Consider the following 71,241-nt stretch of genomic DNA (forward strand, 5'->3'; position numbering starts at 1 on the left):
ACAACGGCCCCGTATCCAGGTAACGCCTGAGAGAACGAGAAACTGTTCTCAACTTCTTAAATTTGCTGAATGCCACTTGATAAAAAAAACTAAAACAAACACTAATCTGACAATGTTAAAACACTCAAACTCACTGTAGAAACGAACCAAAATTAAACCTGAGATAAAATGATAACAGCTGTGGATATCTGAGCCAGAAGTCTGCTCTCAGCTCTGGAACAGAGCATCCAGCTCTATGACGTGACTTTACTCTAGACAACTGACATCACTGCTCACATTTAAAGACTGCAGAAGTCAACATTCAGAAAGGCAACACACACAAGTCAGGATAATAAAGTTAGAATTTTATTTTATTAACACTTAATTCCCATTATTATACTGAAGACAACACGTGGGAGCATTTTGTCCGTGGATGTTTCTCTCTGGTAGACACAGAGTCTGAGCTGTGCACTCAGGTTTACTTGATCAACAACATTCTGCCTCCTTAAGTCTCAGCTCTTGTCAGGCTGGTCCATGTCATCTGCTCTGAAACTGAACGGTTTATCGTAGCCCATCAGATGATTGTAGTCGTGCGGGACGGGGAAAATGTCCGGGTTTACCAGGAACCCCACCTGCCCGGCGTAGAAAGTAGTGAACATCTTACTGACAGCTGGGATCCTCACCTGGCTCTGGTGGAACACGCTCTTTTTCTCGGTGAGGAACACGCTGTAGGTGACTGCTGTGTAGACATCTTTGTCTGGGTTGTGGTACAGGCGGATTATGTAACCCTTGGTGATGATGTGAAGAAGGATGGGAGTAAGGAAGGTAAAAAAGCCAATGACTCCACAGAAAGCTGCCTGCAAGGCAAAACTCTGGACTCCGAGTCCAGTTTTCAGGAGTATTTGTGGCATGAGGAAGAGGCTGGCTGCACTAGTGCTGTACGAGAACATCTTCACCCCTGCCAAAGAACAAGAGTCACACAACCTGTGTTAATTCCAACAGCAGTCTTGTTCACATGTCCATGTCTAAGTAAAGCATGCACCACTATCAGAGCCACGTTCAAAATATAATTCTACATGTTACATAGTTACTTTCACAATTCAGTTTTATTTGTGTGTGCTACTATTGCAGGGCTCTAGACTAACTTTTTGCCACGGTTGCACTGGTGCACCTAAGCACAAAAGGCACAAAAGTTAGGCGCACCCAAATTTTTCAACCACAACGCTTAACACCGCAGTTTTACATGTGCACCTTTTTTGGGGGGAAATTGCTGTCCATACAGTCAATATTGATTTGTAAATGATTAACTAACAATCTTGTCAACACAAAGTTCTTTATTTGGAGCACATTTCTACAAGAAAGATAAGTTACTGAAAAACTGCTTAAAGTGCGTTGGCACTCTTTGGTAATATTGTAGGCAATGCTAAACTTAATCATCACATCGGCTCCTCTGATGACCTGTTTGCTGCTGAAAGGCAGTGGGGGGAGGGGACACTTGGGCATTTATCGCTGCATATAATGTGTTGTCTGGATACACTGCTGCTTTTTCAGCATTCAGAGATTGATGGCTCCGTGTCAGAGCTGCCTATGAATTTCAGACGGATCAGGCCTTAACGAAAAAGTTATCAATAGTTCTTTTCATCTTTCCTCATTACCCACAGCTACATCCACTTCTGTTGGGCCTGGGCTGCTCACTAGGGCTGGGTATCAACACTGATTTCTATAATCCATTCGATTTCTATTCACGAGGTCCTGATTCGATTCAATTTTGCTTCAGACAGTCAGAAATATTATAATTCTGATCATTTATCAGCACTGATACATGTGAGACTTCATCAGAGGTGTGAGCATCACAGCAGATGCTTTTGTGTCAAAGTAACTGAGAATAAAACAGAAAAACATGAAGCAGATTTTCCTGGTCTGGCTTTTTATAGCAGATAACCTTAAAAATATTCTGCAATTTTGCACAATTTTAAAAACTATAAATTTCTTCAGTATTGAACAGCAGAAATTAGGCTTTCTTGTCCGAGGTCATTTAAGTTATTAAAAAAACCACAGACAGCGGCCGACAGCGCTGCAAACAGCGGTAGACTTTGGGGTAATAAGCGAATGGATAATGCAGAAAACAGATTTGAGACGGGAAACTGTTCTTGAAGTACAGAGAGAGAGAGAGAGAGAGAGAGCTGTGCATGAAGTGTGATTTTTATCGTGGTGGAAGCAAAACAGCAAAAGTCAGAGGGAATTCATGACGACATTGATCAAATGTGAAGCGTAGTTTGCTGCTTCTTTTGCTGCTGGTTCAGTGATTTTTGGTTGGACACACACAAAACCTGCAGCTCAGAATCAGCGCAAAAAAGACGTAAAGACAGAGCGGACCCGACGCACCAGAGTCAGCGAGCTGTCGGCTTTCAGCCCTGACGGCGTGTCCGTGTACGGGCCGTCGGGGCTGAAAGCCGAGAAAGACAAAGTTGATTCTGATGCGTCGGGTCCGCTCTGTCTTTACGTCTTTGTGCAGAATCTGTTTTCCTGCTCTCATTTACTGTTTGTTGAAATAGTTTTGTGAGCTTTAACCTGAGATTCTGGCGTTTCTGGCAAAATACATTTATATTTAAAAGTCGATTCATGATTTAATGAATCGATATCACTTTATTCAAGCTACTCACCTCCCTCTATCCACCTGCACTTTCAAACGTACACACGAAGGACTACGGGACAACTACAGGACCACGGCCAATCACAGAGGTCCCGCCCCTGACTATCTCTGATTGGGACACACGATAGGGGCATGATGTGTGTAAGTTGTTGACCACACGGAGACTTTCAGAGTTGCCGAGACTGTTTTTGTCTTTTTTACTGGAACAGCTGGTCGCACCACTGAAAAATTTGGTCACACTCTAGAGCCCTGTATTGTGAATTAGTGTAAAAGCCCTACAGAACAAAGACAACAGACAGACAACCCAATCTGGACAAGCATTCGGAGACAGCAGGGAGAAAGAACTCCCTGATAGGAGTCTTGTTCAATACGTCCCCTCTTTGTCACCATCTGGGTCAACATTTCCAACACAACAAACAACTGTACATATACACTGTGTATACAACAGAATCGAGGCATGATCAGCAAATGTCCTGTAGGAGCTGACCAATCAGAGCAGAGTGGACGTTTTAGTAGAGGTGTCCACCTGGCTTTTTTTTTTCTTTTTTAAAAGAAAACATATGTTGAATGGATTAAAATTTTAAAATAAATCTCAGTCCATCTGTGCTCGCTCTTCACCAACAAACTCACAGGTATCCAGTTACTAACCAAAGTGTTTCAACAGCTTATATAACTCCATGTCATGGTATCTTTCCCTGGAGTAAATTAGGAAAAGTCAGTCTTATCATCCTTTCTTACATTAGTCACAATGATGAAACATCCACACCAAGACCAAACTTTGCCTAATGAGGGCTTGAAGACTAACATTTTGGAACCAGAGTTTAAATGTGCGAGAGTCTTTGTTTTTCTCTACAAGCTTACAGTTATTGGACGCACTGTCACTTAGACCTGTGGTGAACAGCAGCTGATATTTCACAACAAGATGCAAGTGACTGACCCCGAACAGCTAAACCCAGGCTGCCAGTATAAATGAGGTTTCCGTGCTCGGAGGGCGGCGCCATGGAGATGAAACGGGTGGACGGACTGTGGGACTGCATCTGGTGAAAAACAACAAAAGGAACAAAATGTGTTTGGCACTGGGAGACTATTTCACAACTACAACTCCAAAAATGGGACGTCGTGCAAGATGTAAATAAAAGCAGAATGCAATGTTTTGCAAAACTCATAGCCACATATCACATCCACAATAGTACACAAAATGTTCAAGATTAGAAAAATGTTTCATTTTATGAAAAAAAAAGGTCATTTTGAATTTGAGAACAGTAACAAATTTCAGAAAAGTTCTAAGAATTGCCTTTGGGCCCGGTCCCTGACACACAGGTCTGTGCAGACTGTCAGAACCATCTGAGCTCTTTGTCCATCTTTACTTCTGAGAAACTCCTTTTATAGGTTTTTTTTTGTTTTTTAAAAAAAATATATTTAAAAAGAAAAAAAAAAAACACACTGCCAGTTGAAAGTTTGGACACACCTTCTCATTTAATGTTTTTGTGTCTTTAGTTTTACTACTTTCTACATTGTAGATACAAACCGAAGACATCAAATATATGAAGTAAGATATATGGAAATATGGAGCAAAGAAAACAATGATAAATAACTCTAAATATGTTTTAGATTCCACCCTTTGCTTTGTTTACAGCGCTGCATGAGCTTCATGACATACTCACCTGAAATGGTTTCACCTCACAGGTGTGCCTGTCAGGGTTCATCTGTGGACCCCAAACACACCTCCAGGCTGTTTAAGGCCTATCTGACTAACAAGGAGAGTGATGGAGTGCTGATGGCCTGGCCTCCACAGTCACCTGACCCAGTCCCAGTGGAGATGGTTTGGGATGAGATGGAGCGCAGAGTGAAGGGAAAAGGACCAACAAGTGCTCAGCATCTCTGGGAACTCCTTCAAGACTGTTGGAAACTATTTCAGGTGACGACCTCATGAAGCTCATGGAGAGAATGCATATACACACACACATGAAAATACACATAATATATCTTGCTTGATATATTTGATGTCTTCAGGTTGTATCTACAATGTAGAAAGCAATAAAAATAAAGAAAAACCATTATATCAGATGTTTAAATTAGAGATGGACCGATCCGATATTACGTATCGGTATCGGTCCGATACTGACCTAAATTACTGGATCGGATATCGGCGAAAAATAAAAAATGTAATCCGATCCATTAAGTATCAAAAAAAGCATCTCACAAAACTTGCAACATGGCGTAACTCGGCTCATAACCGTAGCACGTTGCAGCAGTATGCGTCATGTGATAGAGACGCTGTGTGTATTTGTAGCCTCGCTACCAAACCAGCATTTCATCTCCGAGGAAGTTATCCCAGAGAGAAGTAAAGCAAGTGTGTAAGTTCATCTCTGAATGTTTGTAAAGCGTTCCCATGTTAAGCTTAACAACCGATATATGGAGCGACTGCCTCTCCCTCACCTTCCTGCTGCTACTTCAATCGTGAAACTGCTTAACGATCAGCTGATCGGCTTTTCTGTCGCAAGTCCGTCTCTCTTCTTTGTTTTTGGCCCACTTTGCACCAGAAAGAGGAAACCAGCGGCTGAACAACAGCAGCACGTTTAAGCTTGATAAGCTGTTGTTAGAATGTATTTAATATTACTTTCTACACCAGGATCCTTTTCACGTAGCTGACGGCTGGTAACTGTGCAGGGCGGATCTAGCAAAGTTTAGCCAGGGGGCCGATAGGGCATGAACAGGAAAAGGGGCACAAAGACATACTTTTCTTTCTTATTCTCATTTAAAATATGTAGCTTTTAATAAATAATTATCTGAATCTTACACCCAAAGTTTTAATCTGATGTAAAATGTATAGAAGTCCATTACTGTATATAGTAACTGTTAAGTCTATATACCCTAGTAAGCTATAGTACTTTTTCCTTTGGGAAGGTACCGTCTGTGAATTCTGCAATTCTGTTGAAGAAAGAAGTTGAATCTATTTAATTATTCTTGAAAAATAATTTGTTTCTGTGCATTTTTTCCACCCTGCATCAAATTAAAGTTGATTACATCGATTAAGCATCATGAGGTGGAGGGTGGGGGTGGTTCCTATTTTTTTTTTTTTTTTTTTGCTGGAGTTTGCAACCCTATTAGTTAGGTTGCTTAATATTTCTGCTAAGTACTCTTTAAAATACCAGAATAGGGAGGATGGAGTAGGTTTAAGTTTATTAGATTGATCAGTGTTGCTGAACTATGAAATATTTTGGGTGCAGTGTATTTTTACACACAGGTATAACAGAATAGCTTTAGTGTTGTTGTTTATTTAAACTTGAGTATGAACTTATACAAAATGCAAGCAAGATAAAAAAAACAGTTTTATTGATTAAAAACACAATATCGGATTCATATCGGTATCGGCAGATATCCAAATTTATGATATCGGTATCGGTATCGGACATAAAAAAGTGGTATCGTGCCATCTCTAGTTTAAATGGAGAATGTGTGTGTGTGTACGATCAGTCAAAAGTTTGGACACACCTTCCTATTTATTTTCTACGTTCTTCTGTCAATAAAACATTTATGACATATAGAAACCGTCGCTTGTCTTTCTTTTTAAACTGTCCATTTTTTTATTCGAACCTGGATCTACTTGTGTGTAAATGTTTGCACTTCATTAAAAAGAGCCAAAACACATCTACCAAATATTTGGCAGAAAATAACGACGATCATTCTTCAAAAACACCACAACCCTTTAATTCAAACCAACGAACTCAGGATCCTAACATGTATCAGCTGATTCTGCAAATCTGTAATGAAGTGGTTACCGGATACTCGGACATGCTGACGTCACCGTTTATCCGTCTGTATGTTCAGTGAGTGCGGTATCCATGTGCTTTTGTCTGTTATGACCTCTGTAAATGTTCACGTCAGCTGAATCCGTCACATGCTTCTGTTACCATCCAGCTGACATTACCCTCCCAGGGACCGCACGTGTACGGCTCAGCTGACACATTTACGTCACTCATTCATGTGAAGTGACGCTTAACCTTTCAGAACAGCGGTGAGCATGTTACTGTAGAAACACCGACGGTTAGCCGTTAGCAGTGCGGCATTATTACTCATGACATCATCGGTGTAGCTTAAACATACGCAGTAAAGCGTGACGATGCTGATGCAGCGCTCATGTCTCGTATCTATCCGCGTACCTGACGGTCAAATACCTTGTTGAGAGCCAGGAACGAGCGCCTGACAGTTAGCTGGTTCCTCCTCACTGCGCTCACACAGCACACGGAGAATGGCGCGGGATGCTGCGCGAACTTAAACTGACTGTTACTGAAAATCCGGGGAAGAGACCGAGACCGCAGGAAATGTACAGACAGCATCTTTGGCTTTTTTTTTCTTTACTTTCTTTTTTATTACTGCTAAAGCGGCCCTGACTCTCTGACCTACGAACTTCACACACGCTGCAAATCTCGCCTCCCGTTTCTTCTTCTTCTGTAAGGATTAATGTGTCTACTCCTGCATTAGCGCCATCCTGTGGCGGGGACTGATCTTTGCCCCAAGACTAAGAGTATTTCTTCTTTGTGGTTATCACAATAAACATAGGAGCCTTTTCTCCATATATTTTCTTTCATAAATGGGTTTGTTGTTCAAATACAGATTTACTAACCAACTGAAACAGCGTCATGTATGTTAACACAACACTTCACATTCACAGCTTGCTGTCTAACATTTTAATGCTATCAGACATTATTAGAAGTACTGAAGAAGTGCTGAAATGGGTTCAAGTGGTCCCCTTATAAGTTTGACACTAATTACTAACTTGATGCTGTTACCATGATCGTGACAGCTTTGACTGGCAGCTGCAGTAACAGAGAAACTTGTAATTGCAGATACAGTACAACCCCATCCTCTCGCTATCTATCAGAGTATCAGGATTTAAAACAGTGTTTACTTTGTTATTCTTAATACAGAAAATCCCATTACAGTTCAACATTCAGGCTCTACATATTTCATTTCTTGTCTTCATTTTGTGCACAAGACTGTTCATTTCAGCATCCCTTTTAATCCAGTTATATAGAATTATTTCTCTTTAAAACTGTTTGTTAAGCACAATTTACTCAATACGATCTCCTTTTTACTAAGTCATACACTTTAAAGTCAGATATTCAGCGATCAGAGTGTCCTGTGTGTTGACTGGCCTGAATTAAGCCTGTCTTTAGAATCATTATTATAGTTTATATTTCCTTATTTCTTATTTTATTTAACTTATACATACTTGTATTTAACTGATTATGTTCTGTTCAGTATTGAGTATAATTAACTATCAGTAAAACCTCATATGAACTATGACTGTATGTTTAACTATGTTTATTAGTACACTCAATACTGTTTTTCTCCTTCAAAGTCATGTATAATGATTGACACGAATGGACGACACAGTTCTTATCTCAGTCACAGACATCCAGACACGAACAGAAAAGGTTGATGATGGATCGTGTCTACACACACAAAGGTTAGACATTAGAACAGAGATTTTCACTACTCAAACTACATTTCTCAGTGAACATATTAATCAAACTTATACTTTGATTATATTTTACAATTAGCAAAAGTACACAAAGAAAAGAGTACTTTAAATCACACATAAGACTTGATGTTGAGTCTTTTACTTTACTTCTGGTTGGAGCTGAGCTGAGGCTTCCTCCATGACATCCTTGATACTGGACAGATTCTCGTTGGGTCTCGAGGTACTGCAGCCTTCTGATATTCCCAATATTCACACCCAACCAAATTGTTACCACGTGAGTCATCCAAGGATCTTCATGAATTTCTCTTATATTTGCCGCCCACCTGCAGTGCCTTCACTGCCCACCACAGGCCCAAAACCCACACTTTGAGAATCACTAAAATAGAGGATGAGGATGTATGTTGCTCATCGATTTTTATATGGCTTTCAACTCTATTTAGCACCTGTTTATGTTTTGGTGTTTAAAGCTTTTGGGTTTTGTTGATAAATTTAGAAACATTTCAGCCTCTCTATGAAAATACTAAATTCTTGCTTCCTTAGCCGGAGGTACTTCACAAGCATGGAAACATGGAATTAAACAGGGTTGCCCTATCGCTCCATTTCTCTGTATAACAGCTGCTGAAATGCTTTCTATTTCTGTCAGAAATTCGGCTATTGCACCATTGAATGTTCTTGGTTGCACATTACCAGCCAATCAAACAAAAGATTTTATGAAACACCTTTCTGAATTACCACAAATTTTACAAGTATTTATAATTTTTCACCTAAGCTTCCGAACAAGAAGGTGTAGTCAGTCAGTCATAGTCAGTCGTGTAGTTAGTCATGTCCCGTATCAAAGCCATCCCAGACGCATTAGACCAGGGATCTCGAACTCCAGGCCTCGAGGGCCGGTGTCCTGCAGGTTTTAGATCTCACCCTGGGTCAACACACCTGAATCAAATGATGAGTTCATTACCAGGCCTCTGGAGAACTTCAAGACATGTTGAGGAGGTAATTTATCCAGCTGTGTTGGATCAAGGACACATCTAAAACCTGCAGGACATCGGCCCTCGAGGCCTGGAGTTCAAGACCCCTGCATTAGACCCTCTGCAATTTGCATATCGGAGGAGTCGTTCTACCGAGGACACCGTTAATGTAGCCATCCATGGAGCCCTTTCTCACCTCAAAAATGGACACCTATGTTCAAATGCTGTTTATAGACTACAGCTCAGCATTTAACACCGTCACCCCAAACAGACTGGTGGAAAAGCTCTCTACTCTTGGACTGACACCCCCCCTCCGTCGCTGGGTCCTGGACTTCAATTAAATTCAATTCAATTCAGTGTTATTTACACAGCGCCAAATCACAACAACAGTCGTCTCAAGGCGCTTTATATTGTAAGGTAGACCCTATAATAATACATACAGTTAGTTATTTATTCGCCTTTCAATCACTTAAATTTTAAAACTGTGTATATACTGTATATTCTGTGTATTTATTACCTCACTCTTATTGCCTGTTTATGCCCTGTCCTTACCCTCAACCTCATGCTATTCTGTTGTAGGTTAATTGTCCCTTGGGGATAAATAAAGTCTTTTTGATTCTGATTCTGATACAGAGAAAACCCCAACAATCATATGACCCCCTATGAGCAAGCACTTTGGCGACAGTGGGAAGGAAAAACTCCCTTTTAACAGGAAGAAACCTCCGGCAGAACCAGGCTCAGGGAGGGGCGGGGCCATCTGCTGCGACCGGTTGGGGTGAGAGAAGGAAAACAGGATAAAGACATGCTGTGGAAGAGAGACAGAGGTTAATAACAGATATGATTCAGTGCAGAGAGGTCTATTAACACATAGTGAGTGAAGAAGAAACACCCAATGCATCATGGGAATCCCCGGCAGCCTACGTCTATTGCAGCATAACTAAGGGAGGATTCAGGGTCACCTGGTCCAGCCCTAACTATATGCTTTAGCAAAAAGGAAAGTTTGAAGCCTAATCTTGAAAGTAGAGATAGTGTCTGTCTCCTGAATCCAAACTGGAAGCTGGTTCCACAGAAGAGGGGCCTGAAAACTGAAGGCTCTGCCTCCCATTCTACTTTTAAATACTCTAGGAACAACAAGTAGGCCTGCAGTGTGAGAGCGAAGTGCTCTAATGGGATGATATGGTACTACAAGGTCATTAAGATAAGATGGGGCCTGATTATTTAAGACCTTGTATGTGAGGAGCAGGATTTTGAATTCTGGATTTAACAGGAAGCCAATGAAGAGAAGCCAAAACAGGAGAAATCTGCTCTCTCTTTCTAGTCCCTGTCAGGACTCTTGCTGCAGCATTTTGGATCAGCTGAAGGCTTTTCAGGGAGTTTTTAGGACATCCTGATAATAATGAATTACAGTAGTCCAGCCTGGAAGTAATAAATGCATGAACTAGTTTTTCAGCATCACTCTGAGACAGGATATTTCTAATTTTAGAGATGTTGTGCAAATGGAAGAAAGCAGTCTTACATATTTGTTTAATATGTGCGTTGAAGGACATGTCCTGGTCAAAAATGACTCCAAGGTTCCTCACAGCATTACTGGAGGCCAACGTAATGCCATCCAGAGTAAGAATCTGCTTAGATACCATATTTCTAAGACTTTCAGGGGGTCATTTGTCCCTCTTTGGGGGGAAACTCCCACTGGGTTTAAATCTGGGACTCTCCACCACTGACCCTTAGAACTGAAGAAGCTTCTCGGATGAGAGGTGAAACGTCTTCAAGCAACTCAAAGAAGTCCAGACGCTTTTCTTTCCAAGCTCCTTAGACTACGGTGACCTGGATGACTGAAACTGTACAAGATCAACAGGACCCTAAGAGCCTTCAACAGGAACTCAATGGGGATGTGGCAGACAATCGAGGCCAACTTCAAGCCCATAACACAAGTCACCATCAAGTGCGGGATCTACCAAGGAGATGCTCTGTCCCCACTGCTGTTCTGCATAGGCCTGAACCCCCTCAGTGAGATCATTAACAAGACTGGCTACAGATACTGACTACAGAACGGAGCAGTTGTCAGCCACCTCCTGTACATGGATGACATCAAGCTCTATGCCAAGAGTGAACGAGACATGGATTCACTGATCCACACTACCAGGATATACAGCAATGACATCGGAATGTCGTTCGGAGTGAAGAAGTGTAGTCGGATGATAACGAAGAGAGGGAAGGTACTCATCACACAGCCTTGTCGTACACCGGTGTTCATTGGGATGGTATATGAGCAGTGGTTATCCAGCCAGACATGTTGGGGCCGGCTGGTCAGGAAGTCCAGTAACCATTTGCACGAGCAATTGAGCACGCGGTCGGTTGGGGCCATCTTCCTGATTTACTCGTGGATGTTCGTTGTCTCATCCTGGACTGTGGTGCTGACACTCACCAGTCCCCAGCTTCCTTCCTTCTGCTTAGCGTACAGCCTCAGGGTGCTGGACTTGGGGTGAAACCCTCCATGCATGGTCAGGAGTTTCCTGGTCTTGATGTCAGTGGCTTCTATCTCCTCGTTTGGCCAGCTTATTATCCCAGCAGGCTACCTGATCATGGGCAGGGCGTAGGTGTTGATAGCCCAGATCTTGTTCTTACCTTTCAGCTGACTCCTCAGGACCTGCCTGAGCCTCTGCAGGTACTTGGTGGTTGCAGCTTTCCTAACAGCCTCTTCGTGGTTCCCATTTGCCTGTGGGATCCCCAGGTACTTGTAACTGTCCTCTATGTCTGCAATGTTGCCTTCTGGTAGTTTGATCCCCTCAGTTCTGACTACCTTCCCTCTCTTCATTATCATCACTTCTCCAGTCTGAACAATATTAAGATGTCATTGCTGTATATCCTGGTAGTGTGGATCAGTGAATCCATGTCTCGTTCACTCTCGGCATACAGCTTGATGTCATCCATGTACAGGAGGTGGCTGACAACTGCTCTGTTCCATAGTTGGTACCCGTAACCAGTCTTGTTAATGATCACAGTGAGGGGGTTCAGGCCTACGCAGAACAGCAGTGGGGACAGCACATATCCTTGGTAGATCCCAATTGTTGGTGACTTGTGCAGTGGGTCTTGAAGATTCCATAGCTCCCTCATCCTATTCATGACTGTGCCACATTGCAACAATAATGTTGCGAATTCTGCGTATTCAAAGTGTCTTTACTGCCTTCTTCTTACATGAGAAAAAACATCTGCTGTTACAGATGAGAAAGCAGAACTTTATACAATGTTTTAACCTTCACCTCGCACAAAGGTTATGTCTGAAAACATCTTACAATTGCTCTCTTTGAGACCAAGAGTTTAATTAAATGAACCTAATTTATTATATCATACTTTCTGGATTGTAACCTTTCAGAAGGTGAGTTGTGATATTAAAAATTCCCTGCATGTTATAAATGAACTGTTCCTCATTTTAAAAAGAATTTTAATGTCCCTGTCTGGGACCCAGTGAAGACTAATTGCTTGCAGCTTCAAAATGTAGTATGTTCTTATATATAGTATGATATAGTATAATATAGTATGTTATTCTTACATCATTTCTTTATGAATATTTATTGTTAGAATACATATTTTTGATCACAAAAACAAGTACTGAACACTTACTATATCATCATTTAGTTATGATGATGCTCATGGTTACAATAGCGATTTTCATATACATTTCCTAAACATCCTTTTGAATTAGTATTGGAAAGACTCATTTTAGAAAGCCTTGTAAAAAAATCATTTGTACTTCACTTATATAGCACGCTTGACAATACTGCAGATAATGTATACACATCTTCAGTATGCTAGCCTCACACTGAAACACAGTTTATATAATTGAACAGATACAAAATGAAACATGTTCTAAAAAATTAAAGTCTAGTTATCGGGTAGAACTCTATGGTTTCTTTGCATCATAATTCAAACACTACTGAGGTAGAAAGAAAATTATTAGATTTAGACAGTTACACCTCTGACATGTATTGACAAAAAATACACTTGTGGAATTTTGTACATGCCATTTTTCAATAAAAATAACATTCAAAAAGTTTGTTTTGCTCTCATAAAGAAAAAAAATCCTAAATGTCATGCAGTCATGCAGATGCATCAGCTGAAAAGCTGGCATTCTCGTTCTGTTTTCAATTTTATTATACTGCCAAATTTCCATCATTACTGAAAAAAATAAATTGGGGGACATTAACTCCATAACTTACATTGCTGAAATATTTTATATTACCATACGTGGTAATAGATTATAGTAGCAAAAACAAGCCGAAGGTTTAAATTGTTGAATCTAGGACAAAATTTCGAGTTAAAGTTTAGACCTGTTAACACACACACAAACGTCTTTATATTTTGTTTACAAGTAAGGCAAAAACAAAGTCTTTAGGAAAAGTTCTCCAGGCTGCTTGAACGGCATTCAAAAGCTTTTCTTTTGATGTTGGCTGCCTTTTGTTTTATTCACTGTCAACACAATCCCTGGGTTCTGGGATTGTGCGCAGTGTGTGTTAACCAGGTATGGTTTTATTGTTTTATTCACTGGTTTGGAATCACGGAGCCTCATTTACAAACAGTGCAAATGTACAAATTTTTGACAGAAAGATCTGTGATTTATCAATATTTTCATGACTGAATTTCTTTGTATTTTGCAAACAAATGTTGTAACCCCTCTAACCATGCATAATGAACAAATCACAGCCTGGCTGCTGTAGGAATTTGAATTTGCTACAACTAATAATAATAATAAAAAAAACAATTATAATTATTATAGCCTTATTTACAGTTTTCCAAATGATCATACACCACAAAATAAATACCACACGTAAAGAAAACAAAAATACAAAATGAAAATGGTCTATTCAGTGCATGTATAAACTGACAGTTTAGAGTACCCAGCCTTCTTGGAGTACCTGGGTGTGGTCGTCCTACTGGGAGACTTCAATGCTCATGTGGGCAAAGAAAGTTTGATTGAGGAATGGTCTGCCAGATCTGAACCCGTGCAGTGTTCAATTCAATTCAATTCAATTCAATTTTATTTATACAGCGCCAAATCACAACAGTCACCTCAAGGTGTTTTATATTGCAAGGTAGACCCTACAATAAGTGTTGTGTTGATGTCTGTGCAAATAACAATTTGTCCATAAGAAACACCATGTTCGAACATAAGGACGGATTGTGGCACCACAAGAGTGTTGGACTTTTTTCAGTGATTCTAGTCATAATTTTTATGGACAGAATTTCTAGGAATAGCCAAGTGGCAGAAGGTTCCACTTGTGCGGTCTCAGAATCTCATTCTGCTTTTGCAGATAATGTGTTACTGTTGGCTTTATCAGGTGATGGCCTCCAGGCTGCACCAGAGCGGTTTGCAGTTGAATGTGTAGCAGTGGAAATGAGAATCAGCACCTCCAAATCTGAGGCCATGGTCCTCAGCTGGAAAGGGTGGAGTGCCTACTCTGCCCCAAGGAGAGTATAAGTATTGGAGTCTTGGGGAGAGGGGAACGTGAGATGGACAGACAGATTGGTGCAGCGGCTGCAGTGATGTGGATGCTATAGCGGTCCGTAATGGTCTGTGTCCCTAACCTCACCTATGGTCACGAGCTTTGATGGCGGAATAAGCTTTCTCCAAAGGGTGGCTGGGTTCTCCCTTAGAGATAGGGTGAAGAGTTCGGCCATCCGGGAGGGGCTCAGCGTAAAGCCGCTACACCTTCATATTGAAAGGCGCCAGTTCAGGTGGTTAGGGCATCTGACAAGAATGCCTCCTGGGGGCCTCCTTGGTGAGGCAAAGGGGCAGACCCAGGAAACCTGAAGAGATTAGGAGGTGGCTGGAGAGAGGGAGGTCTGGGCTTCTCTAGGCTGCTGCCCCCCGCGACCTCGAGACCCTGGATAAGCGCAAAATAACAAACAAACAAAAAAAAATCTATGGATGCAAAGAGGTGTAGGCTTCAACCTTCATCCACTCATTTTCTTACACTTATGTGGGGCAGGGTCATGGGGTAGAGCCTCATCTATCAATTTAAAAATATTTTATTAACCCGTTTTATTGTATCTTAAATGTTCTTATTTTTCCACTGAAAATGACTTCTATCATTGCTGGATGTGATCACTTACAATATACATTTTTGGTACTACACCCTTGATGCTGAAGAATCTGGATTTTCTGTTTTCATTGCAGTGAGCTTCTCATATGAGGCTGACAGATTATGCCATGTGGTCTTTGTTCTCCGTCTGTTAGTCTTTCGTCTGTTAGTCATAGCACCTTTTTTCAAACTTTCTTTCTTACTTGAGCGACATTAAGTGTTTCAGGGGAAATGAACTCCTGCTATTTCAGACTCAGTATCGCTTTTTATTTATTTTTAAAAAGTCATCACTCCTGTGGAAACACTTTGGAAAGCTTCCACCTTGGACCTCAGATATTATTATTTAATTTTGTACAGTCACATTTTCTCTTATGTCCTGCCTAGAGGTGCAGGCTTCTCTCTATACCATCTCTGTCCTGGTCGTTGTGTCCTTGGGCAAGACACCTTACCCTACCGCCTACTGGTGTTGGCCAGAGGGGCCAATGGTGCGAAATGCCAGCCTCGCTTCTGTCAGCCTGCCCCAGGGTGGCAGCTGTGGCTACAACTGTAGCTTGCCTCCACCAGTGTGTGAATGAATAGTGGAATTGTAAAGCGCTTCGGGTGCCTTGAAAAGCGCTATATAAATGCAATCCATTATTATTATCATCATCACCACTTTCTCCACTTCATCTGGAGGGAAATTTGTGGCATGTGTGGCAAATTGGGGTGGGTCAGTCTGCAGATAGTATGCAAACTGTATGGAGATTCTACAAGGTTGTTGATTCCGAACACTTCAGATTTATTAGCATAAGCAGTAAGAGCTAAATAGGCCGGTCATATGTTTTATAAATCCAACAATAATTTTGTTTGGGAACTATTATTTTTTGCACAGAACAATTCAATGCAAACATTAGTAAATGAGGCCCAGTCATGCTGATAAATTAAGCCACTGCCAATCAGAAGCTTTCCAGATGCACAGACAGTTCTTTAATAGGTTCATAATTTCATCAATTTTGACAAGACTGCCAACATCAGTGGCTGAAATGCAGCCCCAAACTAAAACAGAGTCCCCAATGTGTTTAGAGATGGCTGTAAAACACTTGCTGTTGTCTCTTTTTGACCTTCTTCATACACACTAGCGAGCTGAATTTTTCACATTTGGACCTATCGCTCCATAAGACCTGTTGCCACTGATTTTCAGTCCAGTTCTTGTGCAATTTGGCATATGTGAGGATTTTCTTCCCACTTTCCTTCCATTGGCATTTTGACACACTTCCTGTTTCTGATGATGCTTCAGCGAAGAGGTGATGGATCAACTGAGGTGCTAGACACATCTCTCCCCTACCATTTCTTAATAACACGAGACATAATTATTTTAATACAATTTCTCTTTGCCATGTGGTTTGTATCAATGTTTCAGTGACAATTACTTTGACATCTTTCACATTTTGCAGTTTTATATGCTTTGACAATGGTGACATTGAACCTTATGGAATGAACCTCTTCTTGTACGTTTTACAAACATACTTCCTCTCACTTGTGCAACTTCTTGTGTACACTGTCAGTCACTACTTTGACCACATCTTGCTGTAGTTTCGTTAAATTTCATCCCCACACCCATGTGGATTTTTGTGTGATCCGTCACGGAACTGAAACCTCTGCCGGGAGATTTGCAAAGGTGCTGCCTCTCAGCGGTGTGATTTTTCATGTGAACACTCCCACCACTTTGAGTAAAAACTTCTCCAAATGTTTTGCAAGAATGCTCACTTGTGTGAGACCCCATGTGGACAGTCAAATGACTATTTTGACTGAAAGTCTTACCACAAGTTTTGCAAGAATATGGCCTCTCACCTGTGTGAGTTCTCATGTGGACATTCAAATGACTGTTCTGACTGAAGCTTTTACCACAGGTTACACAGGAATAGGGCTTATCACCTGTGTGGGTCCTTATGTGGACAGTTAAATCCCTCATTTGAACAAAACCTTTTCCACATGTTTTACAAGAATATGGCTTCTCACCTGTGTGAGTTCTTGTGTGCCTTTGCAACTTTGATAAGCAGGTAAATTTTTTCCCACATGCGTTGCATTGATAAGGCTTTATACGTGTGTGAGTTTTCATGTGGGCAGTCAAATTACCGCTTTGTGTAAATCTTTTTCCACATGTGGCACAAGAATATGGCTTCTCACCTGTGTGAAACCTAACATGTCGTATCAAATTCGATGCGTCCCTAAATGGTTTCCCACAGATCTTGCAGGGATAGGGCTTTTCACCTGTGTGGGTTCTCATGTGGTTCAGTACTTTGTCACGTCTTCTGAAATTTTTCCCACATGCTTCACAAGAAAATGGCTTTTCACCTGTGTGAGTGCTTATGTGGCTCTTCAACTTTTCCAAGCGGATAAATCTTTTTCCACAAGTGTTGCAGTGGTAAGGTTTTATACCTGTATGCGTTGCCATGTGCACAGTTAAATTGCCTTTATGATAAAATCTCTTCCCACAAGTTTCGCAAGAATGTCGCTTCTCACCTGTGTGATATCTAATGTGACAGATCAGATTTGATCTGTCACTAAATGCTTTCCCACAGATGTTACAGGCAAAAGGCTTTTCACCAGTATGAGTTCTTATATGGACCAACATGTTATCCTTTCTCCTGAATTTTTTCCCACATGCTTCGCAAGAGAATGGCTTCTCACCTGTGTGAATGCTCGTGTGTACTTTCAATGTTGAAACGTATTTAAATCTCTTCCCACAGGTGTTACAAGAATATGGTTTCTCATCTGTTCTTCCCTGGCATAGAGAGTCGTGAGAAAGGAGCTGGCTGTTTGGCTCTTCTTTACAGGAACTCTGTTCCTCAAAAACTGAAGAGATCATGAAGGGATTGGTTTGCTGCTCCAGTACAAGCTGCTCTCCCTCCAGTACAAGCTGCTCTCCCTCCTGATTTGTGAAGAGTTCCTCCTCTTCCTCTTTTATTTGTAGAAGTCCTAGGTCCTGCTGGTTCAGACCAGATTTATTCTCCAGGTTAAAGAGCCATTTGTCATCGAGAATGTCCTCCTTGCATGCATATTGGTCTAGAGGAATAAAGGGAGACATAAAAAACATTACTACTGTGATGAGAGGTAAATACATTTTTCACCACCAATAATGACCTTAAATATTATTGTATTCCGACCCGGTATCCAGTAAGGGTCCTGGCTAGACCCCCCATGGTAGAAACAAGCCCTGGAGTGGCGCAGCTACGTCTGCAGCCGGTCCGCAGTTCAGGACACAAGTATTTCACTGCATCTTCACTATATGTGGTACTGTGTGTGACAAATACAATTTGTATTTGTATTTGATATTGTGACTTTTTTCCGTCAGTTCACCATCTAAATGTATTTGCTTCCACCGATTTGTGTGTGTGCAAGTGAGCCTGACAGCCAAGGCCTGTGTGTTAATAAACACGCCTGCAGTCCACCAGTCCTCTGTTGGGATAATATGAGTACTATGAGGTAAATATTCAAGACTTCGTAGGTGAGAAGAAGGATTTTAAATTAAATTATGGATTTAATAGGTAGTCAATGAGGACACCCCGGCATGGGAGAAATAGTTTCTATTTCTAGTTCCTGTTAGTGCTGGTGTACGGTTGCTGCAGTGTCTTAGATCCACTGAAGGCTTTTCTGGGAGCCTTTAGAATAGCCAACAACAAGGAGTTAATATAGTTCAGCCTTGAAGTAACAAATGTGTGGTGTAGTTTTTCAGCATCACATTTGTAATTTTAACAGAGCTATGCAGACGAAAACAGGAAACCTAGCTATTAGCTTAACTCGGACATTAAAGGACATATGCTGGTTAAAAATGACTCCAAGACTGTTCAGTGTTGCTGGAGTCGTTGTGTAGAACCAGAGTAAACATCATGTTTCTAAAGCTCCATTTTGTCTGAATTTAGGAGAAAAACAATTACTCAATTACTGGACATGCAGACCTTTATGTCTTTCAGACAAACCTGCAGTTTAACTGATTTCTGTTACAGGTCTCATTTTTAAAAAATAAATAGGAAGGCTGGAAATCAATCTGTAATGACCTGAGGCAGCTTTATCAGCTTTGTAAGTAATGGTTAATTTACAGCAGCATAAAAACATGTGGTACATAACGTTTTTAATATTGATAAACTGATCACTTTTAATATCAGTGCATTGTATTTTTATCAGGTCCAATAGACACACTGATGGTTTGGAGGAAGTTTGGAGAGATGGAAAGAAGCAGTCTAAATAAAAATCAGTGGATGTTTAAGTTGAATACTTGAAGATCCATCTCATGGAAGGATGTTATCGTTATCAAGAATTTAATGAAGTTATTACTCGTTAAGCCCCTCAGCGAATCGCTACCTTATTGTGGTGGAGGGGTTTGTGTGTCCCAGGGATCCCACAGGGGCTATGTTGTCTGGAGGCTTTTGCCCCCTGGTAGGGTCTCCCATGGGAAATTGGTCCTGGGTGAGGGACCAGACAAAGAGCGATTCAGAAGACCCCTATAAAAAAGACCATCAAGGGAACAGTTCACCCTGCCCAGGATAGGGTTACCGGGGCCCCGCCCTGTAGCCAGGGACGGTGCCCGAGGGCGAGCATCTGGTGGCCAGGCCTTAGTCCATGGCGGCTTGCTGGGCATAGCCCGAAAAAGGGACATGGGCCCAGCTTCCTGCAGGCCCACCACCCGCAAAAGGCACCATAGGGGTCAGGTGCAATGTGAGCCGTGCGGCGGCCAGGAGCGGAGGTCCTGGCGGACCAATCCCCGGCTACCCAAGAGTGGCAATTGGGACATGGAATGTCACATCTCTGGTGGGGAAGGAGCCTGAGCTAGTGCGTGAGGTTGAGAGGTACCGGCTAGATATAGTCGGGCTCACCTCAACGCATGGCCTGGGCTCTGGAACCAGCATCCTGGAGAGGGGCTGGACTCTGTCTCAGTCTGGAGTTGCCTCTGGTGAGAGGCGGCGGGCTGGGGTGGGTATCTTGGTATGCCCTTGGCTTGCTGCTGGTATGTTGGGGTTTCTCCCAGTGGACGAGAGGGTTTGTTCCCTTTGCCTTCGGGTCAGGGAGCAGGTCCTGACCGTCATCTATGCTTATGCGTCGAGCGGCAGTTCAGAGTACCCAGCCTTCTTGGAGTCCCTGGGTGGTCCTCCTGGGGACTCTGTTGTCCTACTGGGAGACTTCAATGGTCACGTGGGCAATGACAGCGAGAACTGGAAGGGCGTGATTGGGAGAAACGGCCTCTCGGATCTGAACCTGAGCGGTGTTTTGTTATTGGATTTCTTTGCAAACCACAGTTTGGCCATAACGAACACCATATTCGAACATAAGAGTGTACATAAGCGCACGTGGCACCAGGACACTCTAGGCCACAGGTCGATGATCGATTTTGTAATCGTATCACCAGACCTGAGGCCACATGTTTTGGACACTCGGGTAAAGAAAGGGGCTGAGCTGTCAACTGATCCCCACCTGGTGGCGAGTTGGATCAGGTGGCGAGGGAGGACGCTGGACAGACCTGGCGCGCCTAAACGTACAGTGAGGGTGTGCTGGGAACGTCTAGCAGAGGCCCCGGTCCGCAAGATCTTCAACTCACACCTCCGGCAGAGCTTCAACAGCATTCCGAGGGAGACTGGGGACATTGAGTCCGAATGGACCATGTTCAGCACCTCCATTGCCGAAGCCGCTGCACTGAGCTGCGGCCGCAAGGTAGTTGGTGCCTGTCGTGGTGGTAATCCCCGAACCAAATGGTGGACACCAGAGGTGAGGGGAGCCACCAAGCTGAAGAAGGAGTCCTACCGGGTTTGGTTAGCCTGTGGGACTCCGGAGGCAGCTGATAGGTACAGACAGGCCAAGCAGAATGCGGCTCGGGTGGTGGCTGAAGCAAAAGCTCGAGTATGGGAGGAGTTCGGAGAGGCCATGGAAAGAGACTTTCGGACTGCCTCGAAGAGATTCTGGCAAACCGTCAGGCAACTCAGGAGGGGAAAGTGGTGTTCTACCTGCACTATGTATAGTGCGGGTGGAGTGCTGCTGCCTCTGACTGAGAAAATTGTCGGGCGGTGGAGGGAATATTTCGAGGACCTCCTCAATGCCACTGGCACGTCTTCCGTGGCAGAAGCAGAGTCTGGGGACGAAGGGGATGATCTGCTAATCTCTGGCGAGGTCACTGAGACAGTTAAACAACTCCTTGGTGGCAGAGCCCCTGGGGCTGACGAGGTCCGCCCCAAGGTCCTGAAGTCGCTGGATGTTGTAGGGTTGTCTTGGTTGACATGTCTCTACAATGTTGCGTGGAGATCAGGGGCAGTACCCCTGGACTGGCAGACTGGGGTGGTGGTCCCCATCTTTAAGAAAGGGGACCGGAGGGTGTGTACCAATTACAGGGGAATCACACTCCTCAGCCTCCCTGGGAAAGTCTATGCCAGGGTGCTGGAGAGGAGAGTCCATCCTTTAGTCGAACCTCGGATACAGGAGGAACAATGCGGTTTTCGTCCTGGTCGTGGAACACTGGATCAGCTCTTTATCCTCTCGGGGATACTTGACGGAGCATGGGAGTTTGCCCAACCAGTCTACATGTGTTTTGTGGACTTGGAGAAGGCATTCGACCGTGTCCCTCGGGGGGTCCTGTGGGGGGTGCTCCGGGAGTATGGGGTGCCTGGTCCATTGCTACGGGCCATTCCGTCCTTATACAACCGTTGCAAGAGCTTGGTCCGCATAGCCGGCAATAAGTCGGTGACACAGGGCAGCCCTTTGTCACAGAGTCTGTTCATAATTTTTATGGACAGAATTTCTAGGCGTATCCAAGTGGGGGAAGGCTTTCACTTGGGTGGTCTCAGGATCTCATCTCTGCTTTTTGCAAATGAGGTGGTTCTGTTGGCTTCATCGGGTGATGGCCTCCAGCTCGCCTTGGAACGGTTCGCAGCCGAGTGTGAAGCGGTGGGAATGAGAATCAGCACCTCAAAATCTGAGGCCATGGTCCTCAGGCAGAAAAGGGTGGAGTGCCCACCCCGGGTCAGGGACGAGTTCCTGCCCCAAGTGGAGGAGTTTATGTATCTCGGGGTCTTGTTCACGAGTGATGGGAGAAGGGAGCAGGAGATCGACAGACGGATTGGTGCAGCGGCCGCAGCGATACGTACGCTGTACCGGTCTGTTGTGGTGAAGAGAGAGCTGAGTGTAAAAGCGAAGCTCTCAATTTACCAGTCGATCTACGCCCCTACCCTCACCTATGGTCACGAGCTGCGAGTAGTGACCGAAAGAACGAAATGGCAGACACAAGCGGCGGAAATGGGCTTCCTCCGAAGGGTGGCTGGCTTCTGCCTTAGAGATGGGGTGAGAAGTTCGGCCATTCGGGAGGGGCTCAGTGTAGAGCCGCTGCTCCTCCACATCGAAAGGAGCCAGTTGAGGTGGTTCGGGCATCTGACAAGGATGCCTCCTGGGTGAGGTTTTCCGGGCATGTCTCACCAGGAGGAGGCCCCGGGGCAGACCCAGGACACGCTGGAGAGATTATATCTCTCGGCTGGCCTGGGAACACCTTGGTGTTCCCCCAGATAAGCTGGAGGAGGAGGCTGGGGAGAGGGAGGGGTCTGGGCTTCTCTGCTTGGGCTGCTGCCTCCGCGACCTGGCCCCGGATAAGCGGAAGAAAATGGATGGATGGATAGATAGATATTACTAGTTAAGGTTAATAGGTTATTGGGCTGGACAGAGCCCTGACTGTCAGCATAGCTATGGTGCAGAAAAGAGGAGAGAAGTGGCTTTTAATAAATGACCGAGCTTTTGTTAGAAAGGAACAAACTACTTTTCCAGGACAAACTCTAAGGTGGAGTTATCTCCATGAAGGCATGTGTTGGTGAGTTATATGAAGGAAATATCAGCCAAATTGCTTTGATTTGCTATTTTCTTTTTTTTTTTCAGTAGTAATGTTACATTCACCCTGAGGAATGGGAAAATTGTAACCTTTGTTTCCGTGTTGTCTCTTCTTTGGCTTCAGCTTTGTGCTGGAGTCCACATGGTTGTCTGCTTCCTGGTAATGATTCTTAGATCCAGGAGAGCTGTGACACATGAACTGGTCAGTGCTTGTTTTGGGTCCATTATCATCACTTTCCTCATTAGTGCAAGGCACCATGAAGGTTTCAGTTTCCTGCTTCAGTACAAGCTGCTCTTCATTTTCAGTGAAGCAGTGTTCCTCGTGTTCCTCTTTAATCGGCAGAGGAACCGTTTCCTCCTGGTCCAAACTGGAGATGCTCTCCTCATTGCAGAGCTGCTGGTCTGTGAGAACCTCCGTATTGCAGACATGTTGTGGGAGATCTTTAGAAAAAGAAATAAAAAGGTACAGATGACAAAGGTTACTCCTGTGATCACTGGAAAACATTCATGTTAGTGACAGAAACAGGTTTCTTTGTGATATAACAATAAACAATAAAATAAAATACAAAATAAAATAAAAACTACAAAAACAAAAATAAAAAACTCAAGGTTCTTCAGTGAGAGCATGCTGCTCACACAGTTTCATCATTTGTTGGACAGCTTTAATCGAAGCAGCTTTAAAGAAATGTACATTAACCACCCATGAAATACAGATGTTTTTGTTGTTGTCCTCCATTTTCAGACAATAAAAATTAATTGGACAAATTGTCAAGAACTGTTTCTGATACTTGATGAAAATCATTTACAGTGAATATCTAAAGTTCAAGAACATCTCAAAGGACCCCAAATCCACAAACAGGCTGCTCCTGGTGCCAGGTATTAGCATTAGCACCAGTCTGCGGGCCTCTCTTGCTCGTGTTGTTGGTCCTTGAGCCGCCAAGTTGAAACATACAAAGAGCTGAAGTGAACCCGAGGGTTAAAAACAATGAGGTGTCACTGGTTTTCTCACGGGGGTGAGACCCCCTCTGTTCCCTCTGTCTGACCCAAACATGATGGACACAGATGGACGTGTTTGCTAGATTATAAATCCTGCTGAAGAGAGCTCTCACCATCATCAGCATTACAGCAAATTCTCTTGTCACACTTTAGGTGACATTTCAAAAGGCTCACAGATGGCCAACAACCTCCAAACCCCAAATATCACTGTGCATGTCCAGCTGTGAGTGTAACACAGTACATGGGCCTCTTTGCAGGAAGTACAACATTTTGTCCTTTAATAAAATTAATCGCAGAAGATTCTTTTAGACTACTATTAAAATCCAGTTCTTAAAAGTATCCAGTCCAGTGTTTATTAATAAAACTGGTGTTAAGACATCATGTTGAAATTATAATTAAGTATAACTTAAGAATGAACAGAAGTTATTACTGGAATGATCTGACAAGTCAAAATATGCCCGTTTAGTTTATTTAGATTTGCTCAGTCAGAGAAAAGACCTGATGCAGAGAATAACTCTTGGACCGGTTCCATGTTTCCCTGGATAAGCTGGTGGAGCCGGTGAGAGGAAGGTCTGAGCGTCCCTGCTGCTGCACCCACGACCCGACGTCAGGTCAGTGGAAGGAAGCAGCTGGATGATTTCGTATTTTAACTTTTATTGAAATGGTTTTTTGAACAGCGTGCATCATTCATAATGCACAGCATGATGTGCCACATGTTTCGCTTTCTGAATGTTAGCAATACATGAACATCTTCTGTAGTAACATGTTTTCATGTTTGACATCAGTTTATTGTGTGTTTTTCTTCTTGGCTTGTCTGTCTGCAGTACAGTGTGTAATGTTCATAATGCACAGTGCCAGGTATGAAGAATGTGATCTGTTGTTTCATATGTTATTCATTTTTGACATGTTTACTTAACGGTTCTCAAATGTAACTTAATATCTGACTGTTTCTTAGTTTTAGACGAGTCAGTCTGATTTTTTTTCTTTATTTAGTCAACTAAGACGTCAGGAACATCCCTGGCTTCCAGTCGAGAGCTGTGTTCATGAAAATTCCAATATCATTCTTATTACCTTGGTGTGTTTCTGACTCTCCTCAGAGTACACGCTCCTCTTACAATTAGTTTCAGCAAAATTGTAAATCAAGTAGGAAAATTACATTTATGGAATTCACAGAGTCTAGCCTTTTGTTAAGCAGAAAGGATGATATGTGAAGATTTGTGAAGATGCTTCTGGTGAAGAACTACCTCCAAAAGACCAAAGTGTTTGTCACTGACTGGCCTGCAGAAAGCCCGACTTGAAAAACCACTGAAAATATGCAGGATGAACTGAAGATCAAGGTCCATGCCAGAGGAATATTAAATCTGCTGGAGCTTGAAAGATTCGCCAAAGAAGAATGGGCTGTGACTGTTCAGGAGTTGTTCATGTATTAGCCTTGTTAAAAACACAGGCCACCACAACACAGTCATGTCCATGTATGCCTGCCGTTAGGGCGCAGGAAGCTGCTGGAGTGTTGTCCTGAACAACATATGTCAGACAATACGAGCACATAAGCACTGACACAGGAAGTGCTTTTGTGTGTGTGTGCCTGTGTTTAACTGTGTAATTTCTGTAACTGTGAGATACGTGCTGCTGCCTATTTCCGCCAGGTCTCCCTTGAAAAAGGTTTTTAATCTCGATGGGATCGTCCTGGTTAAATTAAAAATGCAGGAAGGGAAGAAGTTAAAAACTGGACACAGAGACGTCTGAGTGTTTGTGTGTCTCTGTGTATAATCTGTGAAGCTCTGAGCTTCTGTAGTCATACATCAATAAAACAACCATAAAACCTACACAGTCATACATGTCTGTAACCCAGCTGACACAGAAGCACCACAACAGCTTATTTTCCATTATTACCAACTCAGCTCGACTCAACTCTGTTACTGTCGTTTTTCATTACAACTAAATTCCACCTCAATGTGTGTCGGACGTCATAGTAACGCGGTTGAAAATCTGGTGATGTCATTTTTTTATGTGACACAACCACAACAACAGAGGATGCTGCAGCAGTATAGCTGCTGCTCATTCTATGGCTTTTTGTCAGAAACTGGAACCGCGCTGTTAGATTGGTGTAGTCATTACCCAGACTTCAGTTTCAGATAAATAAAGGCAAATATTGCAAACTACACAAAAGGCAGCCGCTAAAGAGTTTAAGTTTCAAAATAGAACAAACAAACAGACTAAATTGTCAATTCCACTTAGAAACAAAATATTAATTCTAAAAATAAATCTTAGTTTGTTTTACAGAAGAACAGACAAAATTGACTAACTTTTGTCAATATCAAATAAACTGAGAACTAAAAGGAAATTCTCAATCTCTCCTTGTTGTATAGCTTAGCTTTTCAAACAGTTTTAACAGTGACTTTAGTCTGACAAAAGCCGAATGACGAATCAGCGCTTTCAGTCAGAGATTGAGCATGCACCGCTTTATTGTATTTCAGACTTGCTTTCGGCACAATTTACAGTGCGCGCGCTACTCTGTTTTTGTCAGACTTGAAATAGCGAAATACCTTCACACCACGGAACTTCTGTGGCCCTTCCGTTCGACAAGCTCTCCGGCATTGGAACCATCATCTGTTTTTTCTTCGGTAACCTTCGCTCACGCTCTCGGTTGATTTTTCTCTAGTCGGCAAACTCATTTCCTCCATTACCCGGGCAGCCCGGCTGGCTGCTTCTCAAACAAATACACATGTGCGCCTTGGCGCTTGTGCTGTACGTAACAAGTCACGTGACGTGACTCTGCGGCTGTGATTGGTTCGGCTCTGCGCTACTTAATTTGGATTGGCTGTTCTTTTTTCTTTTTTCTTTTAAGAGGACAAGAGAGATGAGGCCTATCGCAATAGTTTAATTTTTCTATCAAGAAAAAGTTATTTCGCAATACATATCGTTATCATTCTATCACCCAGCTCTAAGTGCAGGTGGTAATCACCATATTACCAGCTGACAAAGGGAGGTGCACTGTTGTTCTAAACACAACGGATTATCACACAGTGACAACGAGAGCCTTAAAACGAGACGTCACAGGCAACACTGACCTCCCTACATACTAGGGCTGCACAATTAATCATTAGAAAATCGCGATCTCAATTCATACTTATGTGCGATCTCATTTCCAAATGACAACGATTTTTAAAAAAAAGAAAAAAAAGATGACGATTGTACCGCATTTTGATCCGGGACATAATCTGTATGAAAACAAGCGCTCACTCTTCCTGCTCAACAAATGACAAGGGCGGAGCCTTATACCACGTGATACCGAAGCCAGCTGGCAGGGAAAAAACAACGGAGAGCACGTGAGAGATGACGAAGCTGTAAAGGCCAAGAAAGTGACAGGAGAAAATCCGTCCCGGTCAACCACATCAATAACGGGAACCTTATACAGCGCTTCCCCATACCTGTCGAACTCCTGCAGGCACAAAGAAATTACGGAGGCTATTAGAGCTGGGCGATATGACCCAAAATTCATATCTCGATATTTTTTAGCTGGATGGCGATATAAGATATATATCTCGATATTTTTTAAAGCCATAAAGTAAGAACAAAAAGAGAGTTCTTAGTCAAAGCTGTGTCCCAGATGTCACACAGGCACTTTTATTAACATACAGCATAGATGTACATGAAAAAAACTACTCAAAAATAAATTATGAGCATTTACTAAATAATGATGCTCTATAAATAAAAGAAAACTATGTTGTTTTTGTGCATAACAAAGAGCTCACAATTGTGCAGTCAAAATGTAAACTAACAGACGCTGAGCATAATAACAAAGACAGATTTCACAGCTGCTCTGTTCCCAACTTCTACTGCGTGACTGACAGCCTGGAGTTTGAAATCTGCTTCGTAACCATGTCTCTGAACAGGAGCCATTTATGGTCCTTATACACACACAATAAGGTAATATTACGTTGAAGCACAGGACGTATCACTCCGCGAGGCTCCTCGGTAGCCGTAATGCTCCAACAATCCATCAAGCGGTGCAGCTCCGTAGCTTACCAAAGTCGAACTAAAACATTTTTTGACAGATTGCTGAGCGCTGTGTATCACATAAAATCGGTTCGCGGTCATCAAGCACAACCAGAATTCATACAAAAGGCGCGCAGTCAACTTTTGAGAGAATGAAAGGATTTCAGGCCGTGCATGGCGTTAGCGTGGCTAGCTCGTTAGCGTGGTTAGCTCGTTAACACGTTGACGCCGCCCAGCCCCACGCTTGCGGGCGATGCGCAGTAACTCATTAACGGAGATTTGCCGTGTCCATCTTGTCGCTGCCTGCAGGTGAAGCGATGGGGGAGGAGGGGGAGTTGTGTTCAGTGAAGGAGAGGCGAGGTCGAGTAACGTTGCGTAAAGACAAAAGTGGACGAAAGAGAGGCAAACTTGCGGCTCCGCAACTATAATTATAACGTAACACAGACTATATCGATATAAAGGATATTGTCACATCTTATATCTCGTATAAAAATATATCGATATTTTTTAAAAAACTCGATATATCACCCAGCTCTAGAGGCTATCACGTATCACCTGACCAAAGATATGGCTCCCATCAACACTCTGCAAAACGAGGGATTTAGGAAAATGATCAACATCCTAGACAAACGCTACACAGTGCCATCCCGCAAGTATTTTTCAAACGTTGCACTACCTGCTCTATACACGCAGTGTCGAGCAACGGTGGAGACGGAATTACAAGCAGTTCAACATTTTGTGGCAACGACAAAATGTGAGACATTTATTGTTTTTATGTTCATTTATTGTTTTTATGTTCAGTCTCAACTGTTACGAAGTTGATGTGCAGTTAATAAGTGCAATAAATATTTATATTGGAAAAGAAAATCGTGAGAGAATCGTGATCTCAATTCTAAGCAAAAAAATCCTGATTCTCATTTTATGCAAAATCGTGCAGCCCTACTACATACCACTATCTGTACCCAGGGGATGTTATACCCTGTATATATGGATCCACAAAGAAAGAGTCCCACTCAGACCGACTGTTAGCAGCATAACCTCAGCCACCTACAACATCTCCAAGTACCTTGCCACCATCCTAGCTCCCCTTGTGGGGAACACACCCCATCACTTCAAAAACTTCACCAACAAGGTCCAGAAACTTACACTGGATGAAACCAGATGAAAGATGAAACCACTTTGATGTGTTTTCACTCTTCACTTGCATCCCTACAGCTGATGCAGTGGAGACCATCAGAAAACGACCATGGCAAGACAGCTCCTTACAAAACACAACCAGCTTTAGCCCCGATCACGTTTCCACACTGTTGGACCTCAACCTTACCACCACATATTTTAAATACAACAAGGGCTTCTACAGACAAAAACAGACGTGCCATGGGCTCCCCAGTGACACCGATTGTAGCCAACCTTGAGGAAATTGAAAGTAAAGTTCTTGGCAAATCAGCACAGATGCAGAGTAAAGAAGGTCAGACACCAACTAGGGAGAATCAGCAGGACAAACAATCCTGATGTAGCAGGTTTATCAGAGAAGCTCAGGAGAGTCTTCTCCAAGCACGACATCCCAGCATACTGCAGACCAAGCCACACACTCACACACAAACTGGTTCATCCCAAACACAACTGTCTGCCACCTACAATCCAGTTTTGAGATCCCTTCCCAGGCACCTCGACTCCTACTCACATCTTGCATCAGTTGATCTAAATAATGATAGGGCGAGGCAAGGTCCCACGATGGCTTCACTCAAAGTCTCTGCCAATAGCGACCTACACCCTTTTTTGACACCTTGGCTCACATGATGAATAGTGGGTCAACGACCCTCTTAAGGGACAACTCCCACTAGGAGTTAAATGCATGGGACTCACCACCACTCAGCTTTAGAACGGAAGAAGCTTCTCGAATAAGATGTGAAACGTCTTAAAGAAACTTAAAGAAGTCCAGTTGTGTTTCTTTCTAAGCTCCTTAGATTACACTCAGACAAAACTGTGTATCGGCACAGCTACAGGAGCAGAAGTACAAACTGGGAACAACAAATCCCCCACACCCCAAACAATGTCTCATCTTTTGAAACTTTTTCAACATCTCCCTCTCTGAATCTCTGAGCTTCACTAATGATACATGTACATTAACATGGACACCCACAAGAGCCTAGAAAAACTCAGAGGTGTATGACTGAAATAATAATGAAGCGAGGTTTGTCCCAGTGGGTGTGACATCGCTTTTGTTGTGCAGTGCCATTTGTGAGGATAAAAATCACGAGTATAATGGCCCCTTAAGCTAATATTGGTCTGTGTGTTTTCTAACTCCACCCTTTTTGCTGTGAGCTGAAAAGGGTTTGTCAGGTATAGTCGACATTATAGATCAAGCCCAGGGTATTTATCGCTGATAATACCTGTTTATTCAATAAAATGAATTTCACTTTAATCCAGCGCAAACTAAAACGACTTATACATCTCCTTTATTAGGCTAAAGGAGAGTGTCAGACCTGAACAAACTGAGTAACCTGTAATGATAACATGAATACAGTTGAAGTTTCAGAGCAGTCATGTTAGAAATAAACACACTATTGCACTGGGAAACTACAACTGGGATAATATTGCGTTTCCTGCTCGCTGTGCTTGCTTCTGCTGCTCTTTAAATGTCTCCATTGTCCATTTAACTCTAAAATGTCTCCAGATTTGTCAATGCAGCTAACACAAAGACAACTTGAAAGCATAGATGTAGTAGTATCCCTGTGGACTTACAGAGAGAATGGGGGGTGGGGTTATATAAATCAGTGTGTGGCCAACAGCAGAGACACAAAGAGAGACGCACTGCTAACAAAAGAAACGCGTTACGTGATTGATATCAAACTATAAAGTTATTAACAGTTACCTTCTTTATGTTACACCTACGCCTGAAATGTAAATGAATTCCACCCGCCATCTGGAACCTGCAGTTAACCGTTTCAGGTGTGACCTCCTTCACAATAACCCCATGGCATCAATTTATTTTCAGTGAAGTTAAGTTAGTGACCTCGTTACATCTACCTGTCCGTTTCACCCCTTTAAATGCGTGCTACTGATCCACTAGTTCGCAGCTTTATAATGCAGCGGTGGTTTTGTTACGTACCTATTCTGTGTAACTTTATTTTGGGGAACTTAACGGTGATATCCCGGAGTATGCGCTGCCTGGCATCGGCCTCATTCTGGACGATCGTTTTTACAAAGGCTCCGAATATTTCTTCAGCAGCAGCCGTTAGTCGCTCATTAACAAACTCTCTCAAATACTCCACTGAACACATCGTTACTTCAGCAGCTCAAATATTTATCTGCTATAAAGTACACAACCGTTTTCAGCTTCGACTACCGAGCAGAGCCAGAAACGTTCTACGCATGTGCGAAAGAACTTCTTCCTGTTCCTTCCTTTCACAATAAAACCCATCGACATTTTTAACAAGCTTTATTTAAAAATGAGCACCTTTGCACCACTGACTGTAGACAGGACTGTTATCCAGTGATGTTTGTACAGTCAGTGGTACATACAAAGCAACTTAAATCACTAGTTTTAAACTGTGTTTGCAAATAATGTAAATTATTATTTGGGAGTAACAGGCAGAAGTTAGACGAAACAGAAGATGAAGTTGGAGGCTTGGATGGAGCTCTGAGTAACATGTGAGAGGCTGAGATGAGGAAGAGCTGGGTTGCACGAAGGACTGCGAGGGAAAATAACATACAAGCAGTGAGATTTAAAGTATGCAGAGTGGACGGCTCGAAGATGTTGGGCAGAAAGATAATTGGACTAGACCAGTGATGTCAGCAGTGAGCTTGAGAGGAAAGTGGAAGTGATGAAAAGGATTGGCCAACAAACAGACAGATCTGCAATACAGATCTTCCTTTTTGAACCATGTGTAAGCTTCATTTCAGTAAGCAGAGATTGTTAGGATGAACTGAATATGATTTATTGATAAACAGAAATCAATCACACAATTCCATAATTTTATTGTAACAATAAAGGGCTATTCTATTCTATTCCATTCTATTCTATTCTATTTGGTGATTCCACTCCAATGGCCAATCACACCTGAATGGATTCCCAGAGACAGAAATTAGGGAGAACCCCAAAAGAAAGAAGAAAGAGAAAAGAAAAGCTATCTTACTTAGGCAGTTCCACTCTATGGAAAATAATACACCGTGTTGCTAAGGGATAAGAAGCTTGGAAGTTTATCATGGTAAATGAGACACAGAGTGGGCAGAGTAAAAGGGCCATCAGTGGCCAGAAGAGCCTTAAGGAGCCGAGACAGAGCTCATGATCTGTGATAGAGCTCAAGGCCAGTGAAGGCTAGGAGAGAGAGCAGAGCCTGCAAGAGGCTGAGAGCTAGCAAAGGACACAAGAAGGAGAGAGCCTGCATTAAGGCTCAATTCAATTCAGTTTCAATTCACAGCACCAAATCACAACAACAGTCGCCTCAAGGCGCTTTATATTGTAAGGTAGACCCTACAATAATACACACAGAGAAAAACCCAACAATCATATGACCCCCTATGAGCAAGCACTTTGGCAACAGTGGGAAGGAAAAACTCCCTTTTAACAGGAAGAAACCTCCGGCAGAACCAGGCTCAGGGAGGGGGGCCATCTGTTGCGACCGGTTGGGGTGAGAGAAGGAAGACAGGATAAAGACATGCTGTGGAAGAGAGACAGAGATTAATAACAGATATGATTCGATGCAGAGAGGTCTGTTAACACATAGTGAGTGAGAAAGGTGACTGGAAAGGAAAAACTCAATGCATCATGGGAATCCCCGGCAGCCTACGTCTATTGCAGCATAACTAAGGGAGGATTCAGGGTCACCTGGTCCAGCCCTAACTATATGCTTTAGCAAAAGGAAAGTGTGAAGCCTAATCTTGAAAGTAGAGATAGTGTCTGTCTCCTGAATCCAAACTGGAAGCTGGTTCCACAGAAGAGGGGCCTGAAAACTGAAGGCTCTGCCTCCCATTCTACTTTTAAATACTCTAGGAACAACAAGTAGGCCTGCAGAGCGAGAGCGAAGTGCTCTAATAGGGTGATATGGTACTACAAGGTCATTAAGATAAGATGGGGCCTGATTATTTAAGACCTTGTATGTGAGGAGCAGGATTTTGAATTCTGGATTTAACAGGAAGCCAATGAAGGGAAGCCAAAACAGGAGAAATCTGCTCTCTCTTTCTAGTCCCTGTCAGGACTCTTGCTGCAGCATTTTGGATCAGCTGAAGGGTTTTCAGGGAGTTTTAGGACATCCTGATAATAAAGAATTACAGTAGTCCAGCCTGGAAGTAATAAATGCATGAACTAGTTTTTCAGCGTCACTCTGAGACAGGATATTTCTAACTTTAGAGATGTTGCACAAATGGAAGAAAGCAGTCTTACATATTTGTTTAATATGTGCATTGAAGGACATGTCCTGGTCAAAAATGACTCCAAGGTTCCTCACAGTGTTACTGGAGGCCAAGGTAATGCCATCCAGAGTAAGAATCTGGTTAGATACCATATTTCTAAGATTTTCAGGGCCGAGTACAATAACCTCAGTTTGATCTGAATTAAGAAGCAGAAAGTTAGCGGCCATCCAGGTCTTTATGTCTTTAAGACATTCCTGCAGTTTAACTAATTGGTGTGTGTTACCTGGCTTCATGGACAGAGCTGGGTGTCATCTGCATAGCAGTGAAAATTGCAAACATCATCCAAAAAATAAATAAACTTGTGCACCCAACTCTGTTTTTAAAAGTAACTAAATATGTATGCTGTATAGTCCTTCCACTCTAGAAAAAGAACTCATTAAATGAAATGAAAAAAAAATTCCTAAATTATCATTTATGTCCTATACCTTTTTTTTAGTTGTCAGCATAAGAGCATGCTTGTTGCTCACTATGTGGGGCATACTGACGGCTTAGTCTGTAGTCATTTTGGCTGACACTTTGGTTTTAGGCAACTTATGTTTATAATTAATACAACTGATTAAGTAACAAAAATAACAAGTACTGTGTGCATTACTACCTGGGCTGGTTGTAGACAGGCATATATCAGGGTTCGTACGCTTTTTTCAGGGTCAAATTCAAGCACTTTTTAAGCACTTTCAAGGTCCCTTTTTAAGCTTTTCCAGCACACAGTTGCAGCAACTGTGACGTTCACTAGTAGAACTGACACACACAAAAAACGACTACACTACACACTAACTACACGAGACAACACACTAACTTGAGACTCCAAACATGATAAACGTCACAAATCTCTCACGTATCAAAACTCTCTCTCTCTTTTTCGCTCACTCGCTCTCTCTCTTCCCAACAACCAAATACCACATGTTGCCGTATCATTTTTTGATTGGTCGACATGGTACATTTTTCCACCAATAGGGAAGGAGTGTTTTTCTTTTTCACTCACAAGCAAAGCGTGTTTGCTAGCGCTCTCCATAAAAACGCCGTTTTACAGTTTCTTCCCGAGTAAACGCCACTGTTTTATTCAGAAACCCCCAAAACATCGGTTTTACGTGACCTATCGACACAATTTAAAAACTGGTATATAGCTTGAAGTCCGCACGTTAGACCCAAGTTGAAATGGAGACTCTGGGTCCGTCGACCCCAGAGGGTTAATCAGAAAGCCTTAAGTTAGCTAGTTATGTATCGGGCTAATGTTTAAAGCTTTCACTTGAGTAAATTAACTCATATTACTGCTAAGTAATGTTAGCTAAGTTCACAGCATATTCCGTAATAGCGCTGCCATACTGCATCACACTCAGTGCATTTCAATCATTTCTCCAGCGAGTTTGGTAGCTAGCAAAATAATAACCATAATTTAAAAAAAATAGCATGTGTAACGTTCGCGTACTGGAAAATTATTTACTAGCACTCACCTATCATGCGACTGGAGAACGCAAACTCCGCCATTGTTGTTTTCCATCAAACACTCATTAAAACAGCAACCTACAGGTATGTTAGCGCACTCATCCCCGACTGTCCGAGGGAGGGGCGGGGTCACATATTGAAAGAGACGCAAGGCAGCCCAGGCGGGAAATTTTGCTTTTGCGACTCATTTTATTTCTCTATCTGATAAGAAAACAATTCAATCAGATAGCTACTTATTGTGAATGAAATACAGTTACATTTTCAAGCACTTTTAAGCACCACATCTGAAATTCAAGCATTTTTCAAACCTTGAAAAGACGACATTAGAATTAAAGCATTTTCAAGGATTTCAAGCACCCGTACGAACCCTGATATATGAGGGTGCAGAAAGAAATGTAAAGGAGGCACACAGTGGCAACAGAGGTCAGAAAGGGGTGAGATGCTCTGGATAACTGTTTTTGTCAAGTTATTGGATTGCACTTTGTGAGGCCTCTACCCTAAGACCGGACCAACTTGCGTGTCCCACCTGAAGGCGAAGCTTCCGCTGGTCTAGCTTTTAGGGTCAAAGTAAGAATAAAATAAGATTAAATAAAATTTCAATTCACCATGTCTCCCATGTCCTAAAATTCTCAAACTAATTTGTAGAACAAAACAGAACATTTGAGTTTTTTCCTTCTTGTTTTAAGCTTGTGTGTTTTGGAAGGAACTGAACTCTGTTTGTAACTGAACGCCTCCACTCTACAACAGCAGCTTCCTGCTTCCCTCACAGATTCATCCATATCCAAGTTATATGTTATGGACTTGTCATGGGCCAAGACCACCAAATTCCTCTTTCTTTTGTGTAACATGGTGCGACGACAGGGGTCTAGGACCTATCACGCTTTGTGTCGGGGTCTGACAGACACAGGTCCTCCAGTGGGTGCAGCAGACAGGCTCACAGAGAGAAACACTTGTGTACTGAAACAACAGTCACTGACTGTACAAATATAGATGTATTTTTTTATTATCTCACGAGTCGCTGTGATTTGGACGACATTGGTTTGCTGCTTCATTTTGCTCTGCCCTGCACACTGAGAAACTCGACACCGGCTCATTTGCATACTGACAGTGATTGGATGTTTAGCTGGGGGGTGGGATCTCTGCTGAGTGCTGTGTGAGCCTGCACACAGAGCAGGGAGGGAAAGAGCGAACGAGAGCTACTGTAGTACATGTAGTAAATCTTGTCCATATTCAGTTTGTGGGTAATCTGTTATTTTCCTTCAACTTCTAAAAGTTTGACTTAAGGGGGCAGGATGTTTGTTTAAGGGGCTGTTGCCCCCTATTGCCCCAGCGTAGAGCCAGCCCTGATTACTACCATCTTCTTACTATAATAATCACAACGTATGCACGTACACATCTGTACGTACCCCATCTCCTCCTTAACGGCTGGGCCAATCTGAACGAAACTGTAGTGAGGCGTGGTCTGCGATGCATGGCATCTGCAGATCACGCCCACGGTGTTAAATCACGGGGACGCAGGGTTGAGAGGGTTGTTGTGGTGTGATGTGATGTAAATAAATAGCTCATAATTACAATCTGTGGTCCTGCCGTGCCTTAATCACGCCACAGAAACTTTGCACAAACACCGTCACACATATGGGGTTTATTTCAGGATGATTTATTACAAATCCGTTTGTTTGATTTTCCTACATAGTGTTTATTTTTATTGGACCCCTGTGAATGTTATGTTTTCCGTTTGCATTAGTATCAGTGTACGTTGACCATACAGAACTTAACGAAACCTCGTTGACAAAAGGAAGTTAGTTTAAAAGGCAGTTTTGACACAAATCAAGTTTTAATGATAACATTAAAATTTGATTTGTGTCAAAACTGAAAGTCTGGAACAAGGTGGGACAAAAATGTTCAGAACTCACAAAAAACAGAAACAAAAGATTTTCAACAGATAAATGTTTCCAAGATTCACACCATTTTCAGTGTTTGAAGACAAATTTAAACACAGTGACAACTCAGACTATGACCTACATGATATTGGTATATACATATGTATATACATATTTACATACAATGGCTCCAGTGTATATGCATATATGCACTGGAGCCATGTTTTAAAAGGTTTATAAGATGATCCCACTTTGACAGGATCCTTTACACCACTGCCTGAATTGCAGCTCCAAATCATCACAGAGCCTCCACCATGTTTTACATACGGCTGTTTAAACTGGCTTTTGTACCCCTCTCCTGTATGTATGGATGACTTTTGACCCAAAATTTGGAGTCTCACCCCAAATGCCCTGGTGCTGCTGATTTTCAGTCTAATTCTTGTGTAATTTAGCATCCTTGAGGTTTTCCTTTCTAAGAATGGCAGTCACCCTATTACTGCGATACTTTCTTGAGTAGTTTCAAGTTATTTAAGGACACACTGCACACTATGCTACATTTTCAGCTAATAGCTCCTTGCTGATGCAAAATACTCTTTTATGTCTGTCAAACTCTGCTGTCATTGGCATGTTTCATAGATTCAAGTAAAGAAGCTAACAGTGTATAGAGATCCACTTTAATGTGGTTCTTTGCTAACTGCTGACATGGAACTGAAACCTTTGCTAGATTTGCAAAGGTGCTGCCTCTCAGCTGTGTGAGTTCTCATTTTGACTAAAAGTTCTTGCAAATGTTTTGCAAGAACTCTCAGTGGTGTGAGACCCCATGTGGACAGTCAAATGACTATTTTGACTGAAAGTCTTACCACAAGTTTTGCAAGAAAATGGCCTTTCACCTGTGTGAGTTCTCATGTGGACATTCAAATGACTGTTCTGACTGAAGCTCTTACCACAGGTTACACAGGAATAGGGCTTCTCACCTGTGTGGGTCCTTATGTGCACGGTCAAATCCCTCATTTGAATGAAACTTTTCCCACATGTTTTACAAGAATATGGCTTCTCACCTGTGTGGATTTTTGTGTGGAATTTCAGATTTGTACTCTGACTAAAAGTTTTGCCACATGTTGCACAAGAATATGGCTTCTCACCTGTGTGAGTCCTTGCATGAATTTTCAAGTTTGCTAAGCAAGCAAATCTTTTTCCACAAATCTTGCAGTGGTAAGGTTTTATACCTGTGTGCGTCGCCATGTGCACGGTTAAATTGCCTTTATGATAAAATCTTTTCCCACATGTTTCACACGAGTATCGCTTCTCACCTGTGTGAAATCTAATGTGATATATCAGATTTGAGCTGTCTCTAAATGCTTTCCCACAAATACTGCAGGAATATGGCTTTTCACCGGTGTGAGTTCTTATATGGACCAACAAGTTATCCTTTCTCCTGAATTTTTTCCCACATGCGTCACACGAGAATGGCTTCTCACCTGTGTGAATGCTCGTGTGTATTTTTAGCTTTGATGCATATTTAAATCTTTTCCCACAAGTGTTGCAAGAATATGGTTTCTCATCTGTGGACGTTCTTTTTTGATGTAGAGAGTTGTGAGAGAGGAGCAGGTGACTGGTTGGTTTCGGCTGGCAGTAGTTTTGTTCCTCATAAATACAAGTTACTGTTAACGGATTGGTTTCCTGGTCAATTACAAGCTCCTGTCTCTCCTGACTTGTGCAAAGTTCCGTCCATTCCTCTTTAATCTGAGCCGATCCAACGTCCTGCTGATCCAGACCAGAGTTCTCCAGGTTAAAGAGGTACAAGTCCTCGAGAACCTCCTCCTTGCAGACATATTGCTGGAGCTGGTCTGGAGAGACAAAGTGGCACATTAAAACATTCAGTACTGTATTTATATAAAAATTAACATCTAAGCTCATGTTTTTTAACCACAAGTGACGGCCAACGCATTGTTAACACCAGTGGGTTCAGGTTTCACTTGAAGTTCAGCTGAAGCTGTTTGGTGTATGTTGTAGGTGCAGGTTGTCTGCTATGGTAGATGGTTTATATATGCAGCTTTCTAAGTTCAAACTTCAGCGCTCTAATGTGCAGCTGTCATTTTAAAAATAAACAGCAGAATTAACACAACCAACTTGAGTTGAAATATGTATTTTACTGCTGCTTGCTCAAAATCCCAAGATGAATGACTCTTTGCAGAATTAATTTTCTCTTATTTGCAAAACATTTTTTATCATCTGTATAGATCTTTAATCACCATTTTATTATTTTTATCTGATAAAGTTTCTGATTGGAGTAATCTGTGTATGAAACACCTCATTTTATGTGAGTGCACCTGTAGCGTGAAGCGGAAAGCCAGGCCAGACAAAGAAAGTTTAACTATTATCAGCTGGTCACATGTAAACAAATGAATTCTGGCTAACTGCAGTCACAAATGACACAAAGAGTGAGCAGTGGATGGCTGCCACTGATTTCCAACTAGCTTTTCTCTGCGTATGAAGGGGCCCAAAAATCCTTCCTGAATCAACACATTTTTGTTGAACCATCTATTTAAAATTTGAATATTGCTGAAAGTACAGTGATGTTATAATTCCATACTTTTGAATATTTCGATCATTTGGGGTTTCTGGGAAGAAAAAATGTTGAGGACAAAAGCATATGGTGACGTGGTGGCTACAGAGAAATGTTCCTCTAACCCTGACTTAATGTTGTAGATATTTTGTTTTCTCTGACTGAAAAACAAAACAAAAACATGTCTAAGAAACTAAGACGCAAGCTTTTTAGTTGTGGTCAGCACAGTGGTAAACCAGCAGGTTAATGTCATGAGCCTAATGGAGGAGGCCACAGTCAAACAAAGGGATCAGTAGATTGAACTGAACAAAGGAATGATGAGTTGGAACAATATTCCCGTTCAATATTCCTGATGATGTTATTCTCACTGGGTTGGACACACTGCAGCTATGCCAGGGCTACAGCTGGTGATGCAGCATTTGGAGAGAGAGAAACACTTGGAGGAACAAGTCGTCCAATTCTTGAACAGCAAGAACATTTGTTTAGAGAAGCACCAAATGTCTAGTTGCTACACTCTGACTGATTTTCATCTAGGCATCAAAGACACGTGATACTCGATATTTTAAAAATTGATCTTAAACATGGTTATAATCCTGCAGCTTGTCCGGGGCTGGGTCTTGGAAGCGACCGTTATACGTACAGATTTCCTACCTGTGTCCATGTTACAGTGACTCCCTGACATGGGAGAGACGTCCACATTGTAATTTTTGGTTCTGTGACATTTCTTCTTTGGCTTCAGCTCCTCATTGGTGGTCGATTCCATTTCTATGTGTTGAGTTCCTTGCTGGTCTTTGGTGTCCACTACAGGAGAATTATGAGAGAGGAACTGGTTAATGTTTGGGTCCTGTTCATCAAGCACTCCTATTTAGTAAAAGTCACCATAAAGGTGCTGGTCTCCTGTTAATACAAGCGACTTACTGGAACAGTCTTCCCCTTGCTCCTCTTTTATCAGTAGAGGCGCTGCTTCCTCCTGGACCAATCTGGAGTTCCTCTCCTGGTTACAGTGCTGCTGCTGCTCTATAAGAACCTCCTCTTTATTATTAATGACAAGTTGTGGGAGGTCTACAGAGACAAAGGGACAAAACAAGGTTACGTGTGATGATAGAAAAACACTCATACTTACTACTGAAACACTGAAAATGCATCACATCCCAATGTAAAAAAAACCAAAATGAAAAACCATGCTGGATATCTATACTGGGGAGGAGTGGGTAAAGTGTTAGGAACAAGAGGACACATTGTGTGATAGAAATGAAAATGATCAGAGGGTTAAATCCAAATGAAATGACTGATGGTGTCTGGCATCACTGAGCTCCTGGACGGCCTGAGGTGGAAGGCTAAAGCTATGCAGATATTTCTTCACGTCACCTCTGAACAGACACAGCAGACCATACAGTTCCCAGCAGAGTTGCCTGTGCATCGGGTTCATGTGTTTGAGTATGCAAAGCTCCTTTAGAATATCCTTTGTCCTATATGGTGTGTTCTATGGAGAGTTTTGTACAAGTTGTAATCTGAAGGTGTTTACATACATTTGTGTCCAGATGTTTTCGAGGTCTGAGTGATGGAAAGGTCTCTTTCCCTTTTTGCAGCTGGAATGAAAACTGAAGTCAACTAAAGTCAAACGAACACTGCGGCATCACTGAGAGTTAAAAACTATCTAAATTCTTCATCTTAATAAAATGATCAGCGTTGCTGCTTTACCAGGTGTAACGATTAAGTTTAACGCCCAGGCATCCATGAAAACTGAACAATTTGGTCTTTAATATACCAAATATACAGTTTTAAAAAAGTATTTTGTTTATTTGACAAATATCTAGATGGCTCCAAATGAACATTAAAGGAAACTTGAAGATTAAGATTTTTAACAAAAATACTTCCACCAGGCTGTCAGGGGGGGAGCTTATGTTGTTTTTGAGGTGGTTTTTAGGTTTTATTTCAGTGTAATTAGTTAAGCCAGCAGCAGGGGGCGAGACCGGTGGGAGTGAACCCTGATGTGATGTTATGTTAGGCAGAGTAAGAGTGACCCAATAAACAGTTGATTACAAATGATTACAGTGAACCTGCGTGCAATTTCATAACACGACAGAAAGTAGAAAGTAAAAAAGTAAAGTGAGGATGAAAGTGGCGTACTGGTGAACACAAGATCTAATCCTTAATTGATGAGCATCACAAAGACCAAAATCATTTATGTATTGTTTAAGAATGTCTGCACACTGCCACTTTCTTTGACTCACTGCTGAACTGAACACATCAAGGTTTGCGGTTTCAGAGTTATCCAAAAGTGAAAGAAGGAGTGGATCATCAATATTTGGTCCATGTATACTAGCAACACATAAATCCATACTTTGAACAGATAAATTAAGTACTTTAAATTCTGCATCCTTTAGGGGTTGCTAATGACGACATTTATTTTTCTGTTACTCATTATGGCCACACTTGTTTTGAGTTGTAAATGGCTGACTCTGCATGAGGGAACTGTGGAGAGGTGACAGAGGTGTGTGTGTGTGTGCTCTGTTTGTTTGTATATTGAATTTAGAACAAACATATTGCTGAGTGCAGAAACAGAAAAGATGTGAAAGGTGGAAATTGAAGTAAAACAGTTCAACCACCAAAGACAACAACAAGAACTAAAACAACACTATGTTGATTAAACCAGCATTAATTGTTCTATGAGATCATGTCTATTAAACAAGTGGGAAAAGAGAGTAAACAGAACGAATCAGAAAAAGACATTTGTGTGGATACAGACCACCTAATTTAAGATCAGCAGAGCCATGGAGTGGAACACTGGGAATGGGAATAATGTGAATAACACCTTGCATCGCTCTTTGGGAAACTAGAGCCCCCGTTCATTAAGCACCTACTTGAATCAACTCACCACTGATCGACTGGTTTTCCATTACAACACGGTACCACCTAATGTGCGTGGTTGTTGTCATAGCAATGGTGCTGAGTGTTCTGTGACATAATTAGTATGCAACACGGACGCTACAACAAAGGTGGACATTGAGGTGACGATATACCTGCTGCTCGGTCTCTGGCTTTTCATCAGACTCGGGGTCCACAGTGTGGGTTTTTGTAGCCATTTTCCTCGTTGCCGCGTTTCAAAGCCGGTGGTTTCGATTATCGTGAACGTGATGCTCTCATTGAGTGACAACACTGACCAGCCAATCGGTGGCATGCAGTCTGATGATGTGCCATTTTAGTGCCTGCTTGGATTGCTCGAACCCCGGCTGAGTAGGTACTAAAAAAATACCAGGTGCTATGAGCTAATGGAAAACCTGAAAACTGTTTCGAACCATGGCGAGTCGATCCGAGTAGGTACTAATGGAAAAGGGACTTAGTTGTCATCACTTTAGTCAGTTACTCTCAGTGGCTTGTCTTTGCTGCTGGAGGGAGTTGGCACCTTGCTCAGTTTCCCCATAACAACTTGCTTGAAACACTTATCAATAAAAACATGAATGAGACATGCGCTTTGAGTGCTGAAGTAGAAAAGCATTCTATAAAAAGCTGCACATTGTTCAGATCTTCTTCGTGGAGTGTTAAAGTCATGAAGATACTTGGAAAAGCTGTAATCTCTGTATTTTATACATAGCCCTTTCATAAAATGTTTATTTATTACACTATACTTACCAATATTAGCAAAGGCGTTACACATTTAAAAAAAAAAAAAAAAAACACAGAGAAAAACTGACTCATCACTTTTTGGCACAACGTTTCAGTGTTACACCTGGGATGTGTCCAAATTCAGGGGCTGCATCCTTCGAAGGCCACATTTGAAGGCAGATTAAGCTGGACCAAAGCGACACAGGCTGTCCAAAATCAAAGGCGCCTCCTTTTCTCGGTATTTAAAAGAAGGGTTGAGTTTATTGTTCATGGCCTGATGCTATCCCAAGATAAAAAAAACTAAACAAGCAGACAGTTCACATTTTTTAAAAAGTGTATTTGCAGGAACCACACACTTGGCTAGTGAACTTTTGTAAGGAAAAGGACTAACTTAACAATGCTGTGTTTTAGTTTTAGTTAAATGAATTCTCATCCAGCATAGAGAAACAAATAACAAACTGACAGTGAATGGAGAAACACTCTCCCTGTTTCTGTTCTGTTTTTGTCATGCTCATACGACCTGAACATGTCTGCAGGATTCTATGTCTCGTTTCCTCTTTCTCTTTGCTCAAAATATATAAAACAAGTCCATGTGATTCTAACTCAAAACTGTGTTTTCATCTTGCATGCTAACTGATACTTGATAAATGTTTGCTGCTATTTTTGGTTAACTGCCATGTTTGACTTCCCTCTGCAAGCGTCCAGCTGCAAGGGAAGAGTTGAAGGGCTGCGATTCATCAAGCAATTTAAAAAATGTGATCATAAGGAGTGCAGGAGTGCAGGAGTGTTGACAGACATATTCAACCTGTCCTTGGCCCACGCTGTGGTACCGGCCTGCTTCAAATCCACCTCCATCGTCCCGATACCCAAAAACTCCAACCCATCTAGCCTCAATGACTACCGCCCAGTAGCACTCACCCCCATCATCACTAAGTGCTTAGAGCAGCTGGTCTTAGCACACTTCAAATCCTGTCTTCCCCCCACCCTGGACCCCCACCAATTCGCATACCGCCAGAACAGGAGCACAGAGGATGCAGTCTCCATCGCACTGCACTCTGTCCTCTCACACCTGGACAACAACAACACCTACGCCAGAATGCTGTTTATAGACTTCAGTTCAGCATTCAATACAATCCACCCCTCACAACTCATCAGGAAACTGACAGACCTGGGCATCAGTTCCCTCATCTGCAAATGGTTACTGGACTTCCTGACCAACCGGCCCCAGCATGTCCGGCTGGATAACCGCTGCTCATCTACCATCACAATGAACACCGGTGTACCACAAGGCTGTGTGATGAGCCCTTTCCTCTACTCCCTCTTCACCCACGACTGCAGACCTGCTGATGGTTCCAACACCATCATTCAGTTTGCAGATGACACCACGGTGATTGGCCTCATCAGTGACAACGATGAGACCGCCTACAGGGAGGAGGTGGATCGTCTGGCTGAGTGGTGCGACACAAACAACCTGCTGCTTAACACCGAGAAGACTAAGGAGCTCATCGTGGACTACAGGAGGAATGCTGACCCACATCCACCCATCCACATTAAGGGACGGCTGTGGAGCGTGTGAGCAGCTTCAAGTTCCTGGGTGTCCACATCTCCGAGGATCTCACCTGGACGACCAACTGCTCCAAGCTGGTCAAGAAGGCTCACCAGCGCCTCTTCTTCTTGAGGACTCTGAGGAAGAACCACCTGTCCTCAGACATCCTGGTGAACTTCTATCGCTGCACCATCGAGAGCATCCTGACCAACTGTATAACAGTCTGGTACGGGAACTGCTCTGCCTCGGACCGGAAGGCGTTGCAGAGGGTCGTGAAAACTGCCCAGCGCATCGGCGGAGCACCACTTCCTGCCATAAAGGACATCTACAGGAAGCGGTGTCTGAAAAGGGCTGGGAAAATCATCAGAGACCCCAGTCACCCATCACATGGACTCTTCACCCTCCTGCCCCTGGGAGGCGCTACAGGAGCCTCCGGACTAAGACCACCAGGTACCGGAACAGCTTCTTTCCCACAGCTGTCAGACTCCTGAACTCTGCCTCCTGACATCTGACAGCCTCTGTAGAAATTATCCACACCCTCACTTATCTTAACTGCACTACTGTATAGCTCTGTGTAAATAATCATTCTGTACATACAATAATTTTTAACCTTACAACTGTTTACAACTTGCATAGTTCCCATTTCTGTATAACTGTATATCTCATATTTCTGTAAAGTTATTTATTTCATATTCTGTATAGTTTTCATATTTATATCCTGTTCATATCCTGTACATAGCTTGTACTCACTACAGCCTGTACATACCTATAGTTATAGAATATTCACAACATACTTCATACCGTGTACATTATAACATACCATAATAGACCCATTTCTGTAATATACTTGCATATCTATATTATTGCTAATATATATTGTAATATATCTATATCACTAAAGCACTTCTGGATGGATGCAAACTGCATTTCGTTGCCCTGTACCTGTGCATGTGCAATGACAATAAAGTTGAATTCTATTCTATTCTAATCCTCGACACAGAATCTTTGGTTATTACACGGCTCTGCAAAGGTAATTTTTTATGCCCTAGTTTAGACTGCATATAGACTTTGACCATACTTGAGATTATTTATATTTTGGGGGGTTTAAGAAAATGTTTTCTTTCAAGAATTTTTTATTAAATATGGTGCGTACAAATATAGATGTATGTAGTTTAAAACATTGCAATTTCTAAAATAGAACCAATGAGGAGTTTATTCTGAAAGACCAGTTTTTTTCTCTTTTGAATATTTATAACTGCTCATTAATATGACAAAAGTATTTCTTATCAGATCACTCAATTCATTGATGGTACAGATTACTGTAACATGTAGAAAGTTAACATTAGTGTTGGCTACAGGGGCTCAGCCCATGGCCGTGGTGAGTCATCACAGGACGTTGAAACATCTCCAATAAAAGTCGTAAAATAAAGATTTTCTCTATTTCTGTCGAGGATGTTGATCACCAAGGGTGTAACGGCTACTGTCAAGGTTGCTAGGCAACAGGAGGCGCGCGTCGTAACTAGACCTACAGAAGCCGCTAACTTCCGGTCTTCGTGCACGGGCAGGCCTGGTCCTTTAAAGGATGCAGCCCCTGAATTTGGACACACCCCAAACCTCACTAATGCTTACCTAAGAATCACATCAGAGACGTGAGCACGCTCGGTAGCGCCGTCCATCAGCTCGCCAGTACTTAAACACATAGCAGTACCACTCTGGGTTCATTAGCACCATCACCTACCGATTCTGTGTAACTTTATTTTGGGGAACTTCACAGTGATATCCTGCAGTCTGCGCTGATTGATCTCGGCCTCATTCTGGACCATCGTTTTAACAAAGACTCCGAATATCTCTTCAGCAGCAGCCGTTAGTCTCTCGCTAACAAACTCTCGCAAATACTCAACGGAACACATCGTTACGTTGACAGCTCAAATATTTCTCTGTTATACGCGAACGCAACCGTTTTGCAGCTTCAACAAGCGGCTAACTTAGACGTAGCGCCAGACTTCAGTTTCCTCTGTGTGTCACATTATAAAGTTCCGGTTATAAAAGCAGGTCACATTTTTGTTCCGTCATATATATCCGTGTGTGGGTCCCAATAATAGTCTATTATAATATAATAGAAAGCGACGTCCTGTCTTTTTCCTAACCACTTTTCTTTGACCTCGAAGGAAAACGTCATGATGTCAATGAAATATGCGTAAAAGAACTGATTTGGATTGACTTGGAAAAAAGAGAATGTATAATGCCCAGATCGACTACAAAGTGTTCTGTGTTGCACATATCATATAAACAGCTCTTAGAAACTAGACTCCAAAATATAATGAAACTAAAACTAAGAAAATCTAAAAGCATAAAAACAAATAAACCAAACAGGGAATAGCAGCTAAAAAAGTGCTGGGTCCAAGACCTGGGACCAAGCTAACACAAGATACATTTAAGCAAAAAATGCAGTCATTTGGAAATTAATATGATCTTTTTACCTCCATACGTCACCACAATTGAATTTTTACATTATAAATAAAAAGAAAAAAAGTAACTGACATGCAGACAGCTAAAATTTATAAGTACTACAGCAAATGTTCAGGAACCCCATATGGAAAAGATATATATACATCTTGTAAAGTTTGTATCTGTCTTGTGTTAAACTTGTATGAAAAGCATACAAGAGTGAAAACAGATATAAGATCCCTTGAAAAATTATATAAATGAAACTTGTGTGTTTTGGATACTTACTAAAACAATAAATGAAAGTAATGAGAAAGTGGCCGCTTTCATGAGTAAATCATATAAGCCTTATATGATTCACTATATGATGTAGGCCACATCTGATGCAAGTCTTTATTTTCTTTTTCTATTTCTTTTCCATATGGAACTGCAGTGAGTTCTATTTTGACTTGCCAAAATTGTATGTATTTACTGTATATAGCATACCCATTTGTAAATAGTTGCAATACTGCTGTATAAGTTTTTCTGTTTTATTTTTCCTTTCCCATTTCTACACTGTTTTTCCCAGTATATCTCTGATTCACTTTCTCTGTGGTGCTGTAACATGTCTATACCAAAACTAAATCTTTAACTCCTTTTATAGTGATATTTAACTATCAAAATTTTGAATTTGCAGTTAAGACTATGATATGCATATGTCACATATTTTCACCATTTGCAAGTCTGAAGCGAGACGGCTGTCTGTGTGTTCCTTGCTTTACATGCAGACTCATTTTCTCTAAATTATGTAAAGTGTAAGAAAAACAGATTTTCAAAGCATAAAATACTAATAGTTTTATTTTTACTAAATGTTCTAGGAAAATCTCACATACTTTCAACGCATAAGAATAAAGGTTTTATAAAAATAATGCTCTTTGAAACGTAACATCACATGTCACACATTTTAAAGGCATAATGCACTAAGAAAAGTGCCCACAAAAAACTAAAAATTCTAGAGCAAGTGCACACCTTTGAGACATGCTATCGCACAATTAACTAAGACCTGTCATCAAATGTCAACCACTTCAGGTAATTCACAGTCATTTGTGTCTGCTGCTCTCTTAAAGTCTGCTGATCAGATCCAGATGCAGAGTCTGCTGTACCGAGGGTAAGAATGTCTCTTTGTTCCTTCATCGACAATATCTCAAAGAGTGTCTTCGAGAGGAAAAACCGTGTGAATGTGGTGAGGTGCTGGTACAAGGTGAGCTCTGCCGCTAAAGCAGTTTCAGAGCATCATGGTCATCAGTTTGTACAGCTGGTTGGGACTTGTGTTTTTCTACAGAGTCTGCAAGCTGTGTCACGGTCTGCGAGGCAGATCATGTGGAGATGAGAGAATGAGGACCCTAATGCAGACACAGATGCAGGGGAAGGTTTTAACTGAAGGCAAGCCTTTGTTCGTGGCTGTACGAAAACTCTACAAAACAACAAGCGAAGGGGAACTGAAAAACACATAACGAAACCCAAACTGGGAAAGCTAAACATAAAACCTGAAACTGAACAGAACGAGAAAATCTGAGACCTGGAAACATGGGCCCTGAGACTCAGGGGCCGATAAACAGAGGAAGACGAACAGACGATCTGATGAAATCTAAGTAAATTGATCAATATTAATAATCACAAAACATAAACATGGAGTCACTAGACTCTGAACCATGACAAGCTGTCTTGTATATTGACGTTGAAATATTGTTGGACTTTTTCTGGTCTAACAGTCTTCGGGATTCACTCAACAGAAGTTGGTAAGGTCAGCTGTGTTTCTTATTGGTCAAGGCTAGATCTTCTTACTTCAATAATCTCATAAATTATAACACCTGTAATCCCACAGTATTATTAACAGCAATGTGTCTCCTCCACCTCAGCATGCTGTGTTACTTCCTGTTCATGACTGTAGTGGATTTCTTAATCACTACTGGTGACAAAGTGATGGACTTCATCCCAAATTTCTTTATTTTTCACCGCTTATGAAGATTGTCCGCAATTCCCTGAGTCATTTTTGATGACAGCTCTGTTGGTAATTTTCTGCCCATTTCAGTATAGTTAATTCAAAATCTTATTTTACAAATTATATATTTTTTAATCCTTTTCAGTTTGGTTTTCAAAAGCTACACTACCCTGATATTGCTCTTTTTAAGGGTAATGATCTTTTGATTACTTAATTTCCTGCATCAGAAGAAGAGTATAATTATTAAGTGTGCCTATGCCAAGAGGCACACTTATTACTATTCGTCGGATTTATTAAGTGTGCCTTTGCCAAGAGGCACACTTATTACTATTCGTCGGATTTATTAAGTGTGCCTATGCCAAGAGGCACACTTATTACTATTCGTCGGATTTATTATTCTTATTGTGTGGATGCCCTCAAAGGGCTTCCACACTATTGAATTCCTGTTTCTCTTTATTCTTTAAACTTTATTCTTCAAGTTGCATCCGTACGTTTTTTGAACTTTAACTACTCCCTCAGTTTTCAGCCGATTTTCTCCGTTCAAACTCTAAACTGTTCTGTTCTTTCTGCTAATGGGTGCTATGACTTTTGGTGTTTATCACTATTACACTTTTTAAAATATTACACTTTTTTCCTTTTTTTTGTCCCATTGAAACGAATGGAAATCTTCAGGAATTCTGCTAAAACTTGCTTGTTTTTGAAACTTAACTACTTCCTCATACTTTCACCTAGAAACTCCATTCAAACTTTAAAATGTTCTCAGATTATTGGGCTATTCCTGTATGATTCAGCTTTTTCAGATCTTCTACCGTTTTAATCTTATACCTCTTTAAGTTTTCAGTTGCAAAATTGTGATTTTTCAGAAAATACATGCGTTGTTATGGTTGCTATGCAATTAACTCAGAGTGGACAGTGAAACTTTCTGAATTTTCACCACTTGTCCGAATAACTTCATGCTACTCACTCAATTTTTACTCAACCCCCACAAATTATACATCAAAACGTAGGTATTTTTGCTGGCTTTCAGAAAATGTCACTATCATTGTTGTGGGACCTACAGATTGCAAATCTCCTCAGAGCAACACAAAGTCTGAAAACTCTCCACAGAAAGTCAATGGAGAGTTTGTTCAAAATCACCGCTGGATTTCTCTAATGAGAGGCATTTTCAAATCGTCATATCTCCTTAACGAAACAAAGTGGAGAATTGAGGCTTGTGCAAATATATCTTCAGACACTCCTGATGCTCACAATTCAAGAAGTTTTTTCTCACCTATTACCGTTCTGAGATGAGTTACACTTGTTTGAGGGTAGGAAATTCGTCATTCGCTCAGATTTCTTCAGATTTCAAACTCTGGAAATGAGGCACTTTTTTCTCTCGTCATATCTTTTTGATGGATTTCCACAGAGACCTGAAAATTTCCATGACTGTTCACCAAAGCCTGCTGTTTCTTACGGTGAAAGAATGATTTTGATGCTCCATATAGATTTAGAGTTACAAAACGTTGTTTGAGGGCAAGTCAAGGCAGTTTTGCTTTGCCTCTACTCAGTTACAGTGTATTACAAGTCATATATCTTCAATAATTTATATTTTATCTCTGAATTATGAAGACCTGATGATTCCCCCATCTCTTCTGAACAAAACGGTGTCAGAATGAGCGTTCTAGCTCCTACGGTTAGGAAATTATCGCCATTTGTTCGAGGGGAATCCTGAATGTGAGAAATACACTGAAGAAAACTCATACTTCTCTCTGTGTCTGTGTGTGTAAGTGCTGATTACAGCAGGTGCAGCCAATTTAGCTGACCTAGATATACCAAGACCAGACTCTTAACAGCCCCTGCTCCCTTTAGGCTCTGTGTATGTGTGTGTGTATCAATATTTCTCCCATGTTAAAGTATTACTCCTCCATAATAGTATTTCTGCTGAATCAAAGTACTTCTACTACATCTTAGTACTTCTGCTCAATCATAGTAATTCTGGGAAATCATAGTACTTTTGCCAAATCATGGTATTTGTGCCAAATCATGGTTTTTGTGTCAAATCATGACATTTCTGATATGTTATAATATTACTAGTAGGTGGAGGTATTTCTGCTATGTTATAGTATATGTGCTGAATATAGTATATCTGCCAAATCATAGTATTTATCCCAAATCATAGTATTTATGCAAAATTACAGTATTTCTGCTAAAAAGCAGAAATAGTACCTTTTAGCAGAAATTTCTGTCAAAAGATATTATTTATGTTAAAACGTTGTATTTCTGCTAAATCATAGTATTTGTGCCAAATCATAGTATTTGTACCCAATCATAGTATTTCTGCCATATCATCGTATTTGTGCCAAATCATGTTATTTGTGCCCAATTAAAATTTCTGTTATGTTATAGTATATCTGCTGATTATAGTATATGTGCCAAATCATAGTATTTGTGCCAAATTGTAGTATTTGTGCAAAAACATACTATGTCTGCAAAATCACAGTATATCTGTTATGTTATAGTATTACTACTAAGGCATAGTATTTCTACTAAATAATAGTATTTCTGCCAAATCATAGTATTTGTTTCAAATCATAGCAATCGAACCAAATCATAGTATTTGTGCCAAAACATTGTATTTGTACAAAGTCATAATATTTCTTCTAAATCATAGTATTTCAATCAAACCTCAGGACTTGTGCTAAAACGCAGTATTATTGCCAAATCATAGTATTTGTACCCAAACATATCAGTTCAACTTATTTAACTGTTCTCAAGACCCCAACACCTCTTCTTCACCCCGTTTCAGCAGAATTGTGAGTTTTTCCACCCCTTTTCAGCACAAATCCCAGCTTTTTCAGGTTTTCAACAGAAATCTCTTTTTTAGCAGACATTCTGCTGATTCACCTGTTTTCAGTGCAACGTTCTACTTCTTTACCTCTTTTCAGTAGAAATTCTGCTGATTCACCTATTTTAAGCAGAATTTTCAGCCTTTCACCTCTTATCAATACAAATCTCAGTATCTTCGGCTCATTTCAGAGGAAACCCTTTCACCTCTTTTCAGTACAAATTTGAACTTCTGTACCCCTTTTAAGCAGAATCTTTGCCTTTTCACCTCTTTTCAGCAAAAGTTTCTGTTTTTTCACTTGTTTTCAGCATAATTTTTCAGTTTCTTTAATGCCATGCAATTTTTGCAGCTTTTCATCTTTTTCAGTCATTTTCAGCAGACAACTTCAGCGTTCCGGCATCCACACAGCATTTTCGCAGGAAATGCAAACTTTTTCTAGTTGTGTGGATGCCTCCAGCATCCACACTATTGAGATTCTGTTTCTCTTTATTCTTTATTATTATTGTGTGGATGCTTTAAGGCATCCACACTATTGAGTTCCTGTTTCTCTTTATTCTTTGTGTGGATGCTTTAAGGCATCCACACTATTGAGTTCCTGTTTCTCTTTATTCTTTATCCTACTTTATTGTGTGGATGCTGATTAACCATCCACACTATTGAGTTCCTGTTTCTCTTTATTCTTTATTATTGTGTGGATGCCCTAAAAGGGCTTCCACACTATTGAGTTCCTGTTTCTCTTTATTGTGTGGATGCCCTAAAAGGGCTTCCACACTATTGAGTTCCTGTTTCTCTTTATTCTTTATTGTGTGGATGCCTCAAGGCATCCACACTATTGAGATCCTGTTTCTCTTTATTCTTTATCCTTTATTATTGTGTGGATGCCCTACAAGGGCTTCCACACTATTGAGTTCCTGTTTCTCTTTATTCTTTATTGTGTGGATGCCTCAAGGCATCCACACTATTGTTTTCCTGTTTCTCTTTATTCTTTATTATGTGTGCCTATGCCAAGAGGCACACATATTACTATTCGTCGGATTTATTATTATGTGTGCCTATGCCAAGAGGCACACATATTACTATTCGTCGGATTTATTATTCTTATTATTATTATTATTATTATTATTCTCCATCTTCCGCCTAAATTTCGCACGTATCACGCCCGCAGTTTTGAGACAAGCTTCATATATGTTACCTCATTTTGTGCGGCCGGATCTGGAATGGTGTGCTATGACTTTTGGTGTTTATGAATTTTATAGTTTTTTAAATATTAATATTTTAGTGAAAATTTTCCCGCGCTCCTCTGCCAAACAGTTTTGACATTAGGATTACATATGTTAGATCATTTTGTGCGGCTGGAGCTGGACTATTATGTTGTGACTTTTGGTGTTTATGACTTTTATAGTTTTTAAATATTAATATTTTAGTACAAATTTAGGCCAATTCATCTTTTGGCGCCAAATAAACAGACTTCATTTGTGGTGTCTTGGCTCTCTCTAGTGGTATACCGGGAGTAGTACAGCCGAAAAGATTTATCCTTGTGTTGAAAACTCCATATCCCACAATTCATAGCACGCCTCTACAGAGTGAACAATGGCGGCCACCACTTCGTTTTATATGTCTTTTATTCGTGTTTCTAGGTCACAAAATAAACTTTTAAGATATTTTCAGGCGAGAATGTAGGTGTGTAAACTTCAAATATCTGCTTGTTTTATCAAGACATCCCATATTTAGCGACAGTGCTCTGACGACGTCGGTCCTGCCTGACAGCTAGCCGGCTACCTAGCTAGCTGCCGCACTTGGCTGCAAATGGATAGCGAGGGGACTCTCTCTGTCGTTTCACCTCCCCGGTCTCTCGCAAATGCTCGCACAGAATCGGAGTTACAGCTGGATGTGGAAAAAATAACTGAGTTGTTTGGTGGTGCTATAACGCGGAGCTACAACAGTGGGCAGCTATCCACCGTGTATGACAGAAAGGACATGTCACGCGACCACGCCGATCGACCGGTGTTTGCTAACGGAGGTCAATCGTGGATCAGGGAAAGCGAAGGCAGGAGCGTGAGGTGAACTGAATTTCAGGTAAGAAGTTATGACCTGCACTCTATTTGGGTCAGATATAAACCGAGTTTAGGTGTAGTTTATTTAGCAGCAGTTCTCTTATGTGTTGCTGATAGTCGGCTAGCTAGCTAGCGCCGCTAGCATAGTTAGCTAGCACCGCTAGCGACCCTTCGTGAAAAAGCACCCAGGCTTGGCTTATATTGAGGCGGGTGAAACTCGTGTCAGCACCGGTCGCTTCGCCGACAGTATGTGTTTTAGCTGGACTTATTTTTCATTTATATGGACCGATGATTTATTTATTTATTCATTTTAGTAACGGTATAAACAGTGAAAGGTGGTGGATTGGCCAGATGTAAACTTCAAATATCTGCTCGTGTTACCAAGACATCCCATATTAGCTCTGATGTTTTCGGTGCCTGCAAAGAGCTAGACAGGTAGCTAGCTAACCCGAGCTGGCTGTCTTTTGACTCAGGGTCATAGCTGGACTTATTTTTCGTTTTTATGAGCCGATGAGGGTTTTTTTTAGTAACGGTACAAACAGTGAAAGGCGGTGGATTGTCCAGATGCTGGTCGATGTGGAAAAAATAACTGAGTTGTTTGGTAGTCGCGCTGACGCCGGAGCTACAACCGAGGGCAGCTATCCACCGTGTGTGTCAGAAAGAACATGCGGGGAACGAGGCGGCGGCGATCGCCGATCGACCGGTGGTAGATCGTGGATCAGGGAAACCGAAGGCAGGAGAAGCAGGCGGCTGCCGGTCGGAGCGTGAGGTGAACTGAATTTCAGGTAAGAAGTTATGACCTGCACTCTATTTGGGTCAGATATAAACCGAGTTTAGGTGTAGTTTATTTTCGTTGTGCTGACTTTTTACAATCAGTTATAATAACTCGTACTGCGTGGTAGCTAGCACGATGGAGTTTCTATACAGCTGTGTGCGCTAAGTTACTGATGTTGAACTTTATGACAGCCTCCCTGTCATTCTCTCGCCTGTTCAAACTTCAGTCATGAAACTGATCAATGATCGGCTTTTTCTCTTGTTTGTTTATCGCGCTAAACAACAGCAGCACGTTTAAGCTTGATCAGCTGTTGTTAGAATTCATTTGCTTTTAATTTCTAGTATCAGCTGATGTTTGCTGGAGCCACAGCTGTAGAAGCGGCTGGTCGAAACCAGGAGATGACCTTACTGAATCATCAGAGCTGAACTGGTGATGGAGAAACAGGTTTACCTTTTTTTAGGTGACATGAATGAGTTGAAGGGAAGTTATGAACTGTTTCTGAGAGAAATAAACACCAAGCTCCTTTTTTATTTAGCTGACAGCTGGTAACTGTGCAGGGCGGATCTAGCAAAGCTTTTGCCAGGGGCCAGGTAGGGCATTAACAGAGAAAGGTGGACACAAAGATATACTTTTCTTTCTTACTCTCATACAGGAGTGCAGAATTATTAGGCAAGTTGTATTTTTGAGGAATAATTTTATTATTGAACAACAACCATGTTCTCAATGAACCCAAAAACACATTAATATCAAAGCTGAATGTTTTCGTAAGTAGTTTTTAGTTTGTGTTTAGTTTTAGCTATTTTAGGGGATATCTGTGTGTGCAGGTGACTATTACTGTGCATAATTATTAGGCAACTTAACAAAAAAAAATATATACCCATTTCAATTATTTATTTTACCAGTGAAACCAATATAACATCTCCACATTCACAAATATACATTTCTGACATTCAAAACAAAACAAAAACAAATCAGCGACCAATATAGCCACCTTTCTTTGCAAGGACACTCAAAAGCCTGCCATCCATGGATTCTGTCAGTGTTTTGATCTGTTCACCATCAACATTGCGTGCAGCAGCAACCACAGCCTCCCAGACACTGTTCAGAGAGGTGTACTGTTTTCCCTCCTTGTAAATCTCACATTTGATGATGGACCACAGGTTCTCAATGGGGTTCAGATCAGGTGAACAAGGAGGCCATGTCATTAGTTTTTCTTCTTTTAAACCCTTTCTTGCCAGCCACGCTGTGGAGTACTTGGACGCGTGTGATGGAGCATTGTCCTGCATGAAAATCATGTTTTTCTTGAAGGATGCAGACTTCTTCCTGTACCACTGCTTGAAGAAGGTGTCTTCCAGAAACTGGCAGTAGGACTGGGAGTTGAGCTTGACTCCATCCTCAACCCGAAAAGGCCCCACAAGCTCATCTTTGATGATACCAGCCCAAACCAGTACTCCACCTCCACCTTGCTGGCGTCTGAGTGGGACTGGAGCTCTCTGCCCTTACCAATCCAGCCACGGGCCCATCCATCTGGCCCATCAAGACTCACTCTCATTTCATCAGTCCATAAAACCTTAGAAAAATCAGTCTTGAGATATTTCTTGGCCCAGTCTTGACGTTTCAGCTTGTGTGTCTTGTTCAGTGGTGGTCGTCTTTCAGCCTTTCTTACCTTGGCCATGTCTCTGAGTATTGCACACCTTGTGCTTTTGGGCACTCCAGTGATGTTGCAGCTCTGAAATATGGCCAAACTGGTGGCAAGTGGCATCTTGGCAGCTGCACGCTTGACTTTTCTCAGTTCATGGGCAGTTATTTTGCGCCTTGGTTTTTCCACACGCTTCTTGCGACCCTGTTGACTATTTTGAATGAAACGCTTGATTGTTCGATGATCACGCTTCAGAAGCTTTGCAATTTTAAGACTGCTGCATGCCTCTGCAAGATATCTCACTATTTTGACTTTTCTGAGCCTGTCAAGTCCTTCTTTTGACCCATTTTGCCAAAGGAAAGGAAGTTGCCTAATAATTATGCACACCTGATATAGGGTGTTGATGTCATTAGACCATACCCTTCTCATTACAGAGATGCACATCACCTAATATGCTTAATTGGTAGTAGGCTTTCGAGCCTATACAGCTTGGAGTAAGACAACATGCATGAAGGGGATGATGTGGACAAAATACTCATTTGCCTAATAATTCTGCACTCCCTGTATAAAATATTTAGCTTTTATTAAATAGTTATCTGAATCTTACAACCAAAGTTTGTATAATAATACACAAGATTGGCTGTAGACCATTGTTCATCATTCAGAACACTGTGTAAAAATAACAAAAAAACAAAAAGTGAATGCAAAAGTGCATAAATATTTATTTTACGTGTTTGATATGTGTGGCGGGCGTGGTCTGCAGTGCCGCTGCAGGGGAGGTGGACCCACCTGAGGGGCATCTGCAATCACACCTCTCGGGCGTAGTCTGTGCTCTCTCGGCTGTTTTTGGGTGTGTGTCGGGCTGTGAGTTGAAAAGCTACAGCTGGCTGGGAGGGTACACCAACCATGTGTGAAAAGTGGTCCATAACGCATACTGGTTCAAAGTGTGTTCGTGCAAACATTGTCGGGGTCTGCCGTGGTACAGAGGGACTTCTGCTTATGAACCTGTGTGCACAGCGTCTGCAAATCGGGGCTGTACAAAGTGACCTCATCTTTACCCAAAACTGTAAGCTGTCATCTGTGAGGCGCGAGCGTGTGTTTGTTTTACCATAATTCATGGTGGAAAATGGCTGCTCTTCTGAGTTTTGCTGTCTGTAGCCGTATGAATGGAAAACTACACAGATTAGCAGCGGCATAGGCACACATAAAATTTCTTCTGAAATTTTCGCTTTCTAGTTCTTCTTCTTATTATTATTGTGTGGATGCCCTCAAAGGGCTTCCACACTATTGAGTTCCTGTTTCTCTTTATTCTTTATTTTTCTTTTTCAAGTTGCTTCCGCACGCTTTTTGGACTTTATCTACTCCCTCAGTTTTCAGCCGATTTTCTCCGCTCAAACTCTATACTGTTCTGCTCTTTCTGCTTATGGGTGCTATGACTTTTGGTGTTTATTACTGTTATACTTTTTAAAATATTACACTTTTTTCCTTTAATTTGTCCCATTGAAATGAATGGGAAACTTCCACAATTCTGCTAAAACTTGCTTGTTTTTGAAACTTAACTACTTCCTTATACTTTCACCTAGAAACTCCATTCAAACTTTAAAATGTTCTCAGATTATTGGGCTATTCCTGTGTGATTCAGCTGTTTCAGATCTTCTACCGTTTTAATTTTATGCCTCTTTAAGTTTTCAGTTGCAAAATTGTGATTTTTCAGAAAATACATGCGTTGCTATGGTTGCTATGCAATTAACTCAGAGTGAGGGCTGGTCTGTTCGAATTTTCTCTTCATGTCTGAACAACTTCTTGCTACTCGCTCAATTTCCACTCAACCCCACAAATTATACATCAAAACGTAGGTATTTTGCTGGCTTTCAGAAAATGTCACTATCATTCTTGTGGGATTTACAGATTTTTGCAAATCTCCTCAGAGCAACACAGGGTCTGAAAACTCTCCATAGAAAGTCAATGGAGAGCTTGTTCAAAATCACCACTGAATTTTTCTAATGAGAGGCATTTTCAAATCGTCATATCTCCTTAACGAAACAAAGTTGAGACATGACGCTTCTGCCAATATATCTTCAGACTCTCCTGATGCTCACAATTCAAGAGTATTTTCCTCACCTATTACCGTTTGGCCATGAATTACATTTGTTTGAGGATAGGAAATTTGTCTCTCGCTCAGATCTCTTCAGATTTCAAACTCTGGAAATGAGGCACTTTTTCTCTCGTCATATCTTTTTGATGGATTTCAACAGAGCCCTGAAAATTTCCATGACTGTTCACCAAAGCCTGCTGTTTCTTACAGTGAAAGAATGATTTTGATGCTCCATATAGATTTAGAGTTACAAAACGTTGTTTGAGGGCAAGTCAAGGCAGTTTTGCTTCGCCTCTTCTCAGTTGCAGTGTGTTACAAGTCATATAGCTTTAATAATTTATATTTTATCTCTGAATTATGAAGACCTGCAGATTTCCCCATCTCTTCTGAACAAAACGGTGTCAGAATGAGCGTTCTAGCCCCTCACGGTTAGGAAATTATGGCCATTTGTTCGAGGGGAATCCTGAATGTGAGAAATACACTAAAGAAAACTCAGAGCTCTCTCTGTGTCTGTGTGTGTAAGTGCTGATTAGAGCAGGTGCAGCTAATTTAGCTGACCTAGATATACCAAGCCCAGACTCTTAACAGCCACTGTTCCCTTTGCGCTCTGTGTATGTGTGTGTGTGTCTCAGTATTTCTCCCATGTTAAAGTATAACTCCTCCATAATAGTATTTCTGCTAAATCAAAGTACTTCTACTACATCTTAGTACTTCTGCTCAATCATAGTAATTCTGGGAAATCATAGTATTTATCCCAAATCATAGTATTTATGCAAAATTACAGTATTTCTGCTAAAAGCAGAAATAGTACCTTTTAGCAGAAATTTCTGTCAAAAGATATTATTTATGTTAAAACATACTATTTCTGCTAAATCATAGTATTTGTGCCAAATCATAGTATTTGTACCCAATCATAGAATTTCTGCCATGTCATTGTATTTGCGACAAATCATGGTATTTTTTTTTGCCAAATCATGGTATTTGTGCCAAATCATGTTATTTCTGCCCAATTAAAATTTCTGTTATGTTATAGTATTACTACTAAGTCGTAGAATTTCTGTTATGTTATAGTATATCTGCTGATTATAGTATATGTGCCAAATCATAGTATTTATAGCAAATCATAGTATTTGTGCCCAAACATAGTATTTCTTGCCAAATTGTAGTATTTGTGCAAAAACATACTATGTCTGCAAAATCATAGTATATCTGTTATGTTATAGTATTACTACTAAGGCATAGTATTTCTACCAAATCAAAGTATTCCTTCAAAATCATAGTATTACTGCAATTTCATAGTATTTGAGTGAAATCGTAGTATCTGTGCAAAACATACTATGTCTGCTAAATCACAGTATATCTGTTATGTTAAAGTATTAGTACTAAGTCACAGTATTTCTGCCAATTCGTAGTATTTGTACTAAATCATGGTACTTGTGCCAAATCATAGTAGTTTTTGCAAATCATAGTATTCGAACCAAAACATAGTAGTATTTGTACCTAAATCATAGTATTTCTTCTAAATCATAGTATTTCACTCAAATCTCAGTAGTTGTGCTTAAACGCAGTATTATTGCCAAATCATAGTATTCCTTCAAAATCATAGTATTACTGCAGTTTCATAGTATTTGAGCAAAATCGTAGTATTTGTGCAAAAACATACTGTGTCTGCAAAATCACAGTGTATCTGCTATGTTATAGTATTACTACTAAGGCATAGTATTTCTACCAAATCATAGTATTCCTTCAAAATCATAGTATTACTGCAATTCCATAGTATTTGAGCGAAATTTTAGTATTTGTACTAAATCATGGTACTTGTGTCAAATCATAGTATTTTTTGCAAATCATATTATTTGACCCAAAACATTGTATTTGTACGAAGTCATAGTATTTCTTCTAAATCATAGTATTTCACCCAAATCTCAGTAGTTGTGCTAAAACCCAGTATTATTGCCAAATTGTAATATTTGTACTGAAACATAGTATTTCTGCCAATCACGAGTATTTGTACTAAATCATAGTACTTGTGCCAAATCATAGTATTTCTGCCATATTGTGCTACTTGTGCAAAAACATAGACTCTCTGCAAAATCATAGTATATCTATTATGTATTATAGTATTACTACTAAGTCGTAGACTTTCTGTTTTGTTATAGTATATCTGCTGAATATAGTATATGTGCCAAATCATAGTATTTATAGCAAATCATAGTATTTGTGCTAAAACATAGTATACTGCCACATTATAGTATTTGTGTAAAACCAGAATGTCTGCAAAATCATCATATATCTGTGATGTTATAGTATTACTACTAATGCATAGTATTTCTGCAAAATCATAGTATTTTTGCAGAAACCTTGTACTCTGGTAAATAATAGTATTTGTGCCAAATCATAGTATTTGTGCCAAAACATTGTATTTGTACAAAGTCATAATATTTCTTCTAAATCATAGTATTTCAATCAAATCTCAGGAGTTGTGCTAAAACGCAGTATTATTGCCAAATCATAGTATTTGTACTCAAACATATCAGTTCAACTTATTTAACTCTTCTCAACAGCCCAACACCTCTTCTTCACCCCGTTTCAGCAGAATTGTGAGTGTTTTCACCCTTCAGCACAAAAAATCCCAGCTTTTTCAGGTGTTTTCAACAGAAATCTTTTTTAGCAGACATTCTGCTGATTCACCTGTTTTCAGTGCAACGTTCTACTTCTTTACCTCTTTTCAGTAGAAATTCTGCTGATTCACCTATTTTAAGCAGAATTTTCAGCCTTTCACCTCTTATCAATACAAATCTCAGTATCTTCTGCTCATTTCAGAGGAAACCATTTCACCTCTTTTCAGTAGAAATTTGAACTTCTGTACCCCTTTGAAGCAGAATCTTTGCCTTTTCACCTCTTTTCAGCAAAAGTTTCTGTTTTTTCACTTGTTTTCAGCATAATTTTTCAGTTTCTTTACCGCCATACAATTTTTGCAGCTTTTCATCTTTTTCAGTCATTTTCAGCAGGCAACTTCAGCGTTAGGCATCCACACAGCATTTTCAAGAGGAAATGCAAATTTTTCTAGTTATTATTATTCTCCATCTTCCGCCTAAATTTCGGCACGTATCACGCCCGCAGTTTTGAGACAAGCTTCATATATGTTACCTCATTTTGTGCGGCCGGATCTGGAATGGTGTGCTATGACTTTTGGTGTTTATGAATTTTATAGTTTTTAAATATTAATATTTTAGTGAAAATTTTCCAGCGCTCCTCTGCCAAACAGTTTTGACATTAGGATTACATATGTTAGATCATTTTGTGCGGCTGGAGCTGGACTATTATGTTGTGACTTTTGGTGTTTATGACTTTTATAGTTTTTAAATATTAATATTTTAGTACAAATTTAGGCCAATTCATCTTTTGGCGCCAAATAAACAGACTTCATTTGTGGTGTCTTGGCTCTCTCTAGTGGTATACCGGGAGTAGTACAGCCGAAAAGATTTATCCTTGTGTTGAAAACTCCATATCCCACAATTCATAGCACGCCTCTACAGAGTGAACAATGGCGGCCACCACTTGCGTTTTATATGTCTTTTATTCGTGTTTCTAGGTCACAAAATAAACTTTTAAGATATTTTTCAGGCGAGAATGTAGGTGTGTAAACTTCAAATATCTGCTTGTTTTATCAAGACATCCCATATTTAGCGACAGTGCTCTGACGACGTCGGTCCTGCCTGACAGCTAGTCCGGCTACCTAGCTAGCTGCCGCACTTGGCTGCAAATGGATAGCGAGGGACTCTCTCTGTCGCTTCACCTCCCGGTCTCTCGCAAATGCTCGCACAGAATCGGAGTTACAGCTGGATGTGGAAAAAAATAACTGAGTTGTTTGGTGGTGCTATAACGCGGAGCTACAACAGTGGGCAGCTATCCACCGGTGTATGACAGAAAGGACATGCCGCGACCGCACGATCGACCGGTGTTTGCTAACGCGGAGGTCAATCGTGGATCAGGGAAAGCGAAGGCAGGAGCGTGAGGTGAACTGAATTTCAGGTAAGAAGTTATGACCTGCACTCTATTTGGGTCAGATATAAACCGAGTTTAGGTGTAGTTTATTTAGCAGCAGTTCTCTTATGTGTTGCTGATAGTCGGTTAGCTAGCTAGCGCCGCTAGCATAGTTAGCTAGCACCGCTAGCGACCCTTCGTGAAAAAGCACCCAGGCTTGGCTTATATTGAGGCGGGTGAAACTCGTGTCAGCACCGGTCGCTTTCGCCGACAGTATGTGTTTTAGCTGGACTTATTTTTCATTTATATGGACCGATGATTTATTTATTTATTCATTTTAGTAACGGTATAAACAGTGAAAGGTGGTGGATTGGCCAGATGTAAACTTCAAATATCTGCTCGTGTTACCAAGACATCCCATATTAGCTCTGATGTTTTCGGTGCCTGCAAAGAGCTAGACAGGTAGCTAGCTAACCCGAGCTGGCTGTCTTTTTGACTCAGGGTCATAGCTGGACTTATTTTTCGTTTTTATGAGCCGATGAGGGTTTTTTTTTTTAGTAACGGTACAAACAGTGAAAGGCGGTGGATTGTCCAGATGCTGGTCGATGTGGAAAAATAACTGAGTTGTTTGGTAGTCGCTGACGCGGAGCTACAACCGAGGGCAGCTATCCACCGTGTGTGTCAGAAAGAACATGCGGGAACGAGGCGGCGGCGACCGACCGATCGACCGGTGGTAGATCGTGGATCAGGGAAACCGAAGGCAGGAGAAGCAGGCGGCTGCCGGTCGGAGCGTGAGGTGAACTGAATTTCAGGTAAGAAGTTATGACCTGCACTCTATTTGGGTCAGATATAAACCGAGTTTAGGTGTAGTTTATTTTCGTTGTGCTGACTTTTTACAATCAGTTATAATAACTCGTACTGCGTGGTAGCTAGCACGATGGAGTTTCTATACAGCTGTGTGCGCGCTAAGTTACTGATGTTGAACTTTATGACAGCCTCCCCTGTCATTCTCTCGCCTGTTCAAACTTCAGTCATGAAACTGATCAATGATCGGCTTTTCTCTCTTGTTTGTTTATCGCGCTAAACAACAGCAGCACGTTTAAGCTTGATCAGCTGTTGTTAGAATTCATTTGCTTTTAATTTCTAGTATCAGCTGATGTTTGCTGGAGCCACAGCTGTAGAAGCGGCTGGTCGAAACCAGGAGATGACCTTACTGAATCATCAGAGCTGAACTGGTGATGGAGAAACAGGTTTACCTTTTTTTAGGTGACATGAATGAGTTGAAGGAAGTTATGAACTGTTTCTGAGAGAAATAAACACCAAGCTCCTTTTTTATTTAGCTGACAGCTGGTAACTGTGCAGGGGCGGATCTAGCAAAGCTTTTGCCAGGGGCCAGGTAGGGCATTAACAGAGAAAGGTGGACACAAAGATATACTTTTCTTTCTTACTCTCATACAGGAGTGCAGAATTATTAGGCAAGTTGTATTTTTGAGGAATAATTTTATTATTGAACAACAACCATGTTCTCAATGAACCCAAAAACACATTAATATCAAAGCTGAATGTTTTCGTAAGTAGTTTTTAGTTTGTGTTTAGTTTTAGCTATTTTAGGGGATATCTGTGTGCAGGTGACTATTACTGTGCATAATTATTAGGCAACTTAAAAAAAAAATATATACCCATTTCAATTATTTATTTTTACCAGTGAAACCAATATAACATCTCCACATTCACAAATATACATTTCTGACATTCAAAACAAAACAAAAACAAATCAGCGACCAATATAGCCACCTTTCTTTGCAAGGACACTCAAAAGCCTGCCATCCATGGATTCTGTCAGTGTTTTGATCTGTTCACCATCAACATTGCGTGCAGCAGCAACCACAGCCTCCCAGACACTGTTCAGAGAGGTGTACTGTTTTCCTCCTTGTAAATCTCACATTTGATGATGGACCACAGGTTCTCAATGGGGTTCAGATCAGGTGAACAAGGAGGCCATGTCATTAGTTTTCTTCTTTAAACCCTTTCTTGCCAGCCACGCTGTGGAGTACTTGGACGCGTGTGATGGAGCATTGTCCTGCATGAAAATCATGTTTTTCTTGAAGGATGCAGACTTCTTCCTGTACCACTGCTTGAAGAAGGTGTCTTCCAGAAACTGGCAGTAGGACTGGGAGTTGAGCTTGACTCCATCCTCAACCCGAAAAGGCCCCACAAGCTCATCTTTGATGATACCAGCCCAAACCAGTACTCCACCTCCACCTTGCTGGCGCCTGAGTGGGACTGGAGCTCTCTGCCCTTTACCAATCCAGCCACGGGCCCATCCATCTGGCCCATCAAGACTCACTCTCATTTCATCAGTCCATAAAACCTTAGAAAAATCAGTCTTGAGATATTTCTTGGCCCAGTCTTGACGTTTCAGCTTGTGTGTCTTGTTCAGTGGTGGTCGTCTTTCAGCCTTTCTTACCTTGGCCATGTCTCTGAGTATTGCACACCTTGTGCTTTTGGGCACTCAGTGATGTTGCAGCTCTGAAATATGGCCAAACTGGTGGCAAGTGGCATCTTGGCAGCTGCACGCTTGACTTTTCTCAGTTCATGGGCAGTTATTTTGCGCCTTGGTTTTTCCACACGCTTCTTGCGACCCTGTTGACTATTTTGAATGAAACGCTTGATTGTTCGATGATCACGCTTCAGAAGCTTTGCAATTTAAGACTGCTGCATGCCTCTGCAAGATATCTCACTATTTTTGACTTTTCTGAGCCTGTCAAGTCCTTCTTTTGACCCATTTTGCCAAAGGAAAGGAAGTTGCCTAATAATTATGCACACCTGATATAGGGTGTTGATGTCATTAGACCATACCCCTTCTCATTACAGAGATGCACATCACCTAATATGCTTAATTGGTAGTAGGCTTTCGAGCCTATACAGCTTGGAGTAAGACAACATGCATGAAGGGGATGATGTGGACAAAATACTCATTTGCCTAATAATTCTGCACTCCCTGTATAAAATATTTAGCTTTTATTAAATAGTTATCTGAATCTTACAACCAAAGTTTGTATAATAATACACAAGATTGGCTGTAGACCATTGTTCATCATTCAGAACACTGTGTAAAAATAACAAAAACAAAAAGTGAATGCAAAAGTGCATAAATATTTATTTTACGTGTTTGATATGTGTGGCGGGCGTGGTCTGCAGTGCCGCTGCAGGGAGGTGGACCCACCTGAGGGGCATCTGCAATCACACCTCTCGGGCGTAGTCTGTGCTCTCTCGGCTGTTTTTTGGGTGTGTGTCGGGCTGTGAGTTGAAAAGCTACAGCTGGCTGGGAGGGTACACCAACCATGTGTGAAAAGTGGTCCATAACGTACTGGTTCAAAGTGTGTTCGTGCAAACATTGTCGGGTCTGCCGTGGTACAGAGGGACTTCTGCTTATGAACCTGTGTGCACAGCGCCTGCAAATCGGGGCTGTACAAAGTGACCTCATCTTTACCCAAAACTGTAAGCTGTCATCTGTGAGGCGCGAAAGGTGTTTGTTTTTACCATAATTCATGGTGGAAAATGGCTGCTCTTCTGAGTTTTGCTGTCTGTAGCCGTATGAATGGAAAACTACACAGATTAGCAGCGGCATAGGCACACATAAAATTTCTTCTGAAATTTTCGCTTTCTAGTTATTCTAGTTGCTTCCGTACGTTTTTCGCCGTGGAACTAGTCCCACAGCTTTTATCCGATTTTCGCCATTCAAACTTTAAAAATTTCTGCTCTTTCTGCTAATGATGGCTATGACTTTTGGTGCTCATAACTTCTATACTTTTTGAGATATTGATTTTTTTTTTGCAATATTTTTTGCCCATTTTTGCCATATTATCAGTGGCCTCACTGATTTTCCTTGCCGGGATGACCTGTGTTTTAGCTCAGTGAGATGAGCATCCGTTCTCAGACTGGGAGGCCGGGGTTCAAATCCTGCTTATGGCAACATTTCTTTCAGTTAACAGTTAAACTTTTTTAACTCTTTTCAACACAAATTTCAGCTTTTTCACCCCTTTTCAGCAAAATTCTGCTGATTGAACTCTTTTCAGCAGAATTTGAACTCTTTTCAGCAGAATTTTCAGAATTTTCAACTCTTTTCAGCCCAAATTCTGCTTATTCACCTCTTCTGCAAAATGTTCAGCCTTTTCACCTCTTATTAAAACAAATCTCAGCTGTTTTCAGAAAAAACTCTTTTGAGCAGAAATTCTGCTGATTCATCTCTTTTCAGTTCAACGTTCTGCTTCTTTCCCTCTTTTCTGCAGAAATTCTGCTGATTCACCTCTTTTCTGCAAAATTTTCAGCCTTTCCACCTCTTATCAGCACAATTCTAAGCAGCTTCTGCTAATTTCAGCAGAATTGTCAGTCTGTCCACCTCTTCTTTGTGAGAATGACTTTGGCTCAGTGAGATGAGTAGCTCCCTTGAGCCCAGGAGGGCCAGGCTCGAATCCTGCTCAGGACGACATTTTTTTTTTCACCACCATACAACTTTTTGCAACTTTTCATCTTTTTCATCTTTTCAGCAGACAGCTTCAGCGTTAAGGCATCCACACAGCATTTTCGCAGGAAATGCAAATATTTCTAGTTATAAATTGCTGTTCAAAGTGACGCTCAAATTTCCAAGTACCCCCTGAACGCCTCATCTGTTATTACCCATCACTGCGCCAACTGTCCTCATTCCGCTTTGCTCTCTGCTGTGGTAAGTACAATACACTGAGTTCTACACTGTTTTTTTTTTGTGATGGTAAAAAACCATTTTTGACATTTAAACTCAGAAGGCAATCCGGTTGTTCAGTGATGACGCGACGATCCTACTTCCGGGCCTAAATGCTCCTGTGTTCAATATGCCGCAATGCTGTGTTCCTCGTTGTTTTAACCAATCTGGCGGAAAACAACAGTCTAATCTGTCATTTTACCGGTTTCCTTGTGAAAAGAGAGAGAAGAGGAAGTGGCTGAAGTTGATAAGGTATGTTACAACTCGTAAGTGAATGAATAAATTTGTAAAATAAGAGCAAGTGGGCTCTTACTTTAGTTAGCTAATATAGCTAGTGATGAACAATTAAAACCCGCTACTAAAAGACAAACTGGCTTTAACGAGTAATTTTACTTATCTAGACAATGGATTTTATTGTGTTTTTTTTTACTACAAAGACGTTGTTGCATTTTTGAAGTCATTTTTATTTCTCCAAGCCAAGATTGAGAGCTAAGGGTAAGTTCGCTATATATATGAACCTTAGTTAGCTTTCGACGCTCAGAGGAATAAAAATTACGTCCAAAAAGCGATGTCTATGTAAGAAAATACATTACAATCCCCAGCCTATGTGCCAGTTAATTACCAAAATAAAGACCTAACCAACAAATAGCTAGCAAAGGTTGCCAGTACTTATCTTTCTGGTAAGCTTAAAAGCAAATTAGTACAACGATGTGTAAGATTTGAATAATTCTGGTCACTGTCTGTGACCAGCCATCCAGGTCATCGTAGTCCAAGGAGCTTGGAAAGAAAAGCATCTGGACTTCTTTAAGTTTCTTGAAGCTTCTCTCATCTGGATGAAAGAAGCTTCTCTCTATTATTTATCTCTATTTGTTTTCTATTAATCATAACTAATGGAGGGCTACCGTATGATCTGAAATTTCTCTCTGCCTTTTTAAACACTTCCACAGACGTGAAAACTTCACCCCAAACTGCAACTCAAGAGTTTGCAGTTGGCACTTCCCTCAAGGAAAAGCTGCGGGGCCAACAAGATTTGCATGGAACGACGGGAAGTCTTTTCAGTTCCCAGATGACCACAACCCTGTTAGAAAAAAGAAGAAAAAAGAGCAGGTCCCAGCTATTGGTGAAAATCAGAGTGAAAGATCACATGAGCTACATCACTCCAACAATGCAGATACACAGACAGCTACTGCAAGTTCCACAAGTTCTTCCAAAAGTCTTCTGGTGCTAGAGATTCAGAATGACATACTAAGAATAGAGAATGAAAAACTTAAAAAACAAGTAGAGAAGCAGAAGCAGACTTTCTCATTCAGTCAAATATCTGACAATCCTGAAAGGGTTCAGTACTATACTGGATTGCCTGATGCTGCTTCTGTCCTGTTTTTAGAAGCGCTTCTTTCCAGATTTGATCTTAAATATCATTCTCATTGGACTGTCCAAAAGATGCCCCTAATTGACCAGTTATTTCTAACCCTGATGAAGCTCAAACTTAATTTTGGTCATGCAGACCTTTCAACAAGGTTTAACTGCAGCAGAGCCACAGTAACTAATATTTTTACAACAATTGTTAGTGCACTGTATGACATTTTGTATGTTGGCATGCTGGAAAACAACATTCCCTCGAGAGCCAAGAATCAGACATCGCTGCCAGATTGCTTCCAACCATTTCCTAACTGCAGGATTGTGCTTGACTGCACTGAAGTTTCTGTTTCTAACACAGAGAGACTTGACACACAAAGTCATTTGTACAGCCAGTACAAAGGACGGACCACACTAAAGGCTCTAATTGGTGTGGCTCCTAATGGTGTAATAACCTTTGTAAGCAACTTGTACGGTGGAAGTGCCTCAGATAAGGCCATAACAGCTGGCTGTGGAGTACTGCAACATCTACAACCAGGTGACATGGTCATTGCAGATAAGGGCTTCACAATTCGGGACATCTTACCAGAAGGGGTCTCACTGAACATTCCGTCCTTCCTCACCAATGGAAAATTCACACAGGAGGAAGTGAACAACAACAGGAAGATTTCCTGTGCAAGAATACATGTAGAGCGTTCCATTCAAAGACTGAAAGTTTTCTCAATTTTGCATCACATACCATATCAGTTAAAAAAAAAATAGTAATAAGATCTTGAAAGCATGTGTGTGTCTTACAAATTTACAAACACCTATTCTCCGTGAAATTGAATAAATTATACCTATGAGACTTCAGAGGTAAAAGTACATTGTGTCATTTTCTAACTACTTGTGGACCAGAAAATACAACTGTTGAATAAGTTGACTTTTATTATTTATATCTCCTAAGTGTTCTGGATTGTTTTATGTGTATACTCAGGATGTTACATCATAAAAACAACTTAGTTGCATAGTTTCAAATTGAGAATGGTCTCATTTGTGATTCGTAAAATGTTGTAATCTGTTTTTGTCAATGGCTTGTTACATTTTTCATTTCATTCCAGCTTCCTGATTACTGCCTAGTTTTCTTGCTAAACATTTCCAATTAAAATGAGGAATACCAGATACATGTGTTACTCTTTATTTTCAGGAACAGTTTGTCCAAAACATTTTAGTTTTTCAAATCAGAAATTAATATAATTTAAGAATTTATCTGAATATATTTACAAAGTTACAATGACAAAAAATGTACAATTTACAAATATTTACAAATAGTTTTAAAATTAACTATAAACATATGGACTGATAAATTACTCATGCTGATATGAATTCAAAGCTGCGATAAAATATGGGGCAGAAAAACTTCCCGGTAGAACGTTTCCAAAGCTTCAATGTTAACAGCCCAAGTTTGTTCTCTATCCACATGCAAGATGAAAAAGTCACATGGAGTCCAAACAACAAAGTGACAGCTTTTCGCACCTGTGAGATAGAGGTTGCCCTGGATCTGATGCCAGTAGTTGTGATTCTTTTTTAATACCAGGGAACCACTTGCCTCATCCAGCTGTAGGAAAAAGTCCTTACTTTCTGAAGCCTCCAATACAGTTTTGGTTCTGGCTGACCATGGGCATTTCACCTCAATGATGCACTCGTTAGAGACAGTCCCATCTGGAGAACCACCAAGCAGGCCGCTGTTAGATAAAAACAGTCCCCTCTCCTTGATAGCTGCACCAGTACAGTCAGTGTACAGCTGCTTGGCCTTTGGCTCATGAAGGATCCCCCAATCACATGCCTTTGGGGATGAAAATACAACTTAGTCATAAAGGAATTCTTAGATGCACAGACCCTTTTTACTAATAACTTACTTTAGATCCTTCTGTCAGGTTGTACTGTCCAAGCAGAGTCTTAAATAAGGAAGGGGGGTATGAGCGTCGCTGGACTGCACTCAGGACCAAACCGAAGTTGCTGGCTGTGATTCTCTTCTTGCGATATGCTGACCTTTTATAAAGAAACACAAATTAAGAGACACAGTTAACTAAAATTTCTTACTTAACACTTAACAGAATTAATTTCAAAGCACTTTCTTACCACAATGCATTCTTCGTTTGCCCAACTGTTGCTTCCTCGATCTGTTTCTTCTCTTCGTCAGACACAGCCAGTGATGCCAAGAGATAACGAGCCTTGTCTTCTGCTTGGGGAAATCCCAGGTTCCTCAGCACTCCATCAAATGTCTTGGCTGGTTTAGTCTAGATTTAAAGCAAAAGGATTTTAAAGGTTTTAATGGAACCAAGCAATTTTGACCACAGAATAGACAAAGTCAGGTACAGAGTATATCAAATACATTTAAAAAATAAAGTGGGGACAGTGGAGGCAAACAGTCTGATGTATGTAGTTTACAAGAGTTTACATACATGTACAATTTATACCACATGTTAAAGTAAATGTCAAAGTACCTGGGAGTATTCAGGACTCAAAATCCACCCCATCCCAGTAAAACGCTGAAATTTCGATAGGGATGCCGCTGCCCATTCCTTGTCCTCCTGGGTGACAGGTCTTTTGATTCCAGCTGAAAAATAAAATAAAAAAATGCTTTTAGTAATCAAAATAAATAATAATTTTAGCATATAAAACACAATGCTTTTTAAAAAGTTAAGAAAATAATTATTATAATTAATTCAAAGAGCAAATTTTAAATAAATAACTGACCTTGTGTTGTTGATGGTGTCATCACAGACACTCTCTTGGCAGTAATTTCTTCTGCTTTGGATGATTTTACCCTCTTCCACACACATTCCACGTCAGTGCGAGATACATTCTTCTCCACCCAAATCAACAATGCCGCCATATGATGGCACTTAT

At 41.1% G+C, this 71,241-nt stretch overlaps 4 protein-coding genes across 9 annotated transcripts in view; all 4 read right to left on the reverse strand.

The window, feature by feature from the left end:
* Nucleotides 1-323: 323 nt before the first annotated feature.
* On the reverse strand, nt 324-7,097 carry tmem70 (transmembrane protein 70). 3 transcript variants are annotated; one of them, XM_031733294.2, is made up of 3 exons: nt 6,796-7,097; nt 3,570-3,669; nt 324-937 (listed from the first exon to the last, which is right to left on the reverse strand). In XM_031733294.2, exons 1-3 carry the CDS (start codon nt 6,970-6,972, stop codon nt 492-494), a joined length of 723 nt encoding a protein of 240 aa, XP_031589154.1. In that variant the 5' UTR covers nt 6,973-7,097; the 3' UTR covers nt 324-491. The 3 variants fall into 3 exon arrangements, with proteins under 3 accessions (XP_031589154.1, XP_031589155.1, XP_039457669.1); XM_031733295.2 differs by having other exon boundaries at nt 6,811-7,094; XM_039601735.1 differs by lacking the exon at nt 6,796-7,097 and adding an exon at nt 4,297-4,633.
* A 5,547-nt stretch (nt 7,098-12,644) lies between these two features.
* Nucleotides 12,645-34,901, reverse strand: LOC116315120 (gastrula zinc finger protein XlCGF57.1-like). Of its 4 annotated transcripts, none has more exons than XM_039602204.1 (4): nt 31,109-31,386; nt 23,092-23,442; nt 17,836-18,210; nt 12,645-14,967 (listed from the first exon to the last, which is right to left on the reverse strand). In XM_039602204.1, the coding sequence occupies exons 1-4, from the start codon at nt 31,278-31,280 to the stop codon at nt 14,900-14,902; spliced, it is 966 nt and encodes a 321-aa protein (XP_039458138.1). In that variant the 5' UTR covers nt 31,281-31,386; the 3' UTR covers nt 12,645-14,899. The 4 variants fall into 4 exon arrangements, with proteins under 4 accessions (XP_039458138.1, XP_039458139.1, XP_039458137.1 ...); XM_039602205.1 differs by lacking the exon at nt 12,645-14,967 and adding an exon at nt 15,697-16,494; XM_039602203.1 differs by lacking the exons at nt 12,645-14,967; nt 31,109-31,386 and adding an exon at nt 34,863-34,901 and having other exon boundaries at nt 15,697-18,210.
* Nucleotides 34,902-35,136: 235 nt separating this feature from the next.
* Nucleotides 35,137-46,484, reverse strand: LOC116315122 (zinc finger protein OZF-like). Its single transcript, XM_031733298.2, has 4 exons — nt 46,191-46,484; nt 40,219-40,362; nt 39,952-40,101; nt 35,137-38,581 (listed from the first exon to the last, which is right to left on the reverse strand). The coding sequence occupies exons 1-4, from the start codon at nt 46,360-46,362 to the stop codon at nt 37,479-37,481; spliced, it is 1,569 nt and encodes a 522-aa protein (XP_031589158.1). The 5' UTR covers nt 46,363-46,484; the 3' UTR covers nt 35,137-37,478.
* Nucleotides 46,485-69,533: 23,049 nt separating this feature from the next.
* The window catches only part of LOC116335925, a 1,848-nt gene continuing 140 nt past the window's right edge, over nt 69,534-71,241 (reverse strand). Inside the window, exons 1-5 of the mRNA XM_031759707.2 lie at nt 71,089-71,241; nt 70,836-70,948; nt 70,471-70,628; nt 70,248-70,380; nt 69,534-70,174 (exon numbers count right to left, since the gene is read on the reverse strand). The exon at nt 71,089-71,241 is cut by the window's right edge and continues 140 nt beyond it. Of these exons, the coding sequence (XP_031615567.2) occupies nt 69,716-70,174; nt 70,248-70,380; nt 70,471-70,628; nt 70,836-70,948; nt 71,089-71,227 (1,002 nt within the window). The 5' untranslated portion in view covers nt 71,228-71,241 and the 3' untranslated portion in view covers nt 69,534-69,715. The remainder of the gene's footprint in view (nt 70,175-70,247; nt 70,381-70,470; nt 70,629-70,835; nt 70,949-71,088) is intronic.

Source organism: Oreochromis aureus, linkage group 18, assembly GCF_013358895.1.
Source record: "Oreochromis aureus strain Israel breed Guangdong linkage group 18, ZZ_aureus, whole genome shotgun sequence".
Lineage (NCBI taxonomy): Eukaryota > Metazoa > Chordata > Actinopteri > Cichliformes > Cichlidae > Oreochromis > Oreochromis aureus.

Excerpts from the sequence above, each read along its gene's own strand:
- tmem70 (XM_031733294.2), bottom strand. The coding sequence starts at position 6,972 with ATGCTGTCTGTACATTTCCTGCGGTCTCGGTCTCTTCCCCGGATTTTC. Across the intron at positions 3,670-6,795 it reads ACAAGGTATTTGACCGTCAG|ATGCAGTCCCACAGTCCGTC; the intron begins GTACGCGGATAG and ends GTTTTTCACCAG. Across the intron at positions 938-3,569 it reads CCTGGGTTTAGCTGTTCGGG|GGGTGAAGATGTTCTCGTAC; the intron begins GTCAGTCACTTG and ends GTTCTTTGGCAG.
- LOC116315120 (XM_031733297.2), bottom strand. The coding sequence starts at position 31,280 with ATGTGTTCAGTGGAGTATTTGAGAGAGTTTGTTAATGAGCGACTAACG. Across the intron at positions 23,443-31,108 it reads AATAAAGTTACACAGAATAG|ATCTCCCACAACATGTCTGC; the intron begins GTACGTAACAAA and ends CTTTTTCTAAAG. Across the intron at positions 18,211-23,091 it reads GAGACAACACGGAAACAAAG|ACCAATATGCATGCAAGGAG; the intron begins GTTACAATTTTC and ends TTATTCCTCTAG.
- LOC116315122 (XM_031733298.2), bottom strand. The coding sequence starts at position 46,362 with ATGTGTTCCGTTGAGTATTTGCGAGAGTTTGTTAGCGAGAGACTAACG. Across the intron at positions 40,363-46,190 it reads AATAAAGTTACACAGAATCG|ACCTCCCACAACTTGTCATT; the intron begins GTAGGTGATGGT and ends TTGTCTCTGTAG. Across the intron at positions 40,102-40,218 it reads GCAAGGGGAAGACTGTTCCA|TGGACACCAAAGACCAGCAA; the intron begins GTAAGTCGCTTG and ends ATTCTCCTGTAG.